General features: G+C 36.8%; 1 protein-coding gene and 1 non-coding gene across 2 annotated transcripts; one reads left to right on the forward strand and one right to left on the reverse strand.

Annotated features, from left to right (window-relative positions):
* Positions 1 to 13,214: 13,214 nt before the first annotated feature.
* SGPP1 (sphingosine-1-phosphate phosphatase 1) lies at positions 13,215 to 45,174 on the reverse strand. Its single transcript, XM_061182664.1, has 3 exons — positions 44,319 to 45,174; positions 20,578 to 20,667; positions 13,215 to 13,766 (listed from the first exon to the last, which is right to left on the reverse strand). Exons 1-3 carry the CDS (start codon positions 45,018 to 45,020, stop codon positions 13,215 to 13,217), a joined length of 1,344 nt encoding a protein of 447 aa, XP_061038647.1. The 5' UTR covers positions 45,021 to 45,174.
* Positions 24,923 to 25,048, forward strand: LOC133086065 (small nucleolar RNA SNORA61). Its single transcript, XR_009699848.1, has one exon. It is a non-coding gene; the product is annotated as a small nucleolar RNA SNORA61 (small nucleolar RNA).
* Positions 45,175 to 72,089: the final 26,915 nt, after the last annotated feature.

Raw genomic sequence — 72,089 nt, forward strand, 5'->3', positions numbered from 1 at the left:
GGCAAACCACAAAAGGAAACTGGAATGGTCATAGAGGGAAAAGCATTCAATTGCACTGAGGAGTAGAGATGCAAATAAAAGCAACAAGATACCATTTCATACTCATATATTAGCAAAAACTAAAAAGCATAAAAATAGGATATGTTGGCAATGATGTGAAGCAAAAAAGTACTGTTATTGGGATTGTAATTGGTACTATTGCTTTGGAGAGCAATTTGTTTGTAGCTACTAAAATTATAAATGTGCATAATTCACAACCCAATACTTCCACTTTGGATATGTACCCAAGAGAAACTCTTGCATAATTCCACAAGGAAATTGTCACAAAGGTTTTTATAGAACTTTTTATTTTTCATTTTAGTTTTTAAAAAGTGTACAATTCAGTGATTTTTAGTATACTCACAAAGTTGTGCAATGATCACCAATATCTAATTAGAAGATTTTCATCATTTCAGAAAGAAACCCCATATCCATTAGCAGTTATTCCCCAATCACTCCTCCCCCACCTGGTATAATTTATCTACTTTCCGTCTGTACATATTTGCCTATTCTGAACATTCCATGTAACAGATTCACCAAATATGTAGTCTTTTATATCTGGCTTCTTTCACATAACACAATTTCAAAGTTTCATCCATTTTGTAGCATATATCAATACTTTTTATGGTCAAATAATACTCCATTGCATGGACATCTCACATTTTGTTTATCCATTCATCAACTGATGGGCGTTTGGATTGATTCCACTTTTTGGCTATTATGAATAATGCTACTATGAGTATTTGTGTTTAAGTTTTCGTGTGGATGTATGTTTTTTTTTTTTATTGAAGTATAGTTGATTTACAATACTGTGTTTGTTTCAGATGTACAGCATAGTGAGGTTTTTTTTGCAAATTATATACCATATAGGTTATTACAAGATATTGAATATAATTTAACCCTGTGCTATACAGTAAATCCTTGTTGCTTATCTATTTTTTTGTATAGTAGTTTGTTAACCCCACATTCCTAATTTGTCCCTCCCTTCCTCCCTATCCCATTTGGTAACCATAAGTTTGTTTTCTATACTGAAACAAACTCACAGACATGGACATATGTTTTTAATTCTCTTGGGTAAATACCTAAGAGTGAAATTGCGGGGTCATATAATTACTCTGCTTATATTTTGAGGAAGTGCCGAACTGTTTTCCAAAGACACTGCACTATTTTACATTCCCATCAGCAATGTTTGAGAATTCCAATTTCTCCATATCCTCACCAACACTTGTTATTGTCAGTATTTTTTATTATAGTCATCCTAGTGTGTGAAGTGATATCGCATTGTGGTTTTGATTTGCAGTTCTCTAATGACAAATGATGTTGAGCATCTTTTCATGTGCTTCTTGGTCACTTGTATATTTTTTTTGGAGAAATGTCATTCAAATCCTTTGCCTATTTTACAAATTGGGTTATTAATCTTTTGTTATTAAGTTGTAAGAGATCTCTATATATTCTAGATACTAGACCCTTATCAGATATTTTCGTCCCATTCTGTGGATTGTCTGTTTCCTTTTTTGATGGTATCCTTTGAGGCACAAAAGTTTTTGATTTTGATGAAGTCCATTTTATCTATTTTTTCTTTTATTGTTTGTGCTTTTGGTGTCATATATAAGAAATCATTGCCTAATGCAAAGTCACAAAGATTTATTCCTATGTTTCCTTCTAAGAATTTTATAGTTTTAGCTCTTAATTTATCCATTTTGAGTTAAGTTTTGTAAGTCTATTTTTTTTTTACCTTGAGTTTTTTTTTTGAGCAAGTTTAGGTTTATAGAAAAACTGGGGGAAAAATACAGATATGCCCCCTAATCCCCTCCCCAACTCCCCCTATTAATTTTTGCATTGTGTGTGATATTTGTTACAATTGAGGAGCCAACAATGATACATTATTATTAACTAAAGTCCATAGTTTACATTAGGGCTCACTCTTTGTGTTGTACATCAAAGCATGTTATTTTAATATAAAATTGCATATTAATATGTGAAAGAAGCCAATCTGAAAAGGCTATTACTGTATGATTCCAACGATATGACATTCTGGAAAGGGCAAAACTGTGGAGAGAGTGAAAAGATCAGTGGTTGCCAGGGCCTTAGGGGGAAGGAGGGAGGCATAGGTAGAGCAAGGGGATTTTTAGGGCATTGAAATTATTTTGTATGATGCTATAATTGTGGATACACGTCATTATATATTTGTCAAGCCCATAGAGTATACAACACAAAGAGTGAACTCTAATGTAAACTATGGGTTTTGATTAATAATGATGCGTCAGTGTTGGTTCAGCTATCGTAACAAATGTACTGCACAGGTGCAGGATGTTGATGGTGGTAGAGGCTATGTAAGGTTTGGGGAGAGGAGAGGTGGGGGAATGTGAGAACCCTCTATATTTTTTGCTCAATTTTACTGTGAAACTAAAAGAGCTCTAAAAAATAAAGTCTATTATATTTTTTAATGAAACATATTGATAATTTAATTGTCCCTTCTAGAGGAATAAATAAATTGTGGTATAATTATATAATGAAATACTATACATTAGATAACAAATGAATTAGATCTATAAATTATAAACAGGGATATATCTCAAAAACATAATGCTGAATCAAAGAAAAGCAATTGTTGAATGATACCATTGATGTATATTTAAAAGAACACATAAAATATTGTACACTGGTTATGGATATACAAATATGTGCATAAAAGTAAACAATGGACTGGAAGGACTCATAACAATTGCCTCTGCAAATCATGAGAGGAGATGGGAATATGGCAATGATGAAAAGATGCTTAGGTTCATCTGTAACATTTTACTTCTTTTTAAAAATAAACTAAATCACTAATCATCAGGGAAATGCAAATCAAAAGCACAATGAGATATCATCTCACACCTGTTAGAATGGCTATTATCAAAAAGACAAATAAAGATATGCAGAAAAGGGAATCCTGTACACTGTTGGTGGCACTGTAAATTGGTGTAGCCACTATAGAAAACAGTATGTTAGTTGCTCAAGAATTTTAAAAAGGACTACTGTATGATCCAGCAATTTTACTTCTGGGTATTTACCCACAGAAGGCAAAAACACTAACTTGAAAAGGTATCTGCACCCCCATGTTCATTGTAGCATTACTGATAATAGTTAAGACATGAAGCAACCTAAAAGCCCATCAATGGATGAATGGATAAAGAAAATAAATACACGTATGTACACACACAATGGAATATTATTTAGCCATATAAAAGAATGAAATCTTGCATTTGCGACAACATGGATGGAGCTTAAAGGCATTATGCTAAGTGAAATAAGTCAGACAGAGAAAGATGAATACCATACGATCTCATTTATATGTGGAATCTAAAAAACAAAAATACAAACTCATGGATACAGAGAATAGATTGGTGGTTGCCAGAGGTGGGGGGAGAAGAGTGGGCAAAATGGGTGAAGGTGGCCAAAAGGTACAAACTTCCAGTTATAAAATAAATGTCATGGGGATGTAACATACAGTATGGTGACTATGGTTAATAATACTGTATTATATACTTGAAAGTTGCTAAGACAGTAAATCTTAAAAGATGTTATCATAAGAAAAGAATTGTAACTATGTGTAGTGATGGATGTTAACTAGGCATATTATGGTGATCATTTCATAATATATACATATATCAAATCATGTGTACACTCAAAACTAATATAATGTTATTTGTCAATTATATCTCAATTTTATTTATATCTCAATTTTAAAAAGTAAAATACAATAGACTGGAAGCAAATATGACAAAATACCAAGGGTAGTTCATTCTAGGTAATGGGAATATAGATATTTATTATATTCTTTTAACTTTTCTGTAATTGTTATAAATTCTCAAATAAAACAGGGAATGGGGTGGTGAGGAAGTGGAGACAATATACAGACAATTCGCAAGAAGCTGAGAACAGAGACATGAGGCAGACCATGTTTGTGTGCTCTTGGCAGCAATTTAGTAGACAGGGAAAAGTCCATGTTTCAGGATAAAAAAGATAACTCCAGGAGAGAAATTCTCTATGAACTCCAATATATATCATTAATCGGGAAAAAAAGAGGGGAGCAATTTGCAGAACAATATGTACAACATCCTGCTTTTGTTTAGAAAACCCAACTTTTATAAAACACAATTACGTATTTCAACATGTGTGAATATATACATACAAAAGAAAAAAAAAACCCTCCAAATGGCAACACTGGTTACTTCTGGGAGGAGAATGCAATTGTTATAATGGTCAAATAGGACTTCTGCTTTTCTTTTTTTTTTTTTTTTAAAGTAATTCCATCTGTTTCTTTCTTTTTTTATTTATTTATTTATTTTTGGCTGTGTTGGGTCTTCGTTTCTGTGCGAGGGCTTTCTCTAGTTGTGGCAAGCGGGGGCCACTCTTCATCGCGGTGCGGGGGCCACTCTTCATCGCGGTGCGCGGGCCTCTCACTATCGCGGCCTCTCTTGTTGCGGAGCACAGGCTCCAGACGCGCAGGCTCAGCAGTTGTGGCTCACGGGCCTAGTTGCTCCGCGGCATGTGGGATCCTCCCAGACCAGGGCTCGAACCCGTGTCCCCTGCATTGGCAGGCAGATTCCCAACCACTGCGCCACCAGGGAAGCCCTGCTTTTCTTGTATTTGAATTTTTTTACACCACCAATGTATCTATATATATCTCATATAATTTTTTGTGGCAAGTTAACTTCTCATTTCTGTGAAAAAATTTCACTGTAAGAAAACAGCTGACTGACATTCAATAACCTCATGTTTTCTAACAGAACTTTTGAAACATTTTTTAAATGCCTTACTGCAATGAGCACTGTTGAAATTTTAGAAATGTTCTAATGAACAAAGGTAGTGATTTTATGTTCTACTTACTTTATTTTTAAAAAATATAACTTGATAATGTGCTCTGCAATTTTTAAATGTCTTGAATTTATTACAGGGGTCTTATTTTCTAAAATACAACATGAATCTTCAATGTTCATACGAGATTTATGCTTGTAATGAGGTAGTTTTTCATTCTTTATCAAGCATTCTCTTCTCTGTTTTTTCTTTTAGTTCTGATTGAGATTCCCAAAGGGAATTTTCTTCTTTCTCTTTCTCTCTCTCTCTTTTTCATTTACATGTTCATCTCCATAGCTAGCAAGATTTGTTGAATGAATTATAGAATTACTGAGGTCTTTGGCGTCTACCCTGTCCTTGCCCCCCTCCCTTTATTTTTTAAAGAACCATCTGTTTAGGGTGATTACAGTTCAGAGCTATTTGAATAGTAGGCTGGATTAGGTAATGCCTAGTGGTCACTTTAAACCTTGTGATTCAAACAAGAATTATGACCGAGACTTATAACCTCCTATTATGACTGTTCTAAAGCTATTAACTCATTGTTTCTCTTTGGAGAAACTTGAAACTTTCTTAGACGGGTGTCTACAAACCTTTTACGGACAGGACAAGATAGGCTCCTTCGACTCTATTCCCTCAGTGAAAACGGAGTAAAATTTTTTCCGTTAAATTTCAGTATCCTCATAAAACCAATAGAAATATTCCCTTTGTTTTTGCATGCTTCGTCTAGTACAGTTTATTAAATTTTAGTGTTGAAAGGGATCTTAGAGAACATCAAGTCCAACGTCTTCATTTTATATGTGAGGACATCGTGTTTCACGAAGACGGAGCTACTGCCTAAAGGTATACAGCAAATTATAGTCAAAGACAAAACAAAGTCAAAACAAAAATTCTGCTCTTCTGACGTCATCTGTAACATACTGGCTTGAGTCTGTTTCTTTTATTCAACATACTTGTTTTGTCGTATTTACTGGAGAAAACAGACACAGAATGGGAACATAAAAGTCAATACCAGTTTGGCACCAGCATCTTCATGCAGAATGGAATTCATACACAAAAATTTTCACAAGGATGAACAAGGGTTCTGTAAAAAATGAAGAGTTCTTTATCAGGGTCAGGATTTGAAAGAAACCACTGCTTGCAAGCTGGGAATCTGAAGTCAGCTTTATGATAGACTTGCAAGGGTAAGAATAAGAATGTTACATATTATGACATGGAACACCTTAAAGTCCCCCAAAACAAAATTCTATGATCTTTCTGTTCTACTTACAAAACCATCTCATGGAAAAGTCACCAAAGGGTTCTTTGAATGAGAGTTTCAAGTGAATGATATGGAATGGCTATACTTGCAGATCTGCACTGTCTAGTAACATGTTTGAGGGCTAATTGGAAGGTAAATATAAGACAATATAGTTATTATGTCCTTTTAAAATAGGTAATAGACACACATACACACTTCTAACGAGGAAGCTAAGAGCCCTCCTGAACAATAATGTTGAATCAGAAAAATCAGGTGCTCATGGGTGTATTGTGGATTACCTGACACATATAGAACATATTTATGGTGTCTCTGTGATTCTACTAGCAAACATCCTTCCTACACTCACCCCACAATCCATGTCTCAAGCAGTTGGGGTTGATCAGATGTGTGATAGATTCTGACTTCAAACCAAAGAAGAAAGTTCAGTCTCAAGTATGGTGGGATAGGAGATAAATTGAAGAACACCAACATTACTCCCAGAGCATGTCTAGAAATCCCAGTGCATCCCCTGGGAGGGAGTCCTTGTCGTGGAACACAAGAAGGCCTGCAAACTCTGCAGTCCTCATGCTGCATTCCTTAGGGTCGCTCGCGGGGTTCTTGGTGTGCCATTATTTGCTTTACAACCCTCTAGTGAGGGTGGAAAGTTGGGGGAGTATAACTTCACATTCAAAGTTCTCCTAAGTCACTTGGGGCTCCTCTAAATAACTGCAACTGTAGCAGTCATGATCTCATGTCACCAAAGTTCAAGGCCTTGGGCTTCTCCATATAAAATCCAGGATTAATAATAAAAAATTGCCTTACTTCTCTTCTCAATAAGTAAACAAAACTTAAAGCTAAACACACAAGCCTCTTCCTTTATCACAGATTAAAAATATATCCTTATTTATTGAACAAACAATAGTTTTGATTACCTTCAAGTTGGGTGTAATTTCATCCACAAGCAATAAATAGTGCAGCTCTTCTACTGGTAAAGAAAGGCAACATCCACTATTACCACTGTTTACTGAACAATTTAACAAACTTCTCAGCTTTACATTCTACCACTCCCTTCCAGGTACCTTGATGCTCCAGACAAACTGCAATCCCTTTGTTTGCCAAACAGGTCTAATACATCCCATTTCCATGTTTTGGTTCATCCGATTACTTCTACCTAAAATGTATCCTCTGTCCCACCACACTGCTCTTAGCCCATTGAAATTTTATTTCACTTATTTCATTCGTTCATTTATTTCAACAATGCGTCATAAAGTTACAGTCTGCCTAAGTATTTAAGAAGACTGCACATGATTATCTGCTAATAATATTATAGAACAGATTTATGCACTTGGTAAGAAATTGCCATATATGAGCTCTAAGATGCCAGATACATCTAAAATATTTTGTAATTCTTACCATATGACCCAGCAATCCCACTCCTGGGCATATTATCCAGACAAAACTATGATTCAAAGAGATACATGCACCCCTATGTTCATAGCAGTACTATTCACAATAGCCAAGACATGGAAACCACCTAAATGTCCATTGACAGATGAATGGATAAAGACAATGTGGTACATATATACAACAGAATACTATTCAGCCATAAAAAAGAGAACAAAATAATGCCATTTGCAGCAACACGGATGCAACTAGAGATTATCATACTAAGTGAAGTCAGAAAGACAAAGACAAATACCATATATCACTTATATGTGGAGTCTAAAATATGACACAAATGAACCTATCTATGAAACAGAAACAAAATCAGGGACATTTGAATAGACTGGTGGTTGCCAAGGGGGAGGGCAGGTGGGAGAGGGTAGGAGTGGGAGTTTGGGATTAGCAGTGCAAATTGGTATATATAGAATGGATAAACAACAAGGTCCTACTGTATAGCACAGGGAACTATATTCAGTACCCTGTGATAAACTATAATGGAAAAGAGTATGAAAAAGAATGTGTATGTGTGTATATATATATATATATATATATATATATATGTGTATGTATATATATATATATATATAAAACTGAGTCACTTTGCTGTACAGCAATTAACACAACATTGTAATTCAACTATACTTCAATAAAAAATAGATTAAAAAAATAAAGTATTTTGTAAATCTACGATTACCCTTAACATATATAACATAGATGGAAAATGTAGACAACTTATTTTTAGAAAAGGAAGAAAAATATTTCAGATATAAATGTCATGTTTGGGTTTATAATTAATTAATGATATTTATAAATTAAGTTATATGTTAATTTAAAAAATTTACAGCTTGTGTCCATGAATAATTTAAATAAGATTTTGGGAATATACTGCCAAGAGAAAGAAATATTTTTAAAATATTTATTTTGTAAAGCTATTTGAAACATTTTGCGGAGTGGAAATGTTGAAGGACTATAACTTCTTTTTTTTCTTTTACTTTTTCAAGTTTGTCATCACAGCATTTCCATCAGAAATTAGCAAAAGTAACACCACCATTAAAATGAGTTTGGAGAATTTTATCCCTTAAGTCAGCCCAGATAAAAGCAGGGATGGGGACACTGGGGGAACTTTAAATATTAGGGGAATTAGAATCCACTTCATTGTCACCAACCCCAGTTGAGTCCCGTAAGTCTGGGCTTGGAGACATTTGGAATCCAGGGGAGTCTTTGTGCTTAAGTAAAAAAATTGATATTTTTAAAAAAAATTGATATTTAAGCCCTGACTATATCTCATCATGTGAATGTGAATGTAAAATTACATTTTAATTATAAATATCATTTTAATTATAAAAATCACAGATTGTGAAGTAGTTGGTTATGTGAAAGATTAAAGATCAAACTGTACAAAGTAATATTCTCAAGAACATATTTATATAGCTTATTACTAGAAACTAGAGTTATATCCCCATATATGCAGAATATTTTCTTCTCAGATTTTATTTTAATTCCAAAGAAAATAACATCTTAAAACTTATTTGGATACAAATCACATTCTATACAATGGGGTATTATAGTAATTACATGTAAAACATTTCAAGAATCTAAATGATTATCCTTTAAATATTTGCATGAAAAGTGACAAATTTTTACTAGATGAATTGGATGCATTTATTTACAACCTAAACCTTTAAAACAGCTAGAACAAGAAGTAAAATGTAGACTATTACATAATTTTAAACTTTTTTAGAGCACTGGTCTCTCTGAGAAGCTGATGAAAATTGCAGAATTTTTCACCCAGATAAATACACATACTGAAGCCTGTCTAGGGACTGGGTAGTCATTCAATATATATTATTATGCATGCTCTGTCCCAGGGATCCAGAAGTAAATAGAGGCACAAGCCACTTTTCCTCATAGAGCTTACATCATGGAGATGAAGATAGAAAATTTAAGAAAATAATACATAAATAATTACAGGTTGTGATATGCGCTACAATGGATTTCAGTTATGAGAACCCCTAATTTAGGACAAGGGACAAACCTCAAATCTGAAGAGGTAATATTACTGTAGTAACTATTTTTTAAAAAGAGAATCCATTTTACATCTCATAAGAAAATGTCATTATGTAACAAAGGAAACTTTAAAAATATGTATTAAATCAAACAAATATTGCAAACAGCATAATAGGTAAGTGTATGAACTTTTAAAACCTGAGATAATGGACTTTATGACATTTAAGGTTGAAATAGACCCAATGATGTTGTAGACATCATGATACAAGCTGTTAGTATAGGTCATAAAGCTATTTTAAAATTCACTTGGCTTTTAGAAAATGACAGGAAAATACCCTTTAAAAACACACTTTAGATTTCTGTCATATCCTGTTGCTTACAATACTAGGAGCTAGGCTTTTTAGACATCCATGGAAAGTGCACCAAGACTAAGCATGATGAAAGGAAAAAAGAAGGACAAATTAGCAGATACCAGATAGTTGAGGTTAAAAAGTTAGTGTTTATTTCTGTAAACATTTTTATTTTAAAAAAATACTTATTTTTCTTTGAATTTTCCCTCCTGTGTGTCTCACAAGGAAGGCATGGCATGCTTTGTTTATAAAGATTTGTAGTGGTCTGGTGTGCTTAAAAATGAAAAGCTTTTTAAAATGTCCTTTGTAATTAGCATGTTAAAACTTATTTTTATTGTGCTATTTATAGCCTATGTAACCACCATTAAAATCCAAGTGTAAAAGTTATTTAAAATTCAAGTTTAAAAGTTTTCTTTTTAACTTATGTATATAACAGCAAAAACTGGAAGAACATGACCAAAATTTGACAAAATAATAGCATAGTAACATCCACTACATCAAAATTACTTTCTCAAACTATTGCCTCTTCCCTTTCTCAAAATAATCTCCACAGCAAACAACAAAAACTCCCTTCAGAAAAACTAATTCAGCTATAAAGTTGCATTTTAAAAACTGGGCCTTATTGATGTCCAGATTAAACAGTTTGGTTTTAAATCTAGAGTAAACATTCTTCATTAACAAGAATGAAATTGCTCTGTCAATAAAAAATCTTTGCCATATAAAATTGTGTGATTATGTATAACTTTACTCAAAATAAAAACACTTTAACATTTACTCATCTTTATCAAACATTTTATGAAAATCTGCCTTTAAATTATACTCATATCACTGAATTAATTTTTATGTTGTCTTTGAAAGACACATTTAATAAACATTACTTGTAAAGAAAGCTAGTAGATAAAATTAAATTACATAAATCTACTATAGTAGCATTGCTTTATATTAGGTCTTATAACGACTTTCGGGAAGCCCTAGTTTTTGCAGTTTACATGTCATGGCACTTCATAATTACAAAATGAAATGTCCATATGTTTATTTTGCTTGTAAAAGTACCTGTTCCTTGTATTATGATTAATTCCTGAATTAATGGATTAACAGTCAACTACCTACAATACTTAGTCGTGGATTTTACTGAAACATGTTTTATGCATAAGTTTTAAAAATAAAGTTATGAAAACTTTTCCCTAAAAGTACAGTGTCAGAATGATCATATATAGAGCCCAAAGCAGTGTGAACCTTAAAGAATTTCTTCAATGTCTTCTATTTCTAAAAACAGTACTTATATTGAATAAAATGCTTCACAGGAAAAGACTGCTAGAATGAAAATACTAGATATATTTTACAAATCTCTACCAGACAATACAGAAACAAATGCATAGAAGGCAAACAAAACACCCTCCAATCTTGAATTTGGCTTTTATTTTAAAATACATTTAGCATGGAACTATCATAGGACAGAAAATAATAAATCACAAAGAAATGGAATATTTTCAAATACCTTTTAAGCTAGATATAAAAATTAATAAGATAGCATATACTCAAATTATGGGAAATAGTCCCTAAAATTTGATTCAGTGAACACATTTTGAAAGAAAAGTTCTTTGCACATTTTCCAACGTACCGATATGTTCCTAAGTGCCTTGGTTTTCTGTTAACTAATAGGTAAATGTCGAAAATTTAGTTGCTTTACTTACAATTAACAGATTCACTATTGGCAAAAATTACCACGTCCCTAAATTCTCAATCAGAATTATAAAAATATGAGCTCAAATAGTTTTGCTGCCCAAAATAGAAACATCTTAAGTTGATACCTCTAGATAATCAGACAGATATTGCACTAAGTCAGTAATTCCATACCTGATGCTCATTTACATGGAAAGTTAATTCTCTTCTTTATGAAAAACTTACTACAAATAAACTTAATGTTAACCTAATTACAATTACACTTCAAAATATAAAGGCACGAACAGAATAAAGAATAGTTTAATATTTATACTCAAATATTCCACCGTGAAAATAATAAAAGGTTGAAAAAAAAAATAGGGCCTAAAATACTGATACTTTAAAATTTTATAATTTACCATAGTAGCTAATAAATGGTATTAAAAGTTAACACTGCTAAACCCAATCATTTCCAAATAATTTAGAAACATGGTTTGTTTACCTATGAAACGTGCATTGTCCCATCTATAAAGTTCAATTACAGTTCCATTCATTGGAAATATCTACCTGTAGTATAAACGATCAAGACAATGTACAAAAAATATATCTTGTTCCTATAACTTACAATGCACAGAAAAATACCTATAAAAATGGAAATATTTATCCATTTAGGTTCCCAATAAATTAGTGAGAAAGTTTAGTCCATTCCACATTTCTTTCTAAACAACGGCTGAAGAACTGAAGGTGGTTTACTGCTAGCCCTGTTAGCTTGACAGATATTTTTTAAAATATTTGTCTGATTATATGTAACTTAAGATAAAGTTAGTCTTATTTTTATATCACAGTATACATGGCATTTCTCAATTCAGCAACAGAAAGGCACAATTAGCAAGCAATAAAATTCAGTACCTGAATTATTAAACTAATGTCCAGAACAAGTGCAAATAAAGTACATTCAACACAGTGTACAGAACTGGGAAACAAAAAAAGGAATCCAAAAACTAATTTTTCTGAAAATTTGGTCCATTAAAAATGCCTCCTATGTTCAACATCATGAGTAACATGAAAGGTGATGGCAGTATAAAAAGAGGCAGTAAATCAATATGTGGTAGCATACGAATTCTGGTCTAGTAATTATGCAATTTGATCAGGAAATGGCTCCCATAGTAAATAAACATTAAATATTTCTGTTAATAACAACATACCTGTATTAAGTCCAAATACACAGGCACAACTGTTTGCATATTATTATTGATTTTATAATACACCCCCATGGTTTAAAAAAAAACTTAGGTATATTATTTTATATATAACATATATTAGATACATAATTGTATATTATGTTCCTTAATATATATTATATATAACTTGAATCCATAACAGCACAAAACTCTCCAAATATTACATGAACATTCCAAATGGATACTTATCATTTTCTCAATGTTGAAATAGCTCAGCTCACCTAAAACAATAACTGGATGTGCAATGATAAAATGCACTGACTCTTATGAATTTACTTAAATTTAAGTTAAATTCCTGCAAAAGCCTAACTCTGATTTGGCTTTTAACTAGAATATGGTTTTAGATATCAGTAACTGATACCCTCCTTTCTTATTGTAAACAATATTTCTCCATCAAGAGATACCAATAAAGAAAAATACGTAAGGAACAAAAAATGTGATAGAGAAACCAACCATTCCATAGGTAAGATACCGATAAGGAAGTTCAACTTCCATGTGCTGTCTTGCTTTTCGAACATCATCACACGGTATATGGAAGATTTTACAGGCTAAAGGAATAGTGATCCTTTTCATTATATCTCTGACTACTAGTACAAACAACATCCCTACGAGAATCCGCAATATGGCTTTTCCAAACAGAGTCACTGAAATGGGGGGCCTAGGTAAAGGTAATATATCCAGAGGAGGATCTAACATTAGACCCATTTTATAGGTAAAATGAGATCCACATGCAATCCCAGCACCACTTCCTAGAATCTCAGCTGTGTCTCCCCGGGATGTACTCCAAGTGTCTAGAGTGAAAGAAAAGATCCCCAAGGCTAAATGAAGCCCGATGATGATTAATGGAGCATATTTGTGAGTTTGGTTGAAGTTGTCAATCAGGTCCACAAATGGATAGAAGATAGCTAAGATTAAAATGGTATATACGAATCCAGCAATAACATCCTGAGAAAAGAAGAAGGTAGAGTTGTTTAGTATAATAATTTTTTGGCATTTAAGGAAATATATATATATATATATTTCACATCTCAATGTTAATAAATGTACATTTTTTAAATATGTCACATTCTTAAAGTAAACTTTATATAATAGGTACTAAAAGCTGTTTTAATAATACTAAAAAGATTCATTGATGATAATAAAATGATTATGCTTTTATAGCTCTGCCCTTTTACAAATTAATACATATATGCTATACACAAATGTATATTCAAATGAACAATAAACTATGCTTAACGTATGTAGTTGTGATTTCTGGGAAAAACAATATACAGCTGACCCTTAAACAACATGAGTTTGAATTGTGTGGATCCACTTAACTGCTGATTTTTTTTCAGTAGTAAACAGTAGTACAGTACTACACGATCCCCAGTTGGTTGAATCTGAGGATGCAGAACCCCTGATACAAAGGAACTGCAGATACAGAGGAACCAAGTTTATGAAGGGCACTCTGTAATTACAGGTGGATTTTTGATTGTGCTGACCTCCGTGTTGTCCAAGGATCAACTGTACTTATTTTTCAAAGACTTCATCTTCATGCATTTACTATAATAATCACACATTTAAATACATAATTATTTCCATGACTAAAGAGGATACAAAGCCTATTTTTCCTTTTCCCATTCATTCATTTATTCACTGAACAAATACTTATTGAGTACCTACATGTGCCTGATGCTATTTTAGGGGCTGAGGATACACTGCTTAATAAATGAAAAGATTCCTACTGCCATAGAGCCTACATTTTAGTGGGGATGACTGACAATAACCATGTGAGTAAAAAATAGATAAATATTACAATTTCAGATTGTTATAAAGAAATTAAAACAAGATAATGGGATAGAATGATGAAAGACCCTATTAGAGTGATTAGGGAAACCTGTCTGAGGAGGTGACCCTTGAGCAGAAATCTGATGCCAAGAAAGAGTCAGCCCCATCTTTAGATCTAAGGAGAAGTGTCCCAGGTAGAGGGAATACCAAGTGCCAAGGCCTTGAGGCAGAAAAGAACCTAGTGAGTTCAAGGAACTGAGAGAAATTCCGTGTGGCTCAAATAGTGAGAAGAGTGATGTGATATGAGATCCAAGAGACAGGCACATGTCAAATCATGTAGAGAGGGCCCCTGTAGGCTAGGTAAGAAGTTCAGATTTTATTTCAAAAGTGATAGGGAGCCTGAAAGATTCCCAAGTAGGAGTGTAATAAAATCTGATGGATATTTATAGAAGAACACTCCATCTGCTGTGTAGAGAATATATTATAGGGGTAAAGTATGGAAGACAGGAGACACTAGTGGGAGGCTACTGTAGTGGTTCACGCTAGATATGGTCCATATAAAGAGACGTACATAGATGGATTTAGTAAAATACTTTAAAATTAGAGGTGACGAACTTCAGCTTGGTGATGATCTGAATGTAAGAGAGAAGCAAAAGAAAAAGGGATCAAAAATGACTCCCACTTTTAGGTACAAACAACTGGGTAGAAAATAGAAGATGGTTTATTGGAGGAAATAACACTATTATTAAAAGAACTTTCCTTTCTGAATCATTCCTGACATGAACAAAACTGTTTCAGAATTTCCACCTTAAAACAAACAAAGTGAAATCCTGGGATCTAGTATCACTGAAAAATTTATCAGAAGAGTTGCTTATATTCACTGCCTCCACTTTCTCACTTCCTATTTTTTCCTAAACTCATCACTGCATTGAAACCACTCTTTTCATGGATACTGGTGACCTTTATGCTGCCCAAAACAATGGTTACTTCTCAACAGCATTCAATACAGTTAAGCAACAGAGTAGTTGCTTAATGTTTTTCTGTCCTAAGATTTTTATTATGTAATAGTTAGTACATAGAATAAGATACGTAAAGTACATGTGAAATTACAAAAAGAGTATCTATGAAATCACTGCCCCAAAAAAGAACTATAATATTACCAGTACTTTGAGTCTATTGGTATGCTGTTTCCTAGTTCTATCACTCTGCATAAGCCTGAGTATTAGCTGAATAAATACCTGCTTTTAAAAACTGTTTTATCACATATCTCCAAATAAAACGTTACCTAGTTTTGCTTCTTTCTGAGCTTTATAAAAATGTTAGGCAGTATGCAGTCTCCTTTGATTTGCTTTTTACACTTAACATTAAGTTTTTAAGATTCATTCATCATATGTAGTTAGTTATAGGTCATTCACTGCCACAACTATATAATATTTTATTGTGTGGTTATACAATTTATCTATTTTCCCACTGATGGTCACTTAGGACGTTTTCAGCTTTTGGATTAGTTCATTGGTTATGGTTGAGCTTGAATGCTTTCTTAATTGGTATATATTCTTAAACCAACCAGCATTATAAACAATGCCTCTATGTTCTTTCTTTTTATGTTCCCTGTATGGGTCTATGAAAGTTTCTCCAGGACATATGCCTAGGAATGTAATGGCAGAATCATAGTATATGTGCATGTTCAATTTTACAAGACAATAAAAAATTTCCAAAATGTTTATAGAAATTTACATCCCATCAGTTGTTGGTATTTCTTGATGTTTAATTTGCATTTCCCTGATAATTAATTAAGCATTATTTCATATGTTTATGGACTATTCCTTTTCTATACAATGTATATTTGTGTCTTTAGGGCAACTATTCCTTTGGATTTTCTTTTACCTGCTGATTTACATGATTATATATATATATGATAACACATCAATTATATTTTTAGATGTATATTTCAGTATGACATAAAACATCCAATATTTGTTGTCCTCTGCTTTTCTTTTATAGCTCTATGAATAATAAACTTAGATTGCTACAAGTCTCTATACAAATCTGCCTCCTTTTCTGATTGAATTATTAATTACTTATAATATTATCCTGGATAAAAAGGCACATTTAATTTCCATGCTACAGAACCAGAAGGAAGAATGACTGAATTCAGGACATAAACATGGTGGCTACCATTGTAATATCAATTTAATGTACAATATTAAAATGTGTAACAAAGTGGTTTTAAGCATTACAGCACAAGGTATTCAATAAAGAAAAGCTGATGTTAAAGGTAGCATAAGGAACTCAAAGTAGGAAATTTTCCAAAAAGAAGCTTAGCAAATAATTTTAGATACTTATTAATTATAGATAACATATATGCTGTAAAAGTTAATAATTACACATTTGAATGGAATGTTCATGGTTATCAAATTTACGGTAGAAGATATCAAATACCATAAATTCAATAAAGATTTATTATGTATTACATTTGAAATTGTCTCCTTTTCATTTCTTCCAATCAGTAAATAAAACTAGAGAGGCTAGTGATTCACTGAGGCTAGAATTCAAGACTTCTGCTGGCTCCCAGGGGTTTGTTTTTTTTTTTAAATTGTAACATATTTCAGGTGTTCTGCTTCTAATTCAACATGTCAGTGATGCCAACAGGGTTTCTAACAACAAAATGTATTATTGGAATGCAATCCTTGATTATAAAGGCATTATTAGGGATGGATTTTGAAATTTTTATCTTTAATTAAAATTCAAATTTAATACATGTTCAGTACAGAAAAACTAGAAAATATGGATAAACAATAACAAGTAATTATTACCCAGAAATAACTACTATTAAAACTCTTAGTGTTTACTGTTCTGGATCTTTCTCTATAACATGTCTTCAGGATTTTTCCTGTTGTTTGGTTAGTTTGATTTTTATGTCTTGTCATAAAAATGGGTTTGAGAGGTACATTCTACTTTATGATCTCATAATACCTTTCTAAAAAGACTTTCCACATATAGAAAAATAAACTTTTAGTACAATTTTGGGTAAATGTAATTATAACATATTCATAATTTTACTAATGTAGAAACAAAATAGTAATTTGTCAAGTACTTAATCTAGTAATTTAAAAATGGCTTGTGTTTCAAGAAATTTTTAGAGCTAGGTTTGATAATGAATAAAGGAAAAATGGGGACTTCCCCATTAAGTTAAGACTCTGCACTCCCAATGGGTTCGATCCCGGTTGGGGAACTAAGATCCCGCATGCCGCATGGCATGGCCAAAAAAATAAACAAACAAACAAATACATAAATACATACATACATACATAAATAGAGGAGAAATGGATGTAGTAACTCCTCTACTTTTCTGGGGATTAAGAAAATCTATTTAGGAAGGTAGGCAAATGTTAAAAATAAACTTAAGTGTTGCTCTTTGTGTTATAACAATAAAAACAAAGCATATGGAAAATACTCAACAAAGTGCTCATTATAAATTATTTAGAATACATTATTAGAACTTTCTTCTTAATGTTAATAAAGACATCTGCTTAGATAATATGGCATCTAAGCACCTATTAGTAACTTCTAGGCCATACTCTGCCTATAGTTCCATAGTAATTTCACAATAAACAATGAAGACACAAATTATGATTAAGAAAATAGTTCAAAATGCGGGTAATTACTGAAGCATTAAAATATAGGAAAAAGTGAAAATTGTGGGAATATATTAGATCCATAATGTAAAAAGGGGAGGTTCATTATGACTATAATTTCATATATCAATTATCAAATGATAAAACCAATATACTACTGATTAGGAATAATTGTGCTTATAACACAGAAACATAATTTACAATGCTTGCAAGTCATCTGTGGTTTTACTTTTAAAAGAAAAACAACTTGCAATGCTATACATAATAAAATTCAGTAGCTAGTCAGAATAAAACTGATAAAGACACTTTATGGGACAAGATTGTTTTTGAATAATTAAAAGACAGGCTGGGGAATTCCCTGGTGGTCCAGTGGTTAGGACTTGGTGTTCTCACTGCTGGGGCCCGGGTTCAATCCCTGGTCTGGGAACTAAGATCCCACAAGCCTCACAGTGCGGCCAAAAAAAAAGACCGAGGGTTTTCGGACTCACGATTTGGTTGTCAGACTCATGATATGAAAAATAATACATCAATATTGTTTTTACTTCAGCTGATTCAAGAACAGATGTTATCCAGTATCTAAACATGAACTGAACTCAGCTTGAATATTTAATCAATTCACTATACATTTCCTTTTTATTAAGAACAGCATGGTTGAGATTACATATTAAAAATATATTAAGATTCTTATTCCTCTTTTATGATGATAATGAATCTAGGGATAATATTATCATTCATAGATGCATAACCTTTTGTTAGTTTTTTAGGTGCGATATTGCTAATTGGTAGTGGAAGGGAATAACTGTAACATGGCACAGAGATGGAAAACATTTTCTTGTGACTAATATTAGATTTGATATAAAAATGTGATACTTGGTCCATTATAAAATTAGTAGAGATTAGTCAGAAAGATAGAATTATATGCCAATTCATAATTTGCATTAATATAAATAATTATAAAAAATAAAACACAAATAGTTTGCTTCTTAACATAGCATTTGGGACTTCTGGAAATTTACTAGTGAAGGGGCAGCTGCTGGAAGCAAGCAATCTGAGGAAGAAATAGAAACCCAATACTTCTACAGCTACGAGATAAGCTAATGAGACACTTTTATGAGTCGAAAAGTCTAAAAATGTGAACTTGTTAAGGACAAGAAAAATTTTATATAACCCATTATAAACTTTTGGATTCCATGAATTCATTTCTATCTCTCCACCTTTCTTCTGATCCTTTATCTACAAGATAATACATAATACATTCACAGTGTCCTAAGAGACACCACACTAAATGCAAGGGATAGAGAGTTACTTTTCTCATGTTGCTTATTATCTAGTGGGGATGAGAGATAAAGAAAAAAGCAATAGCAATTTAGCATAAGTGCTATGCCAGAATTATGTTCAAGATGCTCTGGGAGAAAGGCTACCTAACCAGTCTTGAGAAAGGAAAGATGGGGAAGTTAATGAGGCTTTAGGAGATAATGTTTTTTTGTGAGTCGTGAAGAACAGGAGAGGATAGTCCGTTAGGCAAAGAAAAGGAAAAGGGCATTCCATGTGGAGGTTAAGGCATTCTTAATGGTATTGGGATATGAAACACCCTTTGCATTTGAGGAAACATAAGTCATTCAGTATGGCATCATACTTGTGTGTTGGGCAGTAAACTACAACAGGAGGCTAAACACTGTACAGACCAGTGTCTTATTGGAAGTGGGGCTGCTAATTAAGAAGCTGCTGCAGTAATCCGGTTAAGAGATGGTGCAGGCCAGAACTAGGAAATGTCAATGGGATAGAGGGGAAGGGAAGTGAGTAGGTGTGGCTGGCTGAAAGAGTACAGGGTCTCTGTGCTGCTGCTTTTGAAACTGAATTGCATTCTCAAAATAAAATACCTGATGTAAGCCCTAAAATACTGTCAGGAAAGACAAGAAAACTAGAGTTTAATATTCAAATACAAGTGGCACCAGGACAGTTTAAGTTCATTTAGCTTCTAGTCACTGGGTCCTCACTTATAACTAGAGCTCCTTGGTGTCTGTATTTACATTGTTGGTTTTGACTCAGTGGTAGGAAAGGCATAGAAGAGAATGAGAAAATAGAAGTGAAACTGGAAGGAGGGAGAAATGTTATTCTGAGTATAATACTTGGTTACTGTGGGAACTGTTTGTATGAAATACGTGATAACTACATTAAAACTTTACAAAGCATCCTGTTTCTATTTTTGCAAAACAAAGAAGATTTACAGTAACTAACTATATTTTCTCATTTAGGTTTCCAGTAAGTTTGAAAATGATTAAAAATTATACAATTGCCTGTCGATTTTAGAAAAAAATAAAGCTCTATGAATACAATGTTTTCCTTACCAGAATGGAGTGCATGCCCATGTAAATTCTACTTAGGCAAACTAGAGAACACCAGCAGGGAATAAGAATCAGTCCATATATAAGAGGATACTAAAGGGAAAAAAAAGTAAAATTAGTTAAATAAATTAGGTTAAATATAAACAAGCAAATAAAAAATCACTATACTACAAAACTCCAGGAGAACAAGAACTATGTGTTTTTTACTCTCCGTTGTATTCCCAGCACCTAACCCTAAGCATGGCACATAGCAGACATTCAGGAACTCCTTTTACATGAATGAACAAATGAATCAAATGGAATGTTTCTACAATCTTCATTGTGGGAATTGGCTCATTTTTGCTTCTACAGTAAAGATTCAATCACCGGTATGCTACAGAAGAAAAACAGGTAAGAGACATAATTTTACTGTAGCTCCAAAATGAAAGTGCCTCTGGAATAACGCCTGAATCTGGTCCAGGTGAATATCATTGCTCCCTTGGGGAGGAGGCATTACTTCCCTCTCACTTCCATCAGTGACTGACTGCTATTTGCCATTTCCCCATCTTCCTTTCGATATTCAGCATCACGTAATTTGTTGTCCATATTTGCCCCTCCACTAAAATTTCAAATGGCAACCTTACTGCAAAAAATTTTGGTGGGATACTGGGAGCAGAAAGCCATAAATTGGGAAAAAACTTAAAATGTAGACAACTCTTAGTATTAATGGCACTGGTATTAGACTTGGCTTTGAAGCTCCTGATATTAAAGGGAAGGAGGAAATGATTGATGGATGGGCATGTGCCTGATAACTTCAAATTTCTCAATGAAATTGAAGCCAAGATAGTTCAATTCAATAAGAATTCAAGGTGGTTCAATAAGAAGTGGAGTTGAAAGAGTTAAGTAAGGTTGCAAGAAGAGTGGTCAAGATTTAGTACACGGTTGTTTTGATTTGACTTCTCTACTGCTTTTAACATGGTCCACATATTTCTTCCTGAAAGTCTAAATACCTTGATTTCTACAGCATCACATTCTTGTGGTTCCCCTTTCACCACCTATTTTTTTCTGTGTTTTCTGCACAAGAGCATGTATTCCTCTAATTGTTCCTTAAACGTTAGTTTAACTAAGGGTTCTGCCCTTAGTAGTTATTGTCAGTCTCACCTTTTCTTATTTTTTAACTACTACTTAGCATGCTGAAGACCTATCCATGTCCTTGGATTAAGAACCATTTAGCCAACCCCTGCACATATCTCCATCTTGAGATCCTTATGGAGTTAAACCTACTATACCTCAAACCCAACTCATCATCCTACCACCTAGACTTGTTCCTCCTCTCATATTCCCTGTTTCATTTGGAAGTATCATAATCTAAATGAGAAGTATGAATTATCCTTGATTTCTCCCTTATCCCTCATATTCAACCAATAAGCAAGTCTTGCTGATTTTACTTTCTAAATATTTCTTGATTCTGTCATCTCTTCACCCTACTTATACTGTCCTTATTCGGATCCTCATAGTTTCTTTTCTAGGCTCCATGTATTTCTTCAGACATTCTTCCATATGCATGAGGAACTTGCTTAATGGGGCAGACAGACATGTAACCCTATAAGGAGGTTAAGGGCTATGATAGGAGTATAATAAAAATTCAGAGGGAGTCTAAGGGATGGGCCTTTAACTTAGTTTAAGGATGTTAGTTGAGTCTCCCAGATTAAGATTCAAATTATCCCAAAAGATAAGGAGGATTTACTCTTTAGAGGAAAAAGGAGCACAGGGCAAAAAAGATAGAGGACATTACAAACAGCAGGAGCAAATGAAGAAATGCTTGTGTCCAAGAAGCTGTAAGTAGTGAGGTTTTCTAGGAGAATGAGTTTTAAATTCTTGCTGAGGAAAGGCACTAAATAATAAACACAAAATATGCAAATTATACAATATGTAAATATATAAATGACATTTTATATAAAATATACAAACTATACAATAAAACATGATAAGTACTATGGAGAAATAAAAAGAGAACAGGTGTTGAAACAGTAATGTTCACCAAATATTCCTTGTGCTCCTTTGGCAGTTAGATTGGGGCCATGTGGCTGGTTTTGACAATGAACTGGGAAAAAGGTGACTTCTGCCCCTTTCAGTCATTCTATGAACTCTCTCTTCCCTACAGATGTGACGCTGGAAGCTGCATGTTGAGATGCATCACAAGATGGGCAAACTTCCATCAGCCTGGGTCCCTGAGGTTCTAAGTGGAACAGAGTTGTTTGCTAACCCATCATGGATATGAAACACAAATGAGAAATAAGCTTTTGTTGTTAAGCTGTTTTCAGGGTTAAGTCATTACCAGAGCATAACCACACCTATCATAATTAAAACTGTAACAGAAATAGGATCAGGAGTATGGGAGTGTGAGTGGGGCAGGTTAAAGTATTAAAAGATAGTCAGTGTAGGCTTTATATTGACAAGCTGAGATTTAAGGCAAGACTGGATGGAAGTGAGAGAATTAGCCAACCAGGTATCTGAGGAAAGAACATATACGAGGGAGTGCGATCAGGTAGAGCAAAGTCTTGAGGAAATGCAACTGGCAAGGAAGCTAGTGTGGCTGGAACAGAGAGAGCAGGTAGGAGGAGAGGTGAGAGAGGTCATGGCAACCAGAGCCTGAGAGCCCTCCGTAAGAAATCTGATTTTGGGGGGAATCAAATGGGGAGCCATTGCAGGGTTTTGAGCACAGCAGTGTCATGGGATTAGACAATAAGGGAGCAAGGGTGGAAGCAGGAAGACCAGTTAGGAGGCTGCTGTTACAATCTAGGTGAGAGATGATAACAGTGGCTTTTGTCTCTGTAGCAGGCACTCAGGTTTTTTCAATTTTTCTGTTAATTTTTTTTTTTAAACTGTTAATAGCAAGGGAGAGGCAAAGAAGTAAAAACTACCACCACCACCAAAAAAGTCTCCTATGCGTCTTTCTTCTTTCTCTTTTTTCACTTAGACCCCATAAGGAAGTAAAAAAGTACAAAGTTATTGGTGGGAATTCTCTTACACAATAGATAGAAGAAAAATTTATTTATTCAGTCTCAAAAGCTAGGACTGAAGGTAGGCAAAAAGAAGGATTTTAAGTTAACTGAATTTAACTTAACTTAATCCACCCTTATTCAGGTTTACTAACTCCAAGGTGTTTAAATGGGAGAGTTAGGAATGCAAACAAGCTAGATGCGGAGGCTTTTCCCCTATTGTAGAGCACCTTTAGACCTACCTCACTGGGGTAAGATGACTACTTGGGAAAAGAACAAGTCACTTTTTTTTCCATTGATGGTTCATTTTTTTAAGCCATTAGTCTCTACCTTCACAATATTTTCCCTAGATTTTTTTTGTGGAAAGAAACACATTTGGGGGAAGACCTGATTCAGTTCTGACTACATAACTTTCACATTCGCTCCCCACAGAACAGAGTTCAGTATAATTACAGTATCAAAGCAAAGAAGTATTTTATCAAGCAATCTTTTAAGCAGATAAAAAAGATCACAGATCTTAATGACTATAAAAAGTAAAACCACCTAGAAAAACTAGATAAAGTAATATTCCTAAAGTGGGATCATGTTGGGGGAGGAAGATTATGCATAATAACCAATTCATCTGGCACACTTATTTTATATTTAAGAATATCCAAATTATAACTACCTTTTTATTTTATGTTAAACTGTCTCTAAAATTTAGGACCACTAATATTTAGGACCACTGTCCTCATTTAGATATTGCTGGAAAGAAAACAGATTTATGTGGAATTATCCTTTCCTAAGAAATGACAGAATCTATTACAAATATATAAAATATACATAGACCACTCCTTTTCAGTCATTTTTGTTAGTTCCCCCCTTTATTCACAGCTCTTTTAGTATTAGTGTGCCCATTTCCCAATCTACACTCACTCCCTTAGTGATCTCATCCAGTCCCAAGGATTTATATACAATCCATATGTTCATGACTCAAAGTTCCATCTCTAGTCAGGACACCTCTCCTGAATCTCAGACTTTTATATCCAACTGCCTACGTGATCAATGTCTAACAGGCATCTCAAATGTAACATGACTAAATCTGAACTCCTGATTTCTCTGCCATCTCCACATCTGACCAGCTTAAATTCCTATGGTTATCTCCTTCCTAATAAATGACTTCTCCACTGTTCCATTCCTCAGGCCAAATACCTTGTTGTTAACCTTGACTTCCTCATTCATACCTATCATCCAATCCATTAAAAGTGTCAGTTATACCTTCAAAATATATCTAGTTATTAATTGTAATCCCCATGGTAACCACAAAGAAAGTATCTAAAAAATATACACAAAAGGAAATAAGAAGGGAATCAAAATGGTACGCTATAACCCTCCAGTTCCCTTTCCCATTGGATTTGAACCCTGGTCTCGGTGGTCGTAAAAGGAGGAATAGTAGTACTGAAGCTGTGCTCATAGTGTCTGCTATATAGCATGTGGGCTAGTTTAAAACAAGGTAAAAAAAAAAAAAGGTACACTATAAAAAACTCAAACACAAAAGAAAACAGTAATGTAGGAAATTAGAAGTAAAAAACGCGTAAGACACACAGAAAACAAATAGCAAAATGTCAAAAGTCATTCCTTATCAGTAATTACTTTAAATGGAAATGGTTTAAACTCTCCAATGAAAGGCAGAGATTGGTAGAATGGATAAGAAAACACCATCCAACTATATGCTGCCTAAAGAGACTCACTTTGGATCCAAAGACACAAATAGGTTGAATGTGAACAAATGGAAAAATATATTTCATGCAAATAGTAACCAAAAGAGAGAACTATGTGGCACTACTAAAATCAGACAAAACAGACTTCAGGTCAAAAATTGTTACCAAAGACAAAGGACAATATTTATTGATAAAAGGATCAATTCATTAAGAAGATATAACGATTGTAAACACATCTGCACCAAACAAAGCCCCAAAATAACTGAAGCAAACATTGACAGAATTGGAGAAATAGTTCTACAAGCCAGTCTCATCAGCATTGAAAACCTGCTTTTCCACATAGCCTTCTTCCTAAATAACACTTAGCAGACAATCTAAAGATTCTCCCACAGCCTCTTGATCTTGACTCAGGATTATTGCAAGTTTAACATTTTTCATGCTGTATAGTCTTTTGAAATGTGCAAGCCAGTCAGTACTACAAGAGAAGAATTTAATATTTTCCTTACTCTGGGTAACATGATTTCATTGGCTTTCAGCTTCATAACGATGCTGTCCACTATGCTTTCCTTTTTTTAATTGGTTATCATCTCATGAATCCACAGAGTCAGCCACTTTTCCATCTTTTCCATAGCTTCATCAGACACTACAGATACTACTTCAGCATTTCCAGAGTGGCCTTACATACACATCAGTGAATTTCCTCTTCCCTTTTCTGGATGTACTATATTGTTCATGCATTAATATTGAACTCATGGCCTAAAGAACTATAACTGGTGCCTGAATGAATCTTACCTCACACATGTATATTTCCTTTGTAAAGCATATCACAGCCATTCTTGTATGTAAGAACACTAAACAACACTGCAGCTTGGGGACCATTTTAAACAGCAAAGCCACCAAAAAAAAGCACAAAGACATGACAAACGTGGTACTGAACAGACTGCAAAAAGGACTCTTGTTTACAGTATAACAGCTGAAACAAGAAAGCAGTTTATTGCCTTGTTCAGCCTTGGCTGGGAACATGTACGCCAGGTGGCTCAAATTTTTCACCACTCTGCACAGGTCTGAATGTACTGATTCTCGAGTAACAAATTCTACTGCGTAGGTAAACTTACAAACAAGCAATCCATGAATAATGAGGATCAACTGTATGTAGAAATTAAACTACTCTTTTTTTTTTAAATTGTTGTTTGGCTGTGTTGGGTCTTAGTTGCAGCACGCGTTGCAACTCGAGGGCTCTTTCTTGCGGTGCAGGGGCTTCTCTAGTTGCAGCCTACGGGCTTCTCTCTAGTTGTGGCCTGCAGGCTCTAGAGCAGAAGGGCTCAGTAGTTGCGGTGCAGGCTTAGCTGCCCCGTGGCATGTGGGATCTTAGTTCCCTGACCAGGGATCGAACCCGTGTCCCCTGCATCGGAAGATAGATTCTTAACCACTGGACCACCAGGGAGGTCCCGAAATTAAACTACCCTTAAATAACCATAGGCCAAAGATGAAATCACAGGGAAGTTATAAAATAGAGGCAAATAAAAACTAAACACAACATACTAAAAATCATGTAATACAATAAAAGCAGCACTCAGAGGGAAGTGTATAGCAGTGGAGCCCTACATTAAAAAGAAAGAAATCAGTCACAACTCTGTACCTTGAGGACTAGAAAAAGAAGAGCAAACTAAATGCAAAGCTAGCAACTGAGGAAAATAATAAAATGATAAGAGTGGAGAAAAATGAAATACAGAATAGAAAAACAAGAGAAGCAACACAACTAAAAGTTATTTCTTTAAAAAGAACAACAAGACTAATAAATCTATAGCCTGGCTGACAAAAAAAGAAGAAGAAGATGCAAATAACTAAAATCAGAAATGAAAGTGGAAACATTACTATTGATCTTACAGAAATAAAAAGGATTACAAGACGGACTTCCCTGGTGGTGCAGTGGTTAAGAATCCGCCTGCCAATGCAGGGGACACAGGTTCGAGCCCTGGTCCAGGAAGATCCCACATGCTGCGGAGCAACTAAGCCCGTTCGCCACAACTACTGAGCTTGCGCTCTAGAGCCCGCAAGCCACAACTACTGAACCCACGTGCCACAACTATTGAAGCCCTCACGCCTAGAGCCTCTGCTCCACAACAAGAGAAGCCACCGCAATGAGAAGGCCGCGCACCACAATGAAGAGTAGCCCCTGCTCGCCGCAACTAGAGAAAGCCCGCAGGCAGCAACGAAAACCCAACCCAGCCAAAAATAAATAAATAAATTTATTTTTTAAAAAAAGGATTATAAGAGAAAACTATGAACAATTATATGCTAACAAATTAGATAACCTAGATGAAATACACAAATTCCTGGAAAAACACAAATTACCAAAACTGACTCAAGAAGAAATATAGTCTATACAGACTTACAACAAGTAAAGAAAGTGAATAAGTAATCAAAAACCTCCAAAGAAAAACCTGAGTACAGACAGCTTCACTGGTGAATTCCACCAAACATTTAAGGAAGATTTAATGTCAGTATTTCCCAAGCTCTTCCAAAAAACAGAAGCAGAGGGAACACTTCCTAACTCATTCTGTGAGGCCGTTATTACCCTGATATCAAAACCAGACAAAGACATCACAAGAAAACTATAGGCCAATATCCCTTGTGAATACTGATGCAAAAATCTTCTACAAAGTATTAGCAAACAAAATCCAACAGCACATTAAAAGTATTATACACCACGATCAAGTGGTATTTATCCCAGAAATACAAGGGTGGTTCAACAAAGAAAAATCAATCAATGTCATACACCACATTAATAGAATGAAGTAAAAACAAAACAAAAAACACATGATCATCTCAATTGGTGCAGAAAAAGCATTTGACAAAATCCAACACTCCTTCCTAATAAAAGCTCTCAAAACCTTGGAATAGAAGGGAACTTCCTTAATGTGATAAAGGGCATTTATGAAATATCTACAGATACTATTACATTCAATGGTTGAAAGACTGAAAGGTCCCTCCCACCCTGCCTGCCAAGATTAGGAACAAGACAAGGATGTCTACCTCTTACCATTGCTATCTAACAATGTATTGTAAGTTCTAGCCAGAGCAATTAGGCAAGGAAAAGAAATAAAAAACATCTAAATTAGGAAGTAAAACTATCTCTATTCACAGATGACATGATCTTAAAAACAGAAAATCCCAAAGAATCCACAAAAAACTACTAGAGTTAAGAAATGAATTCAGCAAGTTGCAGGATACAGGATCAATGCACAAAAATAAGTTTTGTTTCTATACACCAGTGATGAGTAATCTGAAAAGGAAATTAAGAAAACAATTCAATTTACAATAGCACCCAAAAGAATAAAATACCTAGGAAAAAATTTAGCCAGATAAATAAAAGAATGGTATACTGAAAACTACAAAACATTAATAGAAGAAATTAAACACCCTTATCTTTGACAGGATATATTTATGCATTAGGATATATTTTATGTATATTCTATGTGTACATATATATTACAAATACTTATATGTCCTTAAAATAATAGTATTTATTTTAATTATTGTCTAGTGTCTGCATATAGTAGGCAGTCAATAAATACTTGTTGAATGAAGTAAATGTAAGCCTTTAGCCACTAAGAACATCAGTCTTACAGTATCTCATTCAAGATAACTTGGGGTCAAAAGCCATGGTATCATTCAATTCCTGGCCTCAAACCTGGGCTATGTTAAACTTTAGTTCTAAGAGCATCTCTGGAATTCACCATGATAAACTGCAATCTGAAAATCCTGTTGAGTAAACTAGGAAAGGGAACTTCCAATACTTGTTTTAGAATAAACATTATTAGGTAAGGATTCTGTAGCTTAAGCTTTTAAAAGTAATATACACTTTCTAAAACAAAGTAACTCAAGTTGCATAGCAATATAAAAGCCACTTCATTCAACAACACAATATGAACTATATTTTCTATACTAAAAGCAAAAATAAATAATCAAAAAAATTTAATCAAAATAGCATGTTTTCCTTCATGTACTTTCCACACTGGTAGACTAATGTAGAGTAATATGTTGGTTCAAATAGGTAAAACAAAATCTGACCCATATACAGTCATTTAATGTACATATTAATAAAAATGTGTACTAAAACATTTTCAACTCAATCTACTGTTTTGACCTATACACATTTGTTGTCATCTTAGTTACTGTTTCATTGTCAAACTTTTATATCACAATTTAGCAAAAGAACTCATCAATAGAACTTAATTATAATTTTAAATGTCTTTTATATTACAAACCACAATAAGGAAATACTATTTATTAGCAAACTAGTTGATGTGGCCTTATGTTAACAAAATAAGTCCATTTCCCAATTCCTATTATAGGGAAGGGATTTGTGAGGAAAAAAGATAAGGGCTACATGTAATATTATATAGATTGCATCATTTTAGAGCTGCTAAAGGAAGCTCTAAAGCCCACAGCTTTCCAGATAGTTAAGATGAACAACAAATTCTTAATTCCCTCTGCAGAAACCAGAGTAGAAACAAAAGAAATTTAGTAAATCCCGTCTTCCAGGCAGTATCCAATTCATTAATTTATTACGATTTTAACCTGTCAAATAATTTTTAATCTAATTGTCTCTTGGATAATATAGCCTATTTGCTCACAAGGTCCCAGAAAATTTCTCCAGTGTCTAGTACAGATTCTGTAGAGATTTTTGTTTTTTTTTTAATTCCTAATTCAAATCTCTAGGGTTGGGAGCAAATCTAGTCTGGGATGACAACAGCTCTTCTGGAGCTGCCTCAGCACTTGGGAGAGTAAGTGGAATAAAGGCAATTAAGTACAGTAATTTTCAAAATGCAAAAGGCATTGCAATAGAAAACTCAAACTGGATTTTTTTATACCCCAAATTCAATTCTAGGCAGATGTTAGAAGAAATGTGTGTGGGTTTGTTTTTTACTGAGATGTTAATAGATTAAATAATTTAACGTACAATTTACCATGTACCAGGCACTATTCTAAGAGCTTTACAAATATTAGCTCATTTAATCATCAGAACAACCCTAAGGGGTAGGTGTTCTAATTTAAATGAAACAGGCAGAGAGAGGCCCAAAATCAAACAGGTATTAAGTTACAGAGATGAGATTCAAACACTGGAAGTCTGATTCCCAAGTCTGAGCTCTTAACCACTATACTAAGCTGTATAAAGTGTATTGTTTGTTTAATTCCTTGTATCCCTAGGATCAAAAATACCACAGATACATTTTACTTAGTTTTTCTTACAATGGAGGCTAGGTACAAATTTCACTTAATTACAAGTACAAAGGATCTTACACTAATTCCTCTCCCCTCTCTTTACAAAATAAGAAACAGACCCAGCAATGCTAAATAACATTTAGTATTATATTCTAGTGGCCTATTCTTTTGACTTTTCCAATTTACCATGCTTATTACTTTACACTTTTATCACTACACAAATAGGTTATAATTTTGAGTTTGGTAGGGGTTCCTAGCTTCTATTTTCTTTTTCTTAGAGAATGTTGAGCTTTATCTGCTGAATTTATGTTATTTCCTCTAAAAAGAATGTTTTTACTTAAGTCTTTAGATCTTATCAAAAAAGATGAAAGAGGGAATTCCCTGGCAGTCTAGTGGTTAGGACTCCTCACTTTCACTGCCAAGAGTGCGGGTTCGATCCCTGGTTGGGGATCCTGCAAGCTGGGCAGCCAAAGAAAAAAGCAAAATGACAACAACAACAGCAAAAAGATGAAAGAAAAATGTACAAATCCTTCCTATTTTCAAATCAATAAAAAATTACCAAACCCAAAACAGATTATATGACCTCCTAGATGTTTTTAATTTCATGCCACTATCTAATCTTTTCATTGCAAATCCTATCACAGAACACTTATCTAAACATTTCCTTCAGTTATTCTACCGAATGTTTTTACTCTTACTGATATGTTTTCCTTAAATATTTATCACTCATAATTGGAATTATTTTTTATATTAGGACATTTTCCATTCACACTCACTGAAGTCAGTAAGTCAATAAAATTACTTACAATTAAAGCAGTTATAGGACTGCCCTGCTGGCACAGTGGTTAAGACTCCGCCTGCCAATGCAGGGGGCACGGGTTCGAACCCTGGTCTGGGAAGATTCCCACATGCCGCGGAGCAACTAAGCCCGTGCGCCACAACTACTTAGCCTGCGCTCTAGAGCCTGTGAGCCACAACTCCTGAGCCTGCGAGCCACAACTGCTGAGGCCCACGCGCCTAGAGCCCATGCTCCGCGACAGAAGCCACCGCGGTGAGAATCCCGCGCACCGCAACAAGGAGTAGCCCCTACTCGCCGCAGCTAGGGGGAGCCCCCGCGCAGCAGCCAAAAAAAAAACAAATTTTTTTTTAAAAAGCAGTTACAAAGACTGTCCTTAGTAGAATTCAAAAATTTTTTAAGTAACTTAAACTTGGGACAAAGGCAAGCACCAAGAAAAAAAATTATATTTTCAATTTGAGGAATGGACAGTGTTTATATGAACAACAAAGGACAGGAAGAACACATTAATGACATATCTTGCACTGTTCTCATACACTGCTAGTGGAGTAAAAATTGCAACCTTTCTGGAAAGCATTTTGTCAATACATAAAAGAGCTATAAATGTTCATATACATTGAATCGGTAACCTCTCTCCTAGAATTCTTCACTAAAGAAATAGAAATGAGGGCAAGGATTATATATAAATATGTTTATCATAAAATTATATATACCATACAACAATGAATAAATCAACATTTATTGATAATACAGTAGTGCTTAAAATATCAGTTTTTGGGAATTCCCTGGCAGTCCAGTGGTTAGGACTCGGCGTTTTCACTGCCGAGGGCCTGGTTCAACCCCTGGCCGGGGAACTAAGATCCCATAAGCCACGCAGCGAAGCCAAAAAAATAAAATAAAATATCAGTTTTTGGAGCTACACAGACCTGGATCTAGCCACTTACTACATGCATTTATTGGGACTCTAAAAATGTAAATAACAGATATTAAATTATCTTGAGGGGAAAAAAAGAAATGTATCTGTAAAGATACAGAGTATCTCACAGAACCCTAGGGCAGAATGAGGCTAAGCTTCAAGAAGAAACTGGAATTATAAACTGGACAGTCACAGGACCATCTCTTCTCTTTACATATCCACTTCATTCTTCTTTTTATGCAGACTAGTTTCTCTGTTCTTCAGTCCACATGGTAGATAAAGGTTTCTGAATTCACTACTTCTTCATTGAGGAACCTGCCCAAACAGTACTCTTCTCAGTTCCTGATGGGCAAGAACACGTAGAGAAAATATGGCAGCCCTATAGGTGAGGGAACCTTTAGAGGGTTGGGAACTAGGCAGACTCTCCAAAAGGTGCCTACTTCTTCAGGTGTGGGACCATGGGCTAGTTTTATAGTCTCTTTGCAATGCAGTTTCCTTGTTTATAAAGATAATATCAACAGTAAGGACAACCCTATAGTATAAAAAGTATTTTGCAGGAATATGAAAATATTCATTCATTAATAATGTTTTCTAGGAATTTTTACTGATAGAAAATTTATGACATAATGTATTAGTCAGAATTCTTTAGAGAAAAAGAACCAATAGGATGTATATGTATACATATATATTGAGAGATTTATTATAAAGAATTGGCTTTATTATTGGATTTATTTGAAGGATTATGGAGGTTGGCAAATCCAAAATCTTCAGGGTAGGAAAGCAGCCTGGAGACCCAGGGAAGACTTGATGTAGCTCAAGTCCAAAGGCAGTCTGCTGGCAGAATCCCCTCTTCCTTGGGGGAGGACAGTCTTTTTTCTCTTAAGGCCTTCAACTGATTGGATAAAGCTCCACCCACATTATGGAAGGTAATCTACTTTATCCAAAATCTACTGAGTTAAATGTTAGTGTCATCTAAAAATATCCTCACAGAAACATCTAGAATAGTGTTTGACCAAAAATCTGGGTACTGTGGCCTAGCTAAGTTGACTCATAAAATTTACCATCACACTTTACATTAAATAAAAAAAGAATAAAGTCTGTATACAATATGGTCCCAATTATTTCAAAATTGTAAGGAAATAAAGTTAACACCAGCTTTTTCCTATTCTTGTATTTTCCAAGCCTTCTATAAGGTTCAGTACTTATCCTGTTTATCCTCTTAGTAGCATTTAACAATATTAACTACTTTCCTTTTCCAGAATATCCTCTCTTTCTTTCACTTGTAGTTTATAGTATATTCTTTTTATGATACTGTCCAATCTATATCCCTCTCTTCTGCAAACATCCCCACTTAGACCCAGCAGTGTGGCCCTGGAGACATGCTCATACTGTGTGATCCTGCTCTCTTGGCCACAGCCCCTGAATCAGACACGGACACTTGGCTCTAGGGAAGCAAATCCATTGGCCGGGCTGAGCCGATTAGATTCTTTTTCCTAATAGTAATAAAGTCAGAAAGTCAGTCAGTCTCTGTTACGTGCTTGAATTTGTAAATGACATAGAACTAGGGGTGAGGCTGACATACACATGTGAAAGTAGAGACAGAAAAGAAAGAAGCAGAAATGAGAGACCATGCAACCTCAAGAAACAAAGATGGATGGCATGCCTTTAGTTCTGATAGCGTTCCAGAGCCTAGCTCCAATCCCTCAGGAGGCCTCGTAGCACTTTCTTATCCTTGACTTCCACGAGACACCCCCCCTCTAGCTTTCAAATAACGTTTTTTGGTTTCTTTGTTTGTTTGTTTGCTTAAGCTAGTTCAAGTGGGTTACTAGAACACTGCACCCCCCCAACACACACACACACACACACACTCACACTCACACACACGCTGCCTTAGTTAGACAATCCCTAAGATACCCTCTTAACCTCTCGAACTGCTACTTGTCAGATTCTGTTCCAGGTTCTTTTTACTCTATCCATTCCTTAAATATTGATGTCTTTAAATTTTTTTTTCCTATAGACCCTCTGTTCTTCTTACTCTGTATCCTCACGGAGGGCAACATCATCCACTCTAATCACTTCGTTCTGCACGTCTATGTTGTTGACACCAAACCTGTCCAGGTCTCTTTCATGTATACAGCTGCCTCCTAGATAGTTCCAAATGGCTGTCTTACAGACACGTCAAATTCAACATATCTAAAACAGAATTCATCTCCTCCATGCTCCTGCTCCTTTCCACAAATCTTACCCGATTTCAATATTTTCTATCTCTGTAAATCAAACTAATAGTTCTCACCTTTCCAAATATCTGGAAATTTGGGAATAATCCTTTATTCCACTTTTTACTCTTTACAGCCACACCCAGTTAATCACCATGCCTTGTCAGTCTACCTCCTAATAACTCTCAAATTCACCATTTCTCTCTACTGCCACCTAAAGGTCAGGGGCCAGCAAAGTCTTTTTCTGTAAAGAGCCAGAAAGTAACTTTCTTGGGCTTTGTGGGCTATACAATCAATGTCACAATTACTCAACTCTGCTGTTGTAGCACAAAAGCACCACAGACAATTATGTAATGAATGAACACGGCTGTGTTCCAATAAAGCTTTACTGTATAGCCCCTAAAATTTTGAATAATATAATGTACACGTGTCACAAAATATCATTCTTCTTTCAACTTTATTCAACTATTTAAAAATGTGAAAACCATTCACAGTCCACAAGTCATATAAAATCAGGCAGCAGGCCTGTCTGCAGTCTCCTGATCTAGGTCCCTATCATCTCTCCCTTACACTGGCAGAGTAACCTCTTACTAGGCCTGGCTTACCTGCCTCCAGTCTTGCTTCTCTCCAGTCCATTTTCCATCCTACAGACACAAGAGTATTTCTAAAACACCAATCTAATCTCCTTGAGCAAACAGACCATATTTGTTTTAGTCACTCTGATATCTGGAGGGCTTATGTTATTGCCTAGTACTTATTAGAAATGTGAAGAGATCATATTTGTGGAATTGAATGTCATTACCTTGATTAAAGCTTTTCAGTCAATGAGAAGGAAAAAAGTGTACAACTACAACAGAACAAATATACTTGTCATTATTCTCAGCTGAGATGATTTTCCCTATAGAGAACAGATGAGACTATCCTACAAATTATTAAATTAACGGAGAGTTGAACAAAGTTTATATGTGATCAACGTATAAAAACCAAGGGCATTTCTATATTCCAGCTACAGAAAGTTAGAATATTTGAATTTTAACAAGATATCATTTACAACAGTAACAAAAATAAATACATAAAGTAACTAGAAATAAATCCAACAAAAGATATGCTTGATCCATATGGAGAAAATTATAAAACTTCACTGAAATGCATTTAAGAAAACATAAATAAATAAGATTTACCATATTCAAACATAAGAAAATTCAATATTGTCAGGCTATCAATTCTCCATATTAATTTATAAATTCATTGCAATTTCAGTAAAAGTCCAGACAGGTTTTTACATGGAAATTAAAGGGCTGATTCTAAACTGTATATTGAAAACAAATATTCAAAAATAGCCAACACAGTCTTGAAGAATATGATAGAGAACTTTCATAAACAGATACCAAGACTTATTCTAAAGCAACTATACCAATTAAGAAAGGCGATAATATTGCTAAGGAGATAGACAAACAGGCCAGTGAAACAAAACAGAGAACCCAGAATTAGACCCATACATATATGGGAACTTGATATGTAACATAAGTGGCATTATAGATAAGTGGAGAAAGGATAAACTATTCAAAAATGGCACAAGGTCAGTTAATTATTTATATAAAACATTACATCAGATCCAAACCTCACAGCACATACAAGGCAACTGAAGGTGGATCAAAAACTTAAATGTGAAAGGACAACTTTATCTTTCCAATTAAAAAAAAACGCAAAAGGATTTTTCTTTTAGAACTAGACAAAATCAAAAGTACACGAAGACAGATAAATAAAAACAGCAAGAATGCTGAAAAAATATTTATAAAACTACAATAAATATAATAGTATAGTACTTGCACAAAATATTAGATATATCAATTCTAAATCAAATTATGGACATAGACCCAAATATATACCTATACTTAATATATGATAAAAGTGACAGTTCAAGTCAGTAGGGAAAAATGGATTATTCAATAAATGGTGCCATTGGGAAATATCAAGTTGGATTCCTTTCTCAAAACAAGAGATGATTCAAAAATTTAAGCATAAAAAATGAAACCATAAAAGTACTATAAGAAACCATGGTAGAGGGGGCTTCCCTGGTGGTGCAGTGGTTGAGAATCTGCCTGCCAATGCAGGGGACACGGGTTCGAGCCCTGGTCTGGGAAGATCCCACATGCCGCGGAGCAACTAGGCCCGTGAGCCACAACTACTGAGCCTGCGCGTCTGGAGCCTGTGCTCCTCAACAAGAGAGGCTGCGACAGTGAGAGGCCCACACACCGCGATGAAGAGTGGCCCCCACTCGCCACACTAGAGAAAGCCCTCGCACAGAAACGAAGACCCAACACAGCCAAAAATAAATAAATAAATTTAAAAAAAAACAAAGAAACCATGGTAGAAAGCCATCCTAATATTACACAAAACCGCGAAACTATGAAATAAAAGATTGATACATAAAAAGAAAAATTTCTCCTTGGAAAAAAAGTCAGAAGAGAAGTAATGATTAGGGAAACATACTTCCAAATCACACCACAGTCAAAAGGCAAATTTCACCACAACATAAAAGGCTTCAAAAACTAGTAAGTAACCCAAGAGGAAAAAAAAATATGTCCACACAAAAACTTACGCAAAAATATCCATGGCAACATTATTGAGAATAACTAAAAAGTGAACTCAAATGTCCAACAATAGATGAAAGCATAAATAAAATGTGGTATATCCATCCAATGGAATATTACTCCGCAATAAAAAGGAATGAAGATACATGTTATAAATATGGATGAATCTTAACACATTATGCTAAGTGAAAGAAGCTATTCACAATAGACTACATATGTATGCTTCCATTTGCATGAGATGACAATAGTAGGCAAATCTCTAGAGTGGATTAGTGGTTGCCTAGGGGTGCCTAGGGATTGGGGGAAAATAGAGAACAACTGCTATGGGTATGGGGTTCCTTTGGGCGATGATGAAAATGTTCCAAAGTTGATTGTGGTGATGGTTGTACAATACTATGAATACATTGAAAGCCACTGAATTGTATATTTTTAATGGGTGAATTGTATGGTATATGAATTACATCTCAGTAAGCTGTTGTATGTTTAAAAAAAAAAAAAACAGTAGAGGTAAGAGAATTTCTGTTTCTGCCCATAAATGATTAACTGTTGTAAAAAAAAAAAGCTGTTCCACTGTAAACAACCAGAAAACTAGACAAATTATATGAAAGAACTGTTTTCAGATACTGGAAAACAAATAGCACAGGACTGTGATTCATGAGAAAAGGGAAAACAAATGAGATGAGCCCTATGACTGCCCTGGCTTGCTGCTAGAGGCAGTCTCCAGGCTGTAGCGCAGGAGGAGGAAGCAAAACAAAGTCCAACAGTCTCACTGAGTTGAGGGGAGAGAAACAGGAGTTCCCAGAGGTCAAAGCAGCAATAATTTTCAAGAGAGTACTGGAGAGAGGACTCTGCACAGAGAAAGAGCCCCGTGGGGGTGGAGGGGGTCTCTGCAAATCATTGGCTGGGTACTAACCTGTGCACACATGGGATGAAAATCCACCAGGCTGGGGGAAAAACTATTGGAAAGCAGTAGGCCAAATAATTCCCAAAGCTTACACAGGCCTGTAATTGCTTTCCCACCAGGCAGAGTGCTGAGGGAATTGGGTAGTCTTTGGAAGGTTATCACCTTAGCAGTGAGGCTAAATTAGCTCTAGACTATGGTTATTCTAGACCCACTCTAGCAAGCCTAAAAAGATTAAACTGACAAGTAATTTAATTGTACACTAGACCAAAGACCCAATAGGAAATTCCAGATATAAAATATATAGTATCTAAAATCATATCTCATTCTACTTGATGAGTTTACCAGAAAACTAGACATTGCAGAAGACCAGTGAATTTGAAGTTGTAGCAATAGAAATTATCTAAAATGAAGCACAGAGAGCAGAAACACTGCAATCATCATCATCATCATCATCATAGCATTAGTGATTTACAAGTGACCAGTGTTAAACAAATCTAACATACATGAGATTGAAGTTCCAGAAGGGGATGATGTGAGAGAAGAAGGGAGAAAAAAATATTTCTAGAAATAATGCTGGAACACTATACAAAAATAATAATGTATTCTGAGTATTATAACATATGTAGATGTAAAATGTACAACAACAATAATACAAAGGAGGGAAAAGGCAAAAATGAAGTATACTGTTGCTATACTTGAAATGGTATAACATTATTTGAAGGTAGAGCAAGGACTTAAAGAAAAAAAAAAGAAAACCAAAGAGGTATAGTTTTTAAAACTTAGTAAAACACCAACAATCTGATAGGAAAAAAAATAGAGAAAGTCTTTGAATTGGCAGTACTGGAATAGTCAACTTTTAAATAAATTACACTGTTAATATACTGGAACATCATGCACATGTGAAAAAAATCGGATAGCTCTCTGTATAAAACATGGAAAATGCTAATACGGAGAGGCAATATAACAGTAGTATAGTGTCACTTCACAGCAGAACAGCCTGGGTCTGAATCCAGGCTCTGTTAGGTACTTGCAGAGTCATTTTGGGCTAGTTACTTATCTTCCCTCTGCCTCAGTTTCTTCTGCAAACCAGTGACAATACTCATGGGATTTTATGGAGATTAAAAGTCATGTAAGGCATTTAGACAATCGCAAGCACAAAATTAGTATTCATTAATTTTTGGGTAAAAGAAAAGGAAAATCTCCACAATATATTTCTACATTAAAAAAGCAAGGTCCAGAACGGTATGTTGCCATTTGTATGAAAAATAAACTATATAAATATATGCCTACAAAAGTAAAGACTATCTCTAGAAGACTAAATAAGAAACTTCTAACAATGAATCCCTCTGGAAATGAGATTCTCATAGCTGTGGAACAGAAAAAGAAGACAAACTGTACTCTCCTCTTCATATTTTTATGTAAATATTGAATTTTCTACAATCTATTACCTATTCAAATAAATTAATTTAAAATGAAGATTTAATAATAAGTACTTATAAAATCAGGAAAATGTGCATTTCAAACACAAGTATCATACTAGGTAAAAAGAAATAAAGTAGCAAACCAATTTGATTTTTTAATAAACTGTGTTTCTTCCGAGAATTACTATAATGATCAGTTTCCTTGGCTCTGGAAGCCTTTTCTGGTCTCTCTCATTTGTGACCTACTTTTCTAACTCTTACTTCTTGCCTTTCTTTTATTGTTTCATGATCTCACAGATATCTTCCTTTTTAATCTACAATAAACTACATTATGATGGAATATCTTATGTTCTTTTTTTCCCCAAAGACTTCATTATGCTTAATTTTTTATTTATATTAGGAAGATAGAGGAAAGGAAAGGTGATCAAATCAGCATTTGATTTCAGTCAACAACTTAATGTTTAAAAGAAATATTTGTCACTATTGCACATGTATGTACACATTATATTCTCAAGGCATATAAAAGCTGTTTTTGTATTTTAAGAACACACATATCTATTTCAAAAATTTTATTATTGCAAAGATTATTTAAAAATCACAAAGTATGATATGAAAAGAGTTTTCTCTGTAAGCTCTGCAGTTTGTCTACAAGTTTAAAGACAGCTTGTGGGACTTCGCTGGTGGAGCAGTGGTTAAGAATCCGCCTGCCAATGCAGGGGACACGGGTTCGAGCCCTGGTCCGGGAAGATCCCACATGCCGCGGAACAACTAAGCCCGAGCGCCACAACTACTGAGCCTGTGCTCTAGAGACCGGGAGCCACAACTACTGAGCCCTCGCGCCACAACTACTGAAGCCCGCACGCCTAGAGCCCATGCTCTGCAACAAGAGAAGTCACCGCAATGAGAAGCCCGCGCACCGCAATGAAGAGTAGCCCCCGCTCGCTGCAACTAGAGGAACCCGGCGTGCAGCAACGAAGACCCAATGCAGCCAAAAATAAATAAATAAATAAATTTATTTAAAAAAAAAAGACAGCCCGTGACTCACTAGCTATGTTACTCTGAGTAAGTCATTTATCCTTCCTCTATGTCAGTCTCCTAATCTGTAAACTTGTATTAATAGTAGGACCAAACATTGGGATGTTTTAAGAGCAGACTAAATGAGGTAATAAACATTTCAAACAATGTCTGACCCATAGTAAGACCTTAATAAATGTTAATAAAGATAATAATATAACTATTATTATTATTAAAAGTAGTGAAAGCATATGCCCTAGTTGGGAATGGGTTAGCCTATAAAGTGTGAGATGTCACTAATTTTTTAAAAATGAAATTCATCTAAAACTTGCTTAATGTTATTAAATTAAGTATATAATTAGAACTCATTATATGCCATATTATTTAAAAATTAAGACTTTTTATTTCTGGAAAGAACATGCAGACATAAATACAAAAGGAGTGCTTTATTTTTTATTTTAGATTATTCTTCAAAAGACTATGTTCTTAATATCTGATGTCCCTTACTTCTTATTTTTTCCCAATTCAGGCTACAAAAAATTCCAACAAATAATATGAGAGCAATAATCATTATCTTGGCCAATGGATCAAGCTATTTAATACCTGGAGAAATGCCATAACACTTTCTATCTTGCATTACTGGAAAAAATTCTTCCAGCATATCAAATAATTGTTTGGAGCCATACTGTTTCAATCTCTCTTTTTGTATTATTAACATATCTTTAAAAGATTCAAAGAATCGAACTGCAAAAGAACTGAGACAGCAATGTTGGAGAAATATAAAATATATTCTAAGGATCAAGAGTCGATTTTACTGGCTGGAGGTTGGTTTGTTCGTTCTGCGGACCAGTCCCTTAATTAAAGAAAAAAGTTAATAACTATGAAGAATCTAAGGGGACTTCCCTGGTGGCGCAGTGGTTAGGAATCCGCCTGCCAGTTCAGGGGACACAGGTTCGATCCCTGGTCCAGGAAGATCCCACATGCCACAGAGCAACTAGGCCCATGTGCCACAACTACTGAGCCTGTGCTCTAGAGCCTGCGAGCCACCACTACTGAGCCCTCGCGCCACAACTACTGAAGCCCGCATGCCTAGAGCCCGTGCTCTGCAACAAGAGAAGCCACCGCAATGAGAAGCCCGCGTACCGCAACGAAGAGTAGCCCCTGCTCGCTCCAACTAGAGGAAGCCCACCCGCAGCACTGAAGACCCAATGCAGCCAAAAATAAATAAATAAATTAAAAAAAAAAAAAAAAGAATCTAAGGAATCAGACTTCCTTGATATTTTTGAAGGGATTGAAGAAAGTACATTTTTTCCTCAAAAATATTTGGGGAATTTCAGTAAAATGCAATACCCCTCACTTATCTAATGGATCAGAATCTCTGGGAGTAAGGTGCAGAAACTGCACTTTACAGAAGCCCCAAGTAATTTTTCTGGCTTACTGTCATTTTAAGAACAAATGAATAATGAAACAGAAAAGGTTCATTTAAAAGGCTCCATGTAAGTGAACCTTGTCCAGATTTCAAGTTAAGAACATGAAGTGAGGAGTGAGTGAAGTAGTTGTTCCAAGCCAAAGGGATGGCATGTGAGATAACTCAGTTTCCAGAGAAGTTTCAGCATCCTAGGCACTAGAAATAAACACACCTGGCCTGAATAAGCAGTAGGAGCACAAGCAGATGGAAACGACTGTCAACCAAAACTGCTATTAATTAGAAAAACACGAGGCTTGCATTGTTTAATTCTTATCCCACTTTCCAATATATATTTTTTTCATTACCCACTCTGGAAATATAAGCCTCCTAAGTACTATAATACTAATTGGCAGAGAATAGGACCAAAACACCTTAAGCAAAGGAAGGTACTTTTGTTTTCAATCATAACAAGGATTTTTTAAAAAAGTAAAAAATTTAAAAAGTCATTTTGGTGTTTTGTACTGCATTATTACAACGAAACATTTATGAACACAGAACTTTCATGTACGGGAGTCTTTCTTTCAAAACAACTAACCAAAGACAATCATTCATATTTTGGAAGTTTATTCAAACTTAGAGTGGACACGTAAAAGAAGAAACTTAATTTTCCAAGATTAATTCTAATGTAACTGGTCAGTTTCCACATCTGTAAAATGGCAGTTTGAGACTAGGTGATTTTTAAAGTCCTGTCTAGCTCAAATTCTAAAACTGTATGATATATAAATTCCTCAAACTTTGAATTAAATATACTAGGTTGTTCAAAAACTGTAATGTAAGCATATTCTGATAATTCAAATAACCCTGAAGTGTTAAAATATTGATAGCTGCATCCCATAAACAATCCAGCAGTACTGTTTTCAGACTTCCTGTTAGCATGTGTTCTGAATGAATGATGAGCAACAACTACTTTCTCTTTCTTGGACTGCTAATATTAATAGCTTGCAACATAGCTACTCAACGAGGAGTTACAAAAGGCTCTATCATTATGGAATCCGGAAAATCTCATAAAAATAAGAGAAACATCATTAGCTAACCAGTTAATATTATAAGTCAATGACAATCTTAAATTCTGAAGCATTTAGATTAAATAAACGAGATATTTATCTATTATGCAAAACAGGCAGCACTACCTTACAATCTGAATATTACTGTGTATCTCCTTAGGTTAAACAGGAAAAAAAAAAAACTGTTGATGGTACTCTTCCCTCATAATTCTGCCATTCTTACTATACACATTACATACTTTCCATGTTCCTGTAAGAGAGATGCACTGCACAGAAGTGTCCATGAGGACAAGGGTTTATCTATACTGAAATTAAGTCTGAGATAAGTAAGCTTACCATAATGGAGTTTTATACAGAATGTGTATTTCTCAGTGTGAGATGATTTTGTGCTGTAATGGAAAAAAAATCAAGGAAGTCTGATTCCTTAGATTCTTCATAGTTACTAACTTTATTCTTAAATTAAGAGACTGGTCTGCAGAATGAACAAACCTCCTTACAATTTAAAAGGCAGATAACTAACACAACATTGCAAACCAACTATACTTTTTAAAATAAGAATTTTAGAAAGACAGATAAAAAATCAGTCTAAGAATAAATTTTTCTTCTATATAAAAAAAGAATTAGCTTTTAAATCTAAGTAACATTTACAGACCATGAAAAACTGAAAAATGGGAGGGCAGAAGAAGTAGGCAAAATATAAAAGTTTACTGTTAAAAACTCATCCCCAGCTGTCAGGCTGATCTTACTGTCATATTTACCATTTTTACAAACCCACTAGTCTGACCAAGAACCCTAACTTTAAGAATAACTTTAAAACCATTTGTAAAGCTAATTCAACAATAATACTGTAGCTCAAAGTGATAGTTCAGATCAGTGATCCAAAAGCTAATTAAACTGTGTCTATCAGCAAATTAGCAACCACACCCCTTAAAAAGAGCAGTCAGGCGGTGCTCCATTAACTTCCACAAAGCGTGGCTTTCATTTAAAATTCATTACTTCATTGCCTGAACAACCATGTTTGTTTCATAAACATTGTCTCGGGATAAAGCCAATGACTTTACCTACGCCTGAAACAGAAATCAGTCTGGGGAAAGGCACCATATAAAACGGGTGAATCTTAGTCACCCAACTATTAATTATAAGGACATTACATTACATTAAGTAATCATAATTATATTCTGTGCATCACAAGAATTAAAACAGCTTAGAAACTCAACCAAAGCCCGATGATAATGTATTACTCCACGAATAGTGTTTACTTTAGGTTCCAAGAAAGGTATTACTATTAAAATAGAGTTTGACGACTAAGTCTGAAGGTTTCCCCCATCGTTTCATTATTTTTTTTAAAGCTAGAAAGGGCCTGTTTGCGGGTACTGTGAAAACCTGTGGGAAGAGAGGTTTGGGAGGGGAACGGCCAAATTCAAAAAACTGCAGACAGCAACAACGGCTCGGAGTCCTTTAACTCCCCTAGGCTGAGCCGGGCGAGGACAGGGACCCTTACCTGCCAGCGGCCATAGGTGAGGAGGATCATGGAGATGGGGATGGCAGTGCCGGACATGGCATGGGTGGAGGGCATGCTGTACTCTGAGTTGTAGAAAACCTCCAACTTGACCACGGGCGGCGAGGCGGGCCGCGGCCAGCGGATGATGTCCTTGGTGCACTGGCCCAGGTACATGGCCAGCACCCAGATGACCACGAGCCTCCGGCCCACTAGGGCGTCCAGGTTCCAGATCCAGAAGGGGAAGAACAGGATGTAAAAGAGTTCATTGCCCAGCTCCGTGCCGAAGCAGAACAGGTAGTAGAGAGGCATGTTGCTCACGTGGGCCAGCTGGCCCTCCTCGCCCGTCAGCGAGTTGCGGCGCAGGACCCCCGCGCGCCGCTGCGAGGCCGGGCCCAGCTCGGTTGCCCGCCCGTTCCGCACGCCGTTGGGGGCGCCGCCGCCGCCGCCGCCCGGCTTGGCTGGGCACTGATTGCGGTCGCTCCCGGGCGGCGGGGGGCCTCCGGACGCCCCCAGCTGCCGCTCTCGGCGCCTGGATTCCCCGGCGAGGGGCGCCTCCGCCTTCTCATCCTCCCTCGGGTCGGCGGCAGCTGTGGCGGTGCGGCTCACCGGCGCTTCCACCCCGCACAGCCGTTGGAAACGAGCCACTTTCTGCGGGTCCTGCAAACTGCCGACCAGCTGGACCAGCCGCTGCCTCAACGACATGATAACGGGACCGCGCGGTCCGCGGGCCGGAGGACGGCGGCGGGAGGGTGGACCGGCCGCCGGTGCAGCCCCGATCTGTCTCCGCGCGCCTCGCCGGCAGCGCCTCCCTCCACCCGCTCGGGTCTGCCGGGTGACGGCGCCACAGGCCTCAGCGGCCGCCGCGCGCCCCCGCCCCGCGCGCCCTCGCCCCGCGCGCCCCCGCCCCGCGCGCTCCTCCCTCGCCGAGCGCTCCTCCACCGCCCGCGGCCTCCACGCGCCGGCGCGCGCCGCGCCCCGCCCCGCCCCCATGGCCACTATGGAAGGGGGCCCGGCCGCTTGGGTCCGCCCCGAGCTCACACGGGCGTCGTCAGGGCGCCTGAGGCTCGGCGGGGCCGCGGCCTTGAGGTTCTTCTTATTAATACCCACCAGGCGTCGCGGCGCTCGGCGGGCGGGACTTTGCGCGTCCTCCTTCTCCAACTTCAGCCCTCGTTCCCCGCCAGCTGGGGTTGCTGGCTTCTCTCGGTCTAGCGTTGACTGGGAGAGGCCACGATCCCGGTGCCAGGTTCGGCGGTGCCAGTGGCCAAGCACCCGGACGACCTGCTGGCACAGAATCAAATGGTGAATGAAGGCTAAGTAACCACCATGCGCCCGGAATCGTTCGACTCAAGGAATAACAAGTAATTACGGAGCTGTCCCTGATGATTGGTGTCCTGAAAGCCACGTGCCAGTTGACTAGTGGTGACAGGAGTAGATATAGATCCCAGGACAATAGCGTGTCATTGATTGTCAAAAGTTCACAAATAGCCGAAGTAAAACCAATAAATCACTGAAGTAGTAATTAGTGAAAGGGTATTGTGCACACACCGAAAAACAGTTTGCGAACTGGAATCACCCAAACCAAAACATGGAGTGAGGCTCAGGGATATATTGTTATAAAGCAGCTTATATAATGAGAAGGCAGTGACTGTTTCTTCTTCATAGTGATTGGTTAAAATAGTAGAATTTTCAGTGGTTACCTCATATCAACCTTGAGAAACGGTTCAAGTTTTGTTTATAATTTCCAAAGGCATAAGCAAGAAATGACTAAATTGGTTTTGTCTGCCCAGGGAATTTTCAAGACTGGCCTTTGTTTGGTTTTAAGAGATCACAGTTATTATTGACTTACATATAGAATTTACTTTTAATAAATTCTAATAGCTAGCAGGTTGCACAGATGATACATAATTGGTGGCTGAACGCAGGGTGTAGATTTTTGAGTTTGATAAGGCTGGTTGAGAGACTTAACTTTCATGTTTCACAAGTTACAAACTTGACTTCTAGAAAGAATGGTTTTTTATCAGAAGGGCTCTGAACTCTAATTCCAGGAAGTTATTTCAGGTACGGTGAATGTCTATAATTTTAAAATTTGAACTTCTTCCAAGAAACAGGCTGGAAAATTCCCCTCCTTTATGTCATTAGAAATATTTTCTTCTTTCCCAGGGAGAATTACTCTCCTTCTCCCACTCCACTTGCCAGGCCGTGGCCATGGAAAGATGAATAAATCATCAACCGTGCGCTCAAGTTGCTCACAGTATTAATGGGAGACAGAGATAGATCCACCTCTGGAGTACAGAGCAGATGGTAAGTGCTAAAATTGAGTCATATACAACATGCTCTGGAAAGAAGAAACAAGTTGACTAGGGACAGCAAGAAAGGTGTTAAGAGGTGATCCAATTGAGCTGGATCACAATTGAAGAGCAAGATATGAATAAGTGGAGAAGTCCATCTGAGGAAGAGAGAAAATGAGTAAAGACAGGGGATGGAAATGTGCAAAGATGTATTTGGTAAACAATTAATAGCTCATAGAATACAGAGTAGGAAGGGTAAGTGGCTGGAATGGGGTTAGAAACGGAAGATAAGACCAGATTGTAAAGGCTGGGGATTTTATTTTGTAAGCAGTGGGGTGCCATCGAAGGCCTTTAAGCTAGGCAATGACACCAGCAGAACTGTGCTTTAGAAAGATGACTAGGAAGGAAATCAGCGATGAATTGCCAGAGGTTAGAGACCAAAGGCCAGGTAAATCATTAGAAGATGATTACAGTAATCAGGCGAGAGAGAATGAGTGCCTGAACTAGAATCGGGTTCTGGGAATTGGAAGGAAGGGATTTGAAAGGATTTCATTTGAATTCAGAGATCTGCAGGCAAATAATAGTCCATCCCTGATTGGAAATTATTGTGTCTAATATTGAGACATTTCTAATCTAGTGAGGAAGACAAAACATGAGAAAACATGCAAGTATATTCAAAGATGTAAAGCCAGGCATAATAAACAGTTCTAGGAAGTGCGAAACAAGCAATCACTATGTGGAGTGAGAGGCAGAGAGGCGGCATTGGGTTAGCTGTGACTGGTTCTGTGAAACAGATGGTTAGCTGGCATACGAAGTCAAGGAGCAACTTTGTTCGTAGAACAAAGTTCGTAGATTCGTTTGCAAATATTTTCTCCCATTCTGAAGGTTGGCTTTTCGTCTTGTTTATGGTTTCCTTTGCTGTGCAAAAGCTTTGAAGTTTCATTAGGTCCCATTTGTTTATTTTGGTTTTTATTTCCATTACTCTAAGAGGTGAATCAAAAAAGATCTTGCTGTGATTTATGTCAAAGAGTGTTCTTCCTATGTTTTCCTCTAAGAGTTTTATAGTGTCAGGTCTTACATTTAGGTCTCTAATCCATTTTGAGTTTATTTTTGTGTATGGTGTTAGGGAGTGTTCTAATTTCATTCTTTTACATGTAGCTGTCCAGTTTTCCCAGCACCACTTATTGAAGAGACTGTCTTTTCTCCACTGTATATCCTTGTCTCCTTTGTCATAGATTAGTTGACCATAGGTGCATGGGTTTATCTCTGGGCTTTCTATCTTGTTCCATTGATCTATGTTTCTGTTTTTGTGCCAGTACCATATTGTCTTGATTACTGTAACTTTGTAGTATAGTCTGAAGTCAGGGAGTCTGATTCCTCCAGCTCCGTTTTTTCCCCTCAAGACTGCTTTGGCTATTCGGGGTCTTTTGTGTCTCCATACAAATTTTAAGATTTTTTGTTCTAGTTCTGTAAAAAATGCCATTGGTAATTTGATAGGGATTGCATTGAATCTGTAGATTGCTTTGATAATATTGATTCTTCCAATCCAAGAACATGATATGTCTCTCCATCTGTTGGTATCATCTTTAATTTCTTTCATCACTGTCTTATAGTTTTCTGCATACAGGTCTTTTGTCTCCCTAGGTAGGTTTATTCCTAGGTATTTTATTCTTTTTGCTGCAATGGTAAATGGGAGTGTTTCCATAATTTCTCTTTCAGATTTTTCATCATTAGTATATAGGAATGCAAGAGATTTCTGTGCATTAATTTTGTATCCTGCTACTTTACCAAAATCATTGATTAGCTCTAGTAGTTTTCTGGTGGCATCTTTAGGATTCTCTATGTATAGTATCATGTCATCTGCAAACAGTGACAGCTTTACTTCTTCTTTTCCAATTTGTATTCCTTTTATTTCTTTTTCTTCTCTGATTGCCGTGGCTAGGACGTCCAAAACTATGTTGAATAATAGTGGTGAGAGTGGACGTCCTTCTCTTGTTCCTGATCTTAGAGGAAATGCTTTCAGTTTTTCACCATTAAGAATGATGTTTGCTGTGGGTTTGTTGTATATGGCCTTTATTATGTTGAGGTAGGTTCCCTCTATGCCCACTTTCTGGAGAGTTTTTATCATAAATGGGTGTTGAATTTTGTCAAAAACTTTTTCTGCATCTATTGAGATGATCATATGGTTTTTATTCTTCAATTTGTTAATATGGTGTATCACATTGATTGATTTACGTATATTGAAGAATCCTTGCATCCCTGGGATAAATCCAACTTGATCATGGTGTATGATCCTTTTAATGTGTTGTTGGATTCTGTTTGCTAGTATTTTGTTGAGGATTTTTGCATCTATATTCATCAGTGATATTGGTCTGTAATTTTCTTTTATTGTAGTATCTTTGTCTGGTTTTGGTATCAGGGTGATGGTGGCCTCATAGAATGAGTTTGGGAGTGTTCCTTCCTCCCCAATTTTTTGGAAGAGTTTGAGAAGGATGGGTGTTAGCTCTTCTCTAAATGTTTGATAGAATTCACCTGTGAAGCCATCTGGTCCTGGACTTTTGTTTGTTGGAAGATTTTTAATCACAGTTTCAATTTCATTACTTGTGATTGGTCTGTTCATATTTTCTATTTCTTCCTCATTCCGTCTTGGAAGGTTATACCTTTCTAAGAATTTGTCCATTTCTTCCAAGTTGTCCATTTTATTGGCATAGAGTTGCTTGTAGTAGTCTCTTAGGATGCTTTGTATTTCTGCAGTGTCTGTTGTACCTTCTCCTTTTTCATTTCTAATTTTATTGATTTGAGTCCTCTCCCTCTTTTTCTTGATGAGTCTGGCTAATGGTTTATCAATTTTGTTTATCTTCTCAAAGAACCAGCTTTTAGTTTTATTGATACTTGCTATTGTTTTCTTTTTTTCTATTTCATTTATCTCTGCTCTGATCTTTGTGATTTCTTTCCTTCTGCTAACTTTGGTTTTGTTTGTTCTGCTTTCTCTAGTTCCTCTAGGTTTAAGGTTAGATTGTTTATTTGAGATTTTTCTTGTTTCTTGAGGTAGGCTTGTATAGCTATAAACTTCCCTCTTAGAACTGCTTTTGCTGTATCCCATAGGTTTTGGATTGTCGTGTTTTCATTGTCATTTGTCTCTAGGTATTTTTTGATTTCCTCTTTGATTTCTTCAGTGATCTCTTGGTTGTTTAGTAACGTATTGTTTAGCCTCCATGTGTTTGTGTTATTCACGTTTTTTTCCCTGTAATTCATTTCTAATCTCATAGCGTTGTGGTCAGAAAAGATGCTTGATATGATTTCAGTTTTCTTAAATTTACTGAGGCTTGATTTGTGACCCAGGATGTGATCTATCCTGGAGAATGTTCCATGCGCAGTTGAGAAGAAAGTGTAATCTGCTGTTTCTGGATGGAATGTCCTATAAATACCAATTAAATCTATCTGGTCTACTGTGTCATTTAAAGCTTCTGTTTTCTTATTTATTTTCGTTTTGGATGATCTGTCCACTGGTGTACGTGAGGTGTTGAAGTCCCCCAGTATTATTGTGTTACTGTCAATTTCCTCTTTTAGAGCTGTTAGCAGTTGCCTTATGTATTGAGGTGCTCCTATGTTAGGTGCATATACATTTATAATTGTTATATCTTCTTCTTGGATTGATCCCTTGATCATTATATAGTGTCCTTCCTTGTCTCTTGTAACATTCTTTATTTTAAAGTCTATTTTATCTGATATGAGTATTGGTACTCCAGCTTTCTTTTGATTTCCATTGTCATGGAATATCTTTTTCCATCCCTCACTTTGTCTGTATGTGTCCCTAGGTCTGAAGTGGGTCTCTTGTAGATAGCATATATGTGGGTCTTGTTTTTGTATCCATTCAGTAAGCTTGTGTCTTTTGGTTGGAGCATTTAATCCATTCACATTTAAGGTAATTATCGATATGTATGTTCCTATGACCATTTTCTTAATTGTTTTGGGTTTGTGTTTGTACGTTGTTTTCTTCTCTTGTGTTTCCCACTTAGAGAAGTTCCTTTAGCATTTGTTGTAGAGCTGGTTTGGTGGTGCTGAATTCTCTTAGCTTTTGCTTGTCTGTAAAGCTTTTGATTTCTCCATCGAATCTGAATGAGATCCTTGCTGGGTAGAGTACTCTTGGTCGTAGGTTCTTCCCTTTCATCACTTTAAGTATATCATGCCACTCGCTTCTGGCTTGTAGAGTTTCTGCTGAGAAATCAGCTGTTAACCTTATGGGAGTTCCCTTGTATGTTATTTGTCATTTTTCCCTTGCTGCTTTCAATAATTTTTCTTTGTCTTTAATTTTTACCAGTTTGATTACTATGTGTCTCGGCATGTTTCTCCTTGGGTTTATCCTGTGTGGGACTCTCTGCCCTTCCTGGACTTGGGTGACTATTTCCTTTCCCGTGTTAGGGAAGTTTTCGACTATAATCTCTTCAAATATTTTCTCTGGTCCTTTCTCTCTCTCTCCTCCTTTTGGGACCCCTATAATGCGAATGTTGTTGCGTTTAATGTTGTCCCAGAGGTCTCTTAGGCTGTCTTCATTTCTTTTCATTCTTTTTTCTTTATTCTCTTCTGCAGCAGTGAATTCCACCCTTCTGTCTTCCAGGTCACTTATCCGTTCTTCTGCCTCAGTTATTCTGCTATTGATTCCTTCTAGTGTAGTTTTCATTTCAGTTATTGTATTGTTCATTTCTATTTGTTTGTTCTTTAATTCTTCTAGGTCATTGTTAAACCTTTCTTGCATCTTCTCGATCTTTGCCTCCATTCTTTTTCCGAGGTCCTGGATCATCTTCACTACCATTATTCTGAATTCTTTTTCTGGAAGGTTGCCTATCTCCACTTTATTTAGTTGTTTATCTGGGGTTTTATCTTGTTCCTTCATCTGGTACATAGCCCTCTGCCTTTTCATCTTGTCTATCTTACTGTGAATGTGGTTTTTGTTCCACAGGCTGCAGGATTGTAGTTCTTTTTGCTTCTGCTGTCTGCCCTCTGATGGATGAGGCTATCTAAGAGGCTTGTGCAAGTTCCCTGATGGGCGGGACTGGTGGTAGGTAGAGGTGACTGTTTCTCTGGTGCGAAGATCTCAGTAAAACTTTAATCCGCTTGACCGCTGATGGGTGGGGCTGGGTTCCCTCCCTGTTGGTTGTTTGGCCTGAGGCCACCCAACACTGGAGCCTACCTGGGCTCTTTGGTGGGGCTAATGGTGGACTCAGGGAGGGCTTACGCCAAGGAGTACTTCCCAGAACTTCTGCTGCCAGTGTCCTTGTCCACACGGTGAACCACAGCCATCCCCCGCCTCTGCAGGAGACCCTCCAACACTAGCAGGTAGGTCTGGTTCAGTCTCCCCTGGGGTCACTGCTCCTTCCCCTGGGTCCCGATGCGCACACGACTTTGTGTGTGCCCTTCAAGAGTGGAGTCTCTGTTTCCCCCAGTCCTGTCGAAGTCCTGCAATCAAATCCCACTAGGCTTCAAAGTCTGATTCTCTAGGAATTCCTCCTCCTGTTGCCGGACCCCCAGGTTGGGAAGACTGAAGTGGGGCTCAGAACCTTCACTCCAGTGGGTGGACTTCTGTGGTATAAGTGTTCTCCAGTTTGTGAGTCACCCACCCAGCAGTTATGGGATTTGATTTTATTGTGATTGTGCCCCTCCTACCATCTCATTGTGGCTTCTCCTTTGTCTTTGGATGTGGGGTATCTTTTTTGGTGAGTTCCAGTGTCTTCCTGTCGATGATTGTCCAGCAGCTAGTTGTGATTCTGGTGTTCTCACAAGAGGGAGTGAGAGTACGTCCTTCTACTCCGCCATCTTGGTTCCTCCTCTGAAACATTCTTAAGACTCATGTTCTATAAACGTAAATGTTGCTGTCATTTCTAATGGAAGTTTCCTAAAAGTAGTGGGAAAACACAATAGACAGTCTTAGCCTTGGTCATTTTACCTTCAACAGGTAATTTATCATATTGAGTTGTGATAAATCATTGATTCAGCTACTTTTACAATGAGTTCAAAGAACTTTATCATTAGAAATGCACCTTCTAAGTAATTTATGTTCAAAACTATGTTATACTGTATTGTATATTTGAAAGTTGCTAAAAGAGTAGATCTTAAAAGTTCTCATCACAAGAAAAAAAATTGTAACTATGTGAAGTGATGGATGTTAACTAAAATTGTGGTAACGATTTTGCAATATATACATATATCAAATCATTATGTTGTACACCTTAAACTAATACAATGTTCAATGTGAATTATATCTCCATAAAACCCCCTGGGGGTGGGGGAAACTATGTTACTTAATAAGAAAATGATAATATTCATTTTAAACTGAATATTCATTATAATTAATTTATTTTCTTTTGTCTACCAGGAACCCAAATTAATTTCATTCTTTTTTTTTGTTTAGAATTTTTTTTTAATCTTTATTGAAGTATAGTTGATTTACAATGTTGTGTTAGTTTCAGGTGTACAGCAAAGTGATTCAGTTTATATATATATATATAACTGATTTCATATATATATATAATTTACATATATATGTGTGTGTGTGTCTATATATATGTTCTTTTTCAGATTCTTTTCCATTATAGGTTATTACAAGATAGTGAGTCTAGTTCCCTGTGCTATACAGTAGGTCCTTGTTGTTTATTTCATATATAGTAGTGTGTATATGTTAATCTCAAACTCCTAATTTATCCCTCCCCCTGCCCTTACCCCTTTTGTAACCATAAGTTTGTTTTCTATGTCTGTGAGCCTATTTCTGTTTCAACTTAATTTCTTATATGTTAAACTACAAAATTTATATGTTGCAAACTATTTACCGTAAATTATTACTATTACTAGAATATTTTTGACATGTAGATGTCATTACATAGCACTTATGGCATCAATAAGTGGTCATTATGAATATTTTTGAAAGATTAAACCCATGTTTATTAACTTCTTTACGTATAACCTAATGGTTTTATCCTGCATCTTTGATTAGTTTTATATTTCTCAAAAATAGGATTTCCTTTGAATTCTCAAAAAGATACCTATCATACCACAAAGGTAAAGAAAATGTATGACAAATATAGATAAAATTTTATAAGTAACAGTTGAAATTTTTATCCTCTACATTTTCTATGCCACAACCTTTCAATCACTTTCTCCCAAAGAAAGATTCTACGGGAAAAAAACCTTATAGAAAAATGGTGTGAGTGTATCTCAGTCAACAAAATAAATGGCCTCTCACCCACTTTGTTTCTGGTGCACATAGGCTGAGATCACCATGGAATTTTTTTCCTTACCGTGCAGACCATTTACACTCAGGTTTATTTTACCTCAACTCTGTAGTACTTTTTTTAAATCATTTTTTTCTCCCTAATATTTTTCTTCTTTGTTTGTTAACATCTCTCTTTGCAGCTGTACTTTTCTTATTCTCAAAACCTGATTCCTGGCTCACCCCCACCCCACCTCCACCTTCCCAGAAATGATTGGAAATACAGGTGTACAACCAACTCAGAGGTTTTTTTTTTTAAGTTCAGTACATGAAATCTCCAACCACATCTGGCCATTCACCATTCCAGACATTTTGGTAGGTGTTAATTTGGCCCTAATATTTTGATGTTTGTAATGTATTAAATTCTCCAATAAATATCCAATGGAATATTCCGGTTAAATTTCTAAAGAAGGTAAACTTTTTAATAAACTTTTGCTCATGGTGACAATATTTATTAAATGTGTTTGTTATATTTTTCAAAGTACAGTAGAAAGAACAACCTGGGTATTTTTGCATTTTTTTATTGTGATCAATAATACACAACAAAATTTACTATCTTAACCTTTTTTAACAACCTATCTTTTTTGTGTGTGGTTATTTGAGGACTTTGAAGACTTTTAAGATCAGGATTAGAGGTGGACTTATAGAATTGAAGAGCTGGAAGGGGTTTAGAAGCCATCTTATTAATTTCCTCATTTTTGAGAGTCATTCAGTCTATTCATCTGGTAAATGAAGCACCAACTGTGCTAGATTCCCAGAGATGCAATGTTATTAAAACACAGCTCCTGCTTTAAAGATGCATATGTTCATATAGTCACTGAGAGTGCTATCATCCTTCTTTTGGGCTGGCAGATTAGATGACTAGGTGTTGTCTTGAGTTTCCTTCTCTGAATTCTTTCACCCATTCTTTATTCTTAAGCCAAGTTCAGTTGACAGGGAAGGAAGGAGCATTCTAGGAAGTGGTTGAAGATTTACATTGTAAAGTGGGGTTTCAGAGTCACAGTTGACTCTACAGGAAATCTATAATGGTTGCTTCAACCATAACAAATTCTGTGTTTATCTTTTAGGTTCAACATAATCAGTGTCTACCTTAGCAATCCAATGTTATTTCCAAGGAACAAGGATGAAGCCTCCATTCCAGTCACGCTTGTCTTTCATTCATAGACCACCTACATCACTAACTCAGAGCCTCCTTTGCCTACCTGGAACACTGACTTTCTTTCCTTCTACCTACCAATATCATGCCCCATATTCAAGGTTCATGTGAGAGAACGTGAAACTGCCACAGATAGCAGCAGAAACAAAAGGTTTCAAAGACTCCTGCCAAGGTTTGAGCCCCTCCTCCCAGTTGTTCCTCAGGCTACCTTTGCTGCCCTGCCTTTCTTCATGCTTGACTGTTCAGTTCTTCCTTGGATTTCATGAGCCAATAAATTCCCCTTTCTATTTAAATTTGTTTGAGGTAGGTTTTCCAATTTTCAAATCAAATATAATCAGGCAGGTAGTTAGAGGCAGAGTTAGAACTAGAAGTCAGATCTGATTGCTAATCTACAGCTTTGCTGACAATTTTTTGTTGCTGCAGAACCTCTTGCTGTCCCCCAGAGGCAAGGCCCTGTGCTGAGCTTCTAATTCCTTTTTATTTCCTGTAACAAAATGCTGGGAGCAAAATTGACACTGAATAAAGAGTTAATGAGTTACTATAAACGTATGCAGTTATACAAAGAACACTATCTTGATTCGGAAGAGCTAGATTTGGGGCTTGGCTCTGCCACTGACTTCCTCTAAGATTCTAAGATCCTAGGCAAATAAATCACTTACAACCTCAGAGGTACAAATCCTCATGGCAAAGTGGAGAGAACAAGAGCCTTATAGGATTATGGAAAGGCTAAAATAACATTATATAGGTAAGAAATTTTTTAACTCTAAAGTGAGTTAATCACAGAATATACCTTGGAAATTTTATTTAAAGAACTGAATCTGGTATATTATCATTTTAACATCACCGTACAAATATCCGTCATCTCAAACTCAGCATATTCAGTTAGAATCATTGTCTTCTTCATACCTCTGGCTCCATTCACCACCCCCTCAAATCTCTTCCCTGCTTTAAAAACTGCTTTTTGAAAGGCAAACTGGATCACAGTTCTATCCTGCTTAAAATCCTTCCGTGTTTCCCCGTGGCCTTCAGGATAAAATTCAAATTTTACTTTGGCATTCCCGAAGGGCTAAAGTCAGATCTCTCAGGATGCAAGAGGAAAAACAGGTGATTGAGGTCTAGTCTATCCAGAGCTTTGGTTTTACAGAGGCTGTTTGGCTACTACCAGACTTTTTGTTGTCTTCTACTCTCCCCCCATGAGGTATGCAAGCTAAGGGGACGTTAACAGGCAGAGTGAGGGAAGCCAGGTGCTATTCAGGCCTCATATACAAGGTCGTCATCATCCTGCTCCTGCCTCTCCCTCTTACCACTGCCCTGACACCCTCACTCTATATTTAGTTATTCTGAAATGAATTGCTCTGAATATTTCATTCTCCCTTGTGCCTCTGTGTCAGTGCTCTGTGTCTGTTCTCTGTGTCAGTTTATGTTATTTCTGTCTTGAACTCACTTCCTTCCATCTCTCACCTGGCTGAGTCCTTCAAGACTGTTTTCCTGCACGAGAACATGAATTAGTTGAAGACAGGAATAATATCCTTGATTTCTATATACCTAGCACCTAAATGTTGTCAACCAAATTATATATATATATATATATATATATATATATATATATATATATGTGTGTGTGTGTGTGTGTGTGTGTGTGTGTGTATGTATAATAAAATATAGAAGGCTGCAAATAAGAAAAAGGTGTATTGGGGGTCTTAAGAATTGCAATTCAGAAGACACAGATTCGGGTAAAACCAAAAGAGTGTTTTAGGGAAGGGAAGGAGTCAGGAGCTTATAAAGGCAAAAGCCATGAGGCTGTACTCTGACATAAGAAAGGAAATATTTGTCCTCAAGGGGTAGGCTGTCCCAACTTTTTTTAAGGTTAGGGTCCAACAATTACTTTGAGCTTCTGGGCAGATTTTCTAGATGCCTTTGTCATCACAATAAGTCGTCAAAAGGTCAGATTCCATCCAGGCAGAGACATGCATAAGTCACATTTCCTCAGTGGTCTCCTGGCTCCATTTTAGAGAGCTCTCCTAGCAATACCAACTCTATTTTGATTTTCCTTCCACAGTGTTTACTGAATAATTGAATGAATATATATGAGTGAATGAGCTTTAGAAATCCATTCCTACAGAACTCTCCTAGAAAGATCCTGAAGCCTAAAGAGATTGTTAAAACGTATATGAACTTGATTATTTGGCTTTCGCTCATTCCCAGCACAGCTGTGGGTTGTAAGAGGTCATTCCCTTGTCTGTTCCTATACAAATCTTTGAGAGACCTGATGATGCTTAGAGATGACACAGGTCTGTTCAAACCAGTGTGTCCAGTAACTATTTGGTAACAAATTCCTTGGAATTATTTGACTTAAATGATCACTAGAAGGAACAGTAAAGTGAAGCTTTTCTTTTTTGGATACCCAATTTTGATATTAAAGTTAATATTTATTGGATCTTGTTATGTGATGTGTACTATTTGATATGCTTTACAAATAGTAACTAATCTAATCGTCACAACAACCCTGTAAGGTAAATCTTTCTATCTTCATTCTACACATGAAAAATTGAGGCATAGAAACATTAAAGAATATGCCTGAGGTCACAGAGTTGGTAAGTAGTAGAGCCTGCTTTGAACACCTGAAACCAGAGCCCGCAGTCTTAACACATTATCTATATTGCCTCCCAGGAGGTCGTAAAACAACCAGTTCAATCTTTGCCATTCTCTTATTACCATTATTAGTCAGGAAATTCCATCTTCTGCCTTATTGTAAACAACATTCAATTGACTTCTGAGTCCTGAACTCTCATATTTTATCTCCATTCATTTTAATTACAAGACCAAATATTGTTTACCAAATGCAAGGCATTAGAGTAAGGGCCAAAGAAGATACACAGAGGAATGGGCACAGTCATGCCCTCAAGAAGTTTATAATCTGGAAGGAGAGAGAAAAGATGTAAAGTTACTGTAATAAAAGATGACTGTTAAATACTTTAATGCAGGTACAGACACAGTGTCAGAGGAATAATAGTGGAAGAGATTAATTCCCAAACAGGGAAAGAATAGCATGTGTGTTGGATAGAAATTCAGAGGGGGGAATTTTGGAGGGAAAACATTCAAGGCGCAGGAGATAAAATGGGCAAACACAACAAGACTGGAAATATCAAGAAAGGTTTTACAAACAGCTGAAAGCTTTCAACGGGAGGAAGAAGAGATGAGGTTAGACCTCTTGGAAGGATGTAAAAGCTTCACTAAGGAATTTGGACTTTATTCTTAGGCAACAGAGAGCCAAAAAAGAGCCAAAAGAGTGCAAAGAATGCTGAGGCTGGAGTAGTGATCTTGAGGGAGATTAATTTGCTAGCCATGTGAGAAATCAAATAAAATTGGAGGCTAAGGATACCAGTTAATAATGGGCAAGGATGAAGTTAATAAGGGCCTGAATGAGAGCAGTAGCTGTGGAAAGAAGATGGCAGATGTAAGATATTCAGAAAATATGTCTACTTAGGATGAAATAGTATGAAATCAGTTTAATAAATGTCATATTCAAGGACAGACTATGTCAAATCTGAAAGCATTGTTCAGGGGAGGTGGGGGGACTGTTGCAATAAGGGGGAACCTGTGACCAGAAGACCTGCAAGTATCTCAGCAGTTGTGCAAAAAGGGGTTTTCGTTTATAGAGAAGAATGAACAAGGCTAGAAAGGACCAGGTGAGGGGATGTGGGAGGCAAGGGTGGTGTGATGGGAGAGTAAATCAGGCATGTTTTACCCTGAGGACAGCCTCTTCTCAGAGAGCTGCCCTTAAGGAGGGGCTGTATGCTGCCTCAGGCTCAGGGTGGGTCCGAGTTCAGGGTCCTGGGGGAAGGAAAGAAGCTTAACCAAAGTTTGGTTAATGTCATTTTGTTCCTGTTGATCAGTGGGGACAAAACAGTTCAGCTAGTCATTTATGAGGCAAAGAACGGGGATTTAGAGGGTCTGTGTGTGCCACTGTCATAGACAAACGAGGCAAGCATCTTATCCGAGTCCTATGGGGAAGAAGGGTGAGGGGACTGCTTAACCTTCAGATAAAGGTCAACGTTGTCAAATAAAATAAGAAGACATTACTTTATACTCAGATTCCTGTTGAGGAGCAAAAGTGTTAGTATTCTTTGGATGTCAAGTTCAAACCTGTTTGAGTTTCAACACCTAGGCATACTCATTCATTCTAACACACCCACATCTAGTAACAGGACAAAGACTCCAGTATTATAAAATTTATCTGGAGCTTAATCATTCCACTGTTTTCAAACTTGTTCTTATTACAGTTTAGTGCTAGTCACTAAGAACAGAAATGGTTGCCAGATACTAAAATTATTGTTGAAAGGTAAAGTCCAAACGTTGGATCCTAGGCTTCAAACCTGTAATTTGAACACTGTAGTTTTAATTGTTGCTAGTTCAGGATAACAAGGCGAGTTGACATGAAGCAACCTTAGATTATCTCAGTGTGAGGCTAGAAAAAGCTGACATTTCAACCATCCAGTCAAGAGGCAGACATCACAGCCGCTGACAAAGACTCCCCTTGACCAAGCCTAAATCAGCCTTGGGCTCAGTCCTTGGCCGCTTAGTCTAGTTTTAGCAAGAATCCTGCTAAAGTGGGTTTAGTGAAAATCCCCCACCTTTGGTATCTGATCACCTTTAATATCAGATCAAATTCCTCATACTGCACTCTTGATATCTAATTACCGTGGGCCAGCCTTCAGCAAGAATCTCCCTTACCCCTGATGTTTCCTCTTAGTAATGTTCTATTCACTGACCTCCACCCTGCTCCTTGGCTGTAAATCCCCACTTGTCCTTACGGTATTCAGAGTTGAGCCCACACAACCTGCCCTACTGCAAAATCCTCGCTGCAGTAGTTTGTCTTGAATGAAATCTTCCTTACTCTCTTTAAAAATGTCATGAACATTTTTTTTTGACAAGGTCAAGTTCGCATATATATCCAGAAGTAGGCTATCACTTCAGAAGCAGGTCCCTATTACTTTATTCTTTTTCATATTGTTTTGATTGTCTGGTGCACAAAATTATTTCGTTTCATGTATAAATTATGAGTATATAAATCCATATCACTCCCACTTACTGTCTGAGGAGAACAAAACAATCTTTCGACTTCATAATTTCCATTTTTAAAATCTTTTTATATTAACTCTGCAACTAAATTTAGCTGTTTTAGATTTTCAAAAATAGGTATTTTCATCCAAAAATATACTCAACTGAAAAAGAATTTAAATGGAATACTCTTATACATTGAGTTATCAAGAATACCAGAATATCAAAAGAATAATGATGCTTCATTATTTCATTTGACCCTAACAGTGATACTATAATAAATTATTATCACCAGTCTATAGTTGAGACAACTTAGAATGTGGCAGAGCTGGAATGAGAATTAAGTCTACTGGGTATTGGTGGAATACTGTCTTCTTTTTACTACACTGCCCTATACAATACATAGCCAGAGAAATATTCTATGTAGGAGTGAAAGAAGATTAAATTAAAAGGAATGATAGTGTAGATGAAAGTATTTAGTTTGAATATATCTGTCTTACCTGCATTCTTTAACTGGTTCATCTTCAACATAATTCAGAAATCGCCATTTACAGAGGAATAATATTTGTATCTACAGATGTATATATTTCTCTTCTATGGATAAATGGCACTCCTGAACAGTTTTTAAGTATATTAATGGAAATGATTGAATGAATGTTTGAGGCTATATGCTATAACTTAATTTATTAAATATATATATTATTTGGGGGATTCCAGAGCTGATATAGTTTCTAGATGTACCATTGCATAGGGTAATATTTAATCAGACTAACATGGCCTTGATAACCAAAACCAGAAAAGGACAAAACAAGAAAGGAAAATTGCTGGCTACTTGCACTCATGAAATAAGATGTGGATATTCTAAACAAAACATTAGCAAATCAAATCAAACAATGCGTTAAAAATGCTAGCATATTGGATTTATCCTGGGAACACAAGGTTGGTTTAATAGTAGACAATTGATTAATGTAATTTACCACATTAACAGATCTAAGGAGAAAAACATACGATCTTCTCAGTAGATGAAGGAAAAACATTAAATAAAATTCAACATCCATTCACAACAAAATCTTTTTTTTTAATTAGGACTATAATGGAACTTACTTAACTTGATAAAAGTTATCTGAAAAAAACCTATACCAAATATTTTATTTAATAGTAAAATACTAAACATGTCTTTAAGATCAGGAGCAAATAAAAGATATCCATTATTACCACTTCTCTTCTTGTATTGGAAATCTTAGTTGCTTCAATAAGACAAAGATAGGGATGGAAGAAACAAAACTGTCATTATTTGTAGATGATAAGATTTAAAAATCTAGAAATTAATTATTAAAATCGATAAGAGAAACTGGCAAGAATGTATAAAAACCAATATACAGGGACTTCCCTGGTGGTCCAGTGGCTAAGACTCCGTGCTCCCAATGCAGGGGGCCCGGGTTCAATCCCTGGTCAGGGAACTAGATCCCACATGCCGCAACTAAGAGTTTGCATGCCGCAACTAAAGATCCTGCATGCTGCAACAAAGATCCCACGTGCCGCAACTAAGACCCAGCACAGCCAAATAAATAAATAAATAAATATTTTTAAAATATCAATATGCAAAAGTCAACTGCAATTCAACAGTAAAACATCAACAGCAAATGTCAATTAGAAGACGTAATTTTTATTTTTTTAATGATTTTTTAAAATTAATTAATTAATTTATTTATTAATTTTTGGCTGCATTCGGTCTTTGTTGCTGCACACAGGCTTTCTGTGTTGCAACAATTGGAAGCTACTCTTCATTGCGGTGCGCGGGCTTCTCATTGCAGTGGCTTCTCTTGTTGCGGAGCATGGGCTCTAGGCATGCCGGCTACAGTAGTTGCAGCGTGTGGGCTCAGTAGTTGTGGCTCGCAGGCTCTAGAGCACAAGCTCAGTAGTTGTGGTGCATGGGCTTAGTTGTTCCGAGGCATGTGGGATCTTCCCAGACCAGGGCTTGAACCTATGTTCCCTGCATTGGTAGGCGGATTCTTAACCACTGCGCCACCAGGGAAGTCCAGAAGATGTAATTTTTTTAAAAGATGCTATTTTCTTTTCTTTTTTTTTTTTATAAATTTATTTATTTATTTTTATTTTTGGCTGCATTGGTCTTCATTGCTGCACGCGGGCTTTCTCTAGTTGTGGCGCGTGGGTGCTACTCTTCATTGCAGTGGCTTCTCTTGTTGCACAGCACAGGCTCTAGGTGCACAGGCTTCAGTAGTGGCACGCGGGCTCAGTAGTTGTAACTTGGGCTCAGTAGTTGTGGCTCATGGTCTCTAGAGCGCAGGCTCAGTAGCTGTGACACACAGGCTTAGTTGCTCTGTGGCATGTGAGATCTTCCCAGACCAGGGCTCAAACCCTTGTCTCCTGCACTGGCAGGAGGATTCTTAACCGCTGTGCCACCAGGGAAGTCCCTGCTGGAAGATTTTTTAATCACAGTTTCAATTTCAGTGCTTGTGACTGGTCTGTTCATATTTTCTATTTCTTCCTGGTTCAGTCTTGGAAGGTTCTACTTTTCTAAGAATTTGTCCATTTCTTCCAGGTTGTCTATTTTTATTGGCCTATAGTTGCTTGTAGTAGTCGCTCATGATCCTTTGTATTTCTACAGTGTCAGTTGTTACTTCCTCTTTTTCTTTTCTAATTCTGTTGATTTGAGTCTTCTCCCTTTTTTTCTTGATGAGTCTGGCTAGTGGTTTATCAATTTTGTTTATCTTCTCAAAGAACCAACTTTTAGTTTTATTGATCTTTGCTATTGTTTTCTTCATTTCTTTTTATTTATTTCTGATCTGATCTTTATGATTTCTTTCCTTCTGCTAACTTTGGGTTTTTTTTGTTCTTCTTTCTCTAATTGCTTTAGGTATAAGATTAGGTTGTTTATTTGAGATGTTTCTTGTTTCTTGAGGTAGGATTGTATTGCTATAAACTTCCCTCTTAGAACTGCTTTTGCTGCATCCCATAGGTTTTGGGGCATTGTGTTTTCATTGTCACTTGTTTCTAGGTATTTTTTGATTTCCTCTTTGATTTCTTCAGTGATCTCTTTGTTATTTAGTAGCATATTGTTTAACCTCATTTGTTTGTATTTTTTACAGGTTTTTTCCTGTAATTGATATCTAGTCTCATAGTGTTGTGGTCAGAAAAGATACTTGACACAATTTCAATTTTCTTAAATTTACCGAGTCTTGATTTGTGACACAAGATATGATCTATCCTGGAGAATGTTCCATGAGCACTTGAAAAGAAAGTGTATTCTGTTGTTTTTTAATGGACTGTCCTATAAATATCAGTTAAGTCCATCTGGTCTAATGTGTCATTTAAAGCTTTTGTTTCCTTATTTATTTTCATTTTGGATGATCTGTCCATTGGTGAAAGTGGGGTGTTAAAGTCCCCTAATTGTTACTGTTGATTTCCCCTTTTATGGCTGTTAGCATTTGCCTTATGTATTGAGGTGCTCCTATGTTGGGTGCATAAATATTTACAATTGTTATATCTTCTTCTTGGATTGATCCCTTGATCATTATGTAGTGTCCTTCTTTGTCTCTTGTTTTTATTTTAAAGTCTATTTTGTCTGATATGAGTATTGGTACTCCAGCTTTCTTTTGATTTCCATTTGCATGGAATATCTGTTTCCATCCCCTCCTTTCAGTCTGTATGTGTCCCTAGGTCTGAAGTGGGTCTCTTATAGACAGCATATATATGGGTCTTGTTTTTGTATCCGTTCAGCCAGTCTGTGTCTTTTGGTGGAAGCATTTAATCCATTCACATTTAAGGTAATTATCGATATGTATGTTCCTATTACCATTTTCTTTATTGTTTTGGCTTTGTTTTTGTAGGTCTTTTCCTTCTCTTGTGTTTCCTGCCTAGAGAAGTTCCTTTAACATTTGTTGTAAAGGCAGTTTGGTGATGCTGAATTCTGTTAACTTTTGCTTGTTTGTAAAGGTTTTAATTTCTCCATCAAATCTGAATGAGATCCTTGCTGGATAGAGTAATCTTGGTTGTAGGTTTATCCCTTTCATCACTTTAAATATGTCCTGCCACTCCCTTCTGGCTTGCAGAGTTTCTGCTGAAAGATCAGCTGTTAAGCTTATGGGGATTCCCTTGTATGTTATTTGTTGCTTTTCCCTTGCTGCTTTTAATATTTTTTCTTTGCATTTAATTTTTGATAGTTTGATTAATATGTGTCTTGTCATGTTTCTCCTTGGATTTATCCTGTATAGGACTCTCTGCACTTCCTGGACTTGGGTGACTATTTCCTTTCCCGTGTTAGGGAAGTTTTTGACTATAATCTCTTCAAATATTTTCTCAGACCCTTTCTTTTTCTATTCTTCCTCTGGGACCCCTATAATTCGAATGTTGGTACGTTTAACCTTGTCCCAGAGGTCTCTGAGACTGTCCTCAATTCTTTTCATTCTTTTTTCTTTATTCTGCTCTGTGGCATTTATTTCTACTATTTTATCTTCCAGGTAACATCCATTCTTCTGCCTCAGTTATTCTGCTATTGATTCCTTCTAGAGTATTTTTAATTTCATTTATTGTGTTGTTCGTCATTGTTTGTTTGCTCTTTCTTCTAGGTCCTTGTTAAACGTTTCTTGTATTTTCTCCATTCTATTTCCGAGATTTTGGATCATCTTTGCTACCATTACTCTGAATTCTTTCTCAGGTAGGCTGCCTATTTCCTCTTCATTTGTTTCGTCTGGTGGGTTTTTACCTTGCTTCTTCATCTGCTGCATATTTCTCTGTCTTCTCATTTTGTTTAACTTACTGTGTTTGGGGTCTCCTTTTCGCAGGCTGCAGGTTTGTAATTCCCGTTATTTTTGGTGTCTGCCCCAGTGGTTAAGGTTGGTTCAGTGACTTGTGTAGGCTTCCTGGTGGAGGGGACTGATGCCTGTGCTCTGGTGGGTGGGGCTGGATCTTGTCCTTCTGGTGGGCAGGGCCGCATCCGGTGGTGTGTTTTGGGGTGTCTGTGAACTTAGTGTGACTTTAGGCAGTCTCTCTGCTAATGCGTGGGGTTGTGTTCCTGTCTTGCTAGTTGTTTGGCATGGGGCGTCCAGCACTGGAGCTTGCTGGCCGTTGGGTGGATCTGGTTCTTAGTGTTGAGACGGATATCTCTGGGAGAGCTCTCGCCGACTGATATTATATGGGGCCGGGAAGTCTCTGGTAGTCCAATGGCCTGCACTCCACTCTCCCACCTCAGAGGCTCTGGCCCGACACCCGCTGTGCACCAAGACCCTGCTAGCCACACGGCTCGGAAGAAAAGGAAGAAAAAAACCCAAAAAACAGATAGAACCCCAATCCAAATGGTAAAAGCAAAACTAAACAGGTAAAATCACACAAAGAAACATACACATACACACTCACAAAAAGAGAAAAAAGGGAAAAAAAATTAAAATATAAAATTTAAAAAAATAATAAAATAAAAAATAAGAAGGAAGAGAGCAACCAAATCAATAAACAAATCCACCAATGATAACAAGCACTAAAAACTAAAATAAGGTAAACATAAAACCAAAAACAAATCAGACACAGAAAGCAAACCCCAAATCTCAGTTTCTCCCAAAGTCCACCTCAAATTTGGGAACATTTGTTGTCTATTCGGGTATTCTACAGATGCAGGGTTTATCAAGTTGATTATGGGGATTTAATCCACTGCTCCTGAGGCTGCTGGGAGAGATTTCCCTTTCTCTTCTTTGTTCGCACAGCTCCTGGGGTTCAGCTTTGGTTTTGGCCCCACCTTTGCGTGTAGGCCGCCCTCAGGCATCTGTTCCCCACCCAGACAGGAGGGGGTTAAAGCAGCAGCTGATTAGTGCTCTCTTGCTCACTCAGGCCAGGGAGGAGAATGGGTACGGCAGTCATAATTGGAATGCCGGGCGACCCTGCGGGGTCAGAGTCTGGCATGACATTACTACAGCCTGAGGCGTGCTGTGTGTTCTCCTGAGGAAGTTGTCCCTGGATCATGGGACCCTGGCAGTGGTGGGCTGCACAGGCTCCGGAGTGGGGGTGGGGGTAGTGACCTGCACTTGCACACAGGATTCTTGGTGGCAGCGGCACCAGTGTTAGCGGTTCATGCCCATCTCTGGGGTCCGAGCTGATAGCCGCAACTTGCGCCCACCTCTGGAGCTCGCTTAGGCAGTGCTCTGCCTTCTGTGGGCACATGGAGCAGGAATCCCCTCTCCTCACACACCCCGAAACAATGGTCTCTTGCCTCTCCGACAGGTCCAGACTTTTTCCCGGACTCCCTACTGGCTAGCTGTTGTGCACTAGCCCCCTGCAGGATCAGGGGCCAACACAGCCAACCCCAGTCCTCTCCCTGGGGTCTGACCTCTGAAGTCTGAGCCTCAGCTCCCAGCCCCCACCTGCCCTAGCAGGTGAGCAGACAAGCGTCTCAGGTTGGTGAGTGCTGGTGGGCACTGATCCTCTGTGCGGGAATCTCTCCGCTTTGCCTTCTGCACCCCTGTTGCTGTGCTCTCCTCCGTGGCTCTGAAGCTTCCCCCCTGCCCACCACCTGTCCCCACCAGTGAAGGGGCTTCCTAGTGTGTGGAAAGTTTTCCTCCTTCACAGCTCCCTCCCAGAAGTGCAGGTCCCGTCCCTATTCTTTTGTCTCTGTTTTTTCCTTTTTCTTTTGCCCTACCCAGGTACGTGGGGATTTTCCTGCCTTTTGGGAAGTCTGAGGTCTTCTGCCAGTGTTCAGTAGGTGTTCTGTAGGAGTTATTCCACATGTAGATGTATTTTTGATGTATTTGTGGGGAGGAAGGTGATCTCCATGTCTTACTCCTCTGCCATCTTGAAGATCTCCTCCAAAAAAATTTTTTTTATTTCTATTTTTTGGAGTATAGTTGATTTACAGTGTTGTGTTAGTTTCTGATGTACAGCAAAGTGAATCAGTTATACATATACATGTATCAACTCTTTTTTTAGATTCTTTCCCCATATAGGTCATTACAGAGTATTGAGTAGAGTTCCCTGTGCTATACAGTAGGTCCTAATTAGTTACCTATTTTATATATAGTAGTGTGTATATGTCAACCCCAATCTCCCAATTTATCTCTTCCTCCACCCTTACACCCTGGTAACCATAAGTTTGTTTTCTACATCTGTAACCCTATTTCTGTTTTGTAGATAAGTTTATTTGTACCTTTTTTTAGATTCCACATATAAGCAATATCATATGACATTTGTCTTTCTCTGTCTGACTTACTTCAGTCAGTATGACAATCTCTCGGTCCATCCATGTTGCTGCAAATGGCATTATTTTGTTCTTTTTTATGGCTGAGTAATATTCCACTGTATATATGTACCACATATTCTTTATCCATTCATCTGTTGATGGACATTTAGGTTGCTTCCATGTCCTGGCTATTGTAAATAATGCTGCAATGAACATTGGGGTGCATGTATCTTTTCGAATTATGGTTTTCTCCAGATATATGCCCAGGAGTGGGATTGCTAGATCATATGGTAGCTCTATTTTTAGGTTTTTAAGGAACCTCCATACTGTTCTCTATAGTGGCTATACCAATTTACATTCCCACCAATAGTGTAGGAGGGTTCCCTTTTCTCCACACCCTCTCCAGCATTTATTGTTTGTAGATTTTTTGATGATGCCCATTCTGACTGGTGTGAGGTGATACCTCATTATAGTTTTGATTAGCATTTCTCTAACAATTAGTGATATTGAGCATCTTTTCATGTGCTTTTTGCCCATCTGTGTGTCTTCTTTGGAGAAATGTCTATTTAGCTCTTCTGCCCATTTTTTGATTGGGTTTTTTGTTTTTCTGACATAGAGCTGCATGAGCTGTTTGTATATCTTGGAGATTAATCCCTTGTCGGTCACTTCATTTGAAAATACTTTCTCCCATTCTGAGGGTTGTTTTTTCATATTATTTATGGTTTCCTTTGCTGTGCAAAAGGTTTTAAGTTTCATTAGGTCCCATTTGTTTATTTTTGTTCTTATTTTCATTACTCTAGGAGGTGGATCCAAAAAGATATTGCTACAATTTATGTCAGAGAGTGTTCTGCCTATGTTCTCCTCTAAGAGTTTATAGTGTCCAGCCTTACATTTTGGTTTTTTTAAATTTTATTTTATTTTTATTTATTTATTTTTGGTTGCATTGGGTCTTCGTTGCTGCATGTGGGCTTTCTTTAGTTGCATTGAGAGGGGGCTACTCTTCATTGCTGTGTGTGGGCTTCTCACTGCGGTGGCTTCTCTTGTTGTGGAGCTTGAGCTTTAGGTATGCGGACTTCAGTAGTTGTGGAAGTTAGGCTCAGTAATTGTGGCTCATGGGGTCTAGAGTGCAGGCTCAGTAGTTGTGGTGCACAGGCTTAGTTGCTCTGTGGCATGTGGGATCTTCCTGGACCAGGGATCGAACCCGTGTCCCTGCATTGGCAGGCAGATTCTTAACCACTGCGCCGCAAGGGAAGTCCCTACATTTAGGTCTTTAATCCATTTTAAGTTTATTTTTGTGTATGATGTTAGAGAATATTCTAATTTCATCGTTTTACATGTAGCTGTCCAGTTTTCCCAACACCACTTATTGAAGAGACTGTCTTTTCTCCATTGTATATTCTTGCCTCCTTTATCATAGATTAATTGACCATAGGTGCGTGGGTTTATCTCTGGACTTTCTATCCTGTTCCATTGCTCTATATTTCTATTTTTGTGCCAGTACCATACTGTTCTGACTACTGTAGCTTTGTAGTGTAGTCTAAATTCAGGGAGCCTGATTTCTCCAGCTCTGTTTTTCTTTCTCAGGATTGCTTTGGCTATTTGGGGTCTTTAGTGTTTTCATACAAATTTAAAAAATTTTTGTTCTAGTTCTGTGAAAAATGCCATTGTTAATTTGAGAAGGATTACATTGAATCTGTAGATTGCCTTAGGTAGTATAGTCATTTTTGACAATATTGATTCTACCAGTCCAAGTACATGGTATATCTTTCCATCTGTTTGTGTCATCCTCAATTTCTTTCATCAGTGTCTTATAGTTTTCAGAGTACAGGCCTTTTGCCTCCTGAGGTAGGTTTATTCCTAGGTATTTTATTCTTTTTGATGCAATGGTAAATGGGATCATTTCCTTAATTTCTCTTTCTGATCTTTCATTGGTAGTGTATAGGAATGCAAGAGATTTCTTTTTTTTTTAATTATTTATTTATTTATTTATTTATTTATTTATTTATGGCTGTGTTGGGTCTTTGTTGCTGCGCACGGGCTTTCTCTAGTTGCGGCGAGCGGGGGCTACTCTTTGTTGTGGTGTGTGGGCTTCTCATTGTGGTGGCTTCTCTTATTGCAGAGCACAGGCTCTAGGTGAGCAGGCTCAGTAGTTGTGGCGCACGGGCTTAGTTGCTCCGCGGCATGTGGGATCTTCCCAGACCGGGGCACGAACCCATGTCCCCTGCCTTGGCAGGCAGATTCTTAACCTCTGTGCCACCAGGGAAGTCCCTGCAAGAGATTTCTGTGTATTAATTTTGTATCCTGCAACTTTACCGAATTCATTGATGAGCTCTAGTAGTTTTCTGGTATCATCTTTAGGATTTTCTATGTATAGTATCATGTCATCTGCAAACAGTGACAGTTTTACTTCTTCTTTTTCAATTTGGATTCCTTTTATTTCTTTTTCTTCTCTCATCGCCGTGGCTAGGACTTTCAAAACAATTTTGAATAAAAGTGGTGACAGTTGACATCCTTGTCTTGTTCCTGGTCTTAGAGGGAATATTTTCAGCTTTTCACCATTGAGAAAGATGTTACCTGTGGGTTTGCCATATATGGCCTTTATTTATTATGTTGAGGTAAGTTCCCTCTATGTCCACTTTCTGGAGAATTTTTATCATAAATGAATGTTGAAAGGAACACTATTCTTTTAAGAAGTTACATGCTAGAGATAGAAGAAAGAGAAAAAAAACTGATTTTTACGGTTGGGCAGGTACTCGCATCTTTGAGGAGCTCTGGTTAATGTGTAATGCAGATGCACAGTGCACATTAGGGAGGGAGGAGGCCCAAACAAACACACACAGAGAATTTTGTGTTTAATTTTTTCTTGTCCTGCCTTAAAATATAAATTTTATTTCATCACTACATATCAACATAGATGATTCTCAAGAACAAATTGTTGAGAGAAAAATTCAAGTCACAGAGGAAAAACACAGTATGATTTCATTTATACAGAGACCAACGAAACACAGACCCAGATAATATATAGTGGTTACCTCTTGGGCAGTGGGGAAAGGGCGTGAAGTAGCTTCTAAGGTACCAGTGACTTTCTATTTCTGAATTGGGGTGGATGATCCTTTTATTAGGATTCTCTAAACTGCGCAGATACCTTTCAAAAAAAGGAATGAAAACAAAAATTTTTAAATTACGGCCAATACACAGGCACCTGAGATTATAGCAATATCTGGGTATTACTGTACTTATAGCATACATTTATAGTGTACCTTTGGTCAAGGTTCACTTTTATTTGCAAGTGGCAGAAACTAAACTCAAATTAATTTAAACACAAAAGGGTATCTATCGGCTGTGTAACCGGGAAATGCAAGATTGCTTCCAGCTTCAACTACAGCTAGATTCAGAGTCTCAGATGATGTCATTGGAATAATGTCACAAACCCACAGTTCTCAGCATTTTCTTCTTGCTGCTTTTGGCTTTATGCTCTTACAAGCTTTCTCCAAATGGTGGCAATGATGGCCATCTGCCACTATAGACTTATTTTCCTCACAGCAGCAGAAGGGTGCCTTTTCTTCAGCACAAATGCCCCAAAGAGGGCTGTGATTACCCCTGCTTGGTCCCTCCACATGATCAATCTCTGCTGCCACAAATGTGCAGTATCTAGCTAGGTCTGCACCATCTGTTTATTTCCTAAGGTGATGGTGGTGGTGGTGGTATATGCAGAAGTGTACCCCTGATGGAGAGGGGTAGGAAATCAGCCCCACAAGAAATGGAGTCCCCACAAGAAAGCAGGGAGGAAATGTCTACTGGGTAGAAAAGACTAACTATCATAATTCTCTGGCAATACTAAAGTGGCCTGTCATGTCCAGCATCATGTGCTTGTTGCTCACAAGAATAATTTCAGATCCTCAATAGGCACTCCTGTTTCAAATTCTTAAACTTTGGAATCAGCTCCAAAAAATTATCATCCTTCTTATGGTATATGAACCATTTCAGTACATGGATCTGGCAAGTATCCAACAATATTATAGTTCAAGGATTAGCTCTATCCTAAAATTAAAATTCTATAGTTCTAGAATTTCTCAAGAAAGTCATGTATTACAGCAATACATAATGTGACATTTTATGATTTATGCAAAATGATTCACAAATTATCTTAACCAACGGCCCCACACCGTCAATGCCAATAGCTTTTCTCTTGGCTTAATTGCTTGCTCGTGGACTAATTATTTTACTTTGTCTAAAGCAGGTATTGTTGCCCAAGATACCAGACAAGTGCTAAGAATTTCTGACTAGATTTTGGAACTCATTTAGAGACAGTTTTGTCCATTGCCTCCCCAGTTTTCTTCCCGCTTTCCATTTTGCTTCGTTAGCTATTAAACTCTTATTCTCTACCTCCCACGTTGTCAGAGCCATTTCATCATGTTTGCAGAATTTGATGTCCAACGTGTGTTGTGTTGAAGGCAGTATGTGTGGTGGTTAAGAGATCAACTTTAGAGACAAGTAAAAGTAAGCTCAATTCCTAACTCTGTTACTTGCTGGCTGTGTAGTCTTGGAATAGATCACAATGCTTACCTTGTAGGAATTTTGCAAAGAATAAATGAGGTTATTTATGAAAAAAGTTTAACACATTCCCCGGCGTATAGGAAACATTTAATAAATTGTAGTTCTTATTGTTGATCCTCTTCTCTTTACAAGGTGCTAAAATTGCTATTTTTTTTTCCTTTGAAGTATTCATTGTAGCTTTGAAGTTTTCTATTTCCTCCCATCCTTTATTCTAGTTTCCTACCTTTTGGTCACTGAAACAAAATTTCTTTCTACAATGAAA

Source organism: Eubalaena glacialis, chromosome 2, assembly GCF_028564815.1.
Source record: "Eubalaena glacialis isolate mEubGla1 chromosome 2, mEubGla1.1.hap2.+ XY, whole genome shotgun sequence".
Classification (NCBI taxonomy): Eukaryota; Metazoa; Chordata; class Mammalia; order Artiodactyla; family Balaenidae; genus Eubalaena; species Eubalaena glacialis.

Excerpts from the sequence above, each read along its gene's own strand:
- SGPP1 (XM_061182664.1), bottom strand. The coding sequence starts at position 45,020 with ATGTCGTTGAGGCAGCGGCTGGTCCAGCTGGTCGGCAGTTTGCAGGAC. Across the intron at positions 20,668-44,318 it reads TCACCTATGGCCGCTGGCAG|TATCCTCTTATATATGGACT; the intron begins GTAAGGGTCCCT and ends TTTTCCCTTTAG. Across the intron at positions 13,767-20,577 it reads TGGGCATGCACTCCATTCTG|GATGTTATTGCTGGATTCGT; the intron begins GTAAGGAAAACA and ends TTCTTTTCTCAG.